At 36.5% G+C, this 72089-nt stretch overlaps 1 long non-coding RNA gene across 1 annotated transcript; it reads left to right on the top strand.

The window, feature by feature from the left end:
* The first annotated feature begins 34978 nt into the window (after positions 1-34978).
* LOC122211301 lies at positions 34979-54614 on the top strand. Its single transcript, XR_006198616.1, has 3 exons — positions 34979-35080; positions 53769-53856; positions 54519-54614. It is a non-coding gene; the product is annotated as an uncharacterized LOC122211301 (long non-coding RNA).
* Positions 54615-72089: the final 17475 nt, after the last annotated feature.

Below are 72089 nucleotides of genomic sequence, written 5' to 3'. Positions count from 1 at the left end.
ACCTTCTTTTTAAACCCAGTCATTTCAATTAAGAATGACAAAGACAAACATAAATAAATTATTACAATAAAGTGTGATATATACAAAGCATATGATATAACATGATCTTAAATGGAACACTTTACCCTGCATGTCTTAGGGGTTGTGGATGAGGGAATATTTCCAGAGGATTTGATATCTGAGCAACTTTTCCTAGTAGTTAAGTGTTTTATTGGACTGAGTTTGTCTGGTTTCATATTGCAGATCCAAGACCGACTAGCTGCTTGACTGGGTAAATTACATAACATTTTGGTGCCTCAATTTCTTCCGCTATATAGTAGGTATTAGAAGTTGTTCTAAGTATTAAAGTAATGTGTATGCAAAATGCTTATAAGAATATCCGGCATAGGGGTGCCTGGATGGCTCAGTCAGTAGAGCATCCAACTCTTGGTTTCTGCTCAGGTCATTATCCCAGAGTCATGGGATTAAGCTCTGTGCTGAGTGTGGTGCCTGCCTCCTTAAGATTCTCTCTCTCTCTCTTTCTTTCTCTCTCTTTCTCTTTCTCTCTCTCCCTCCCCCTCTGCCTCTCTCTCCACCCCTCTTTCTCTAATAAAGAAAAGAATATCTGGCATATAGTAAGTTTAACAAATATTATTTTCATTGTTATCCTTAGGAATCACTACTTTGATATATGCTAATTTCATCAATTAACTCAGTAAGGATTTCCTGAGAGCCTAGTCTGTCAGGCAAAACTCTGACCCACAGCAGTGAGCATGAGACAATGTTCTTGTTCTCATAGGGGTACATCCCTGACATCAAGTCCAACATCTGTCATATAAGGCATTGGGAATGGATGTCTTAAGTTTTAGGTTTCTAGGATGAGCGAAATAATACAAAGAAGGCTGTAAGCATGGAAGACAGAGTTTATCACACTTTCTGATAACTCACTTTATTCTGAGAAAGAGGTTAGGGAAAATAAATGAAAGTTAGACTTAAATGTGTGTCAACTTGCATAGGCAGTTAGTACATGATATTGTCTGAGAGGCACTATTGAAAGGCTTAGGTTTCTAAATATTTTTATAACCATAATATTCTCATTGTTAGGACTTCACTACTTCGGGATAGAAAACTATGAGTCTTGGAACTCATTTTCAGCACCAGATTTTTCTGGAAAGAATGACAAAATGAAGTCACAATGATCTATTGGTACAGTATGAAAATCTATCTATGGGAGATGAGCAAGCCTGTCACCTGAGAAGGTGTAAGGGCAGGAGAAGAAAGAGTTGGAGAAGAGTACAAGAAGGCACAATTTTCCCTAAGGATCGGAAGACCTTTTGCAAGCACTGCAAAGGAGGCTCCTGTGGTCATGGGCCTGAGGGCCACAGGCACCTGGTGAGACTGGGAAGAAGCACACAATGAATAGTGCATAAGACCCCTCATTCCCACTCCCCAAAACGTGGCAAAATAAGACAAGAAAAATGAAGACACATTTCTTTGTTTTGTTATAGAGAAAGATGATCCGGATTCCAGGTCAGCTTTATCATTCACTGCCTTTGTGACCCTGGAAAAGTCATTTAAATTCTCTGAGTCTCAGTATCTTTAACTCTAAAATGTCAATTATCAATACATCTCTAGCTAGACTGTTGTAAGTATCAAATGAAATGATATTTGCAGAGCTGATAGTTCATATAGAGCTTAGTTCATATAGTAGGCATGCAATACATAAAATAATAATGACAAAGATAATAGTTATTTTATTATTTTCATTACCTTAGACAACAAATGCCCCTAAGACAGGAAGGGAAGAGGTGCTCATTTCTCATGTCATGACAGTACCCAGAAGAAAGCAACATTAAGTTGGGGGTTTATATAACTATAACTGTAACTATAACTATAACTATAACTATAACTATAACTATAACTATAACTAACTATAACAACTATAACTATATTATATATATGTATGTATGGCTTAACACCAATATGCGAATACTTGAGTGTGAATGTCTGTCTGCATTGTGCCCAGTGCTGTGCAGGATATCATGAAGAACACAAAAGTATGAGATGACTATCACTCTCAAGTAACTTACCATCTAGGTGGTAAGGCAAAACACACAATTCAGAGAAGGGTCAGTGCAGGCAAAAGTCTAGGTAAGGCTTCTAAGAATAGAAAATAACTGATCTGGATGTTAAAGAATGGAAAGAATTTGGATGAAGGCAAGAACTAAAGGAGGACTTTTAAGGTTGAGAACAGCATAATTCAGAACAATTGATGGCATGTATTGAAAACCAGCCAAGGGATAACATAAGTCAGGGAATAAATAGAAGTGAGATAAATGGCGAGAACCAGAGTGTGAAGCCATCCATGGAGGGCCTTAAGAAATGATGGCAACATTCCTTGCACAGCCAGAAATAAATACTAGATCATTGCCTAAAATGAAATGTAAGGTCCTGAGTGTTTTGAGAATGGCAAACTGGGGCAAAGGATTAACAATGATAGGAGTCATTGGTTAACATAACCTAGGAAATAAGCCACAGCGAAGATGGTTCTTTTTTTCCCCCATAGATAAAACTCATTGCCTGATATCAAAACAATCATTTCCAAGGAAAATGGATTTTGAAAAAGAGTAATTACACATTTGGCAACATGATAGTTGCCTTTACTTTTTTCTCTATTCTTGCATTGATTTCCAAATAGAGTTGGCAAATGCAAATTACAAACACATCAGGCGTTTCGTAAACATCCCACACATTTCCAGGGCAGCTCAGAGCCAAACGTGGAAACAATAGTCTGGCAAATAAAATGTGAGATCGCCTCTCAGAACAGCACAAAACTGCTTCTTTCCCCCAAACTGCATACTCCTACACTGTGGATACTCTCCCTGAAATTAAAGGGTGTCGCCATCTTTCATTGGTGGATCTGTCCCATCGGAAGTAGTCAGGACCTAGATTGTACACTATGAGTCCCATGCGAGGAAGAACATACAATAAATGAGAAAATGGTTTTAATGTGATTGAAATGGAGCCCATCCCAGGCCCTTCTGGCTCAAGAAAGGGAGCCATACCAGTGCTCTTACTAACTGTGTTCAGGGATCAGAATCATTGATTGGAAAAACAAGGGTGTCTATCAATACAATAGAATATGAAACAGAACTAATTTGGCCTTATCATCAACAGTAAACAGTTTTATTTGTATTGTTCCAGTCTCTTGGCTTAAAAATTGAATTAATTTAAAATAGTAGCAAAGCTGAGAATTCCTAATTTTTGTTATTATTATCTGGTCTGTTACTACAAATACAGAGCAAACATTTAAAATGTTACTCAAGGCACAGATGAAAAATTAGAGGAAATGATACAGACTGTTTTCTGTATCATGGAAAGAATTTTTAATATGTCAAAATTTAACAAATAATTCATCATGTAATACTTATTTTAATTAAAGATACAGCATCATTCATTATAGGAATAGGAGAGAAAAATAGGAAATGCTTTCTCAATGTGAACTGGGGTAGGTGAGTATATGAAGGAGGTGTGGTTATATATGAAGGTGTATTTTCTCTAACCATTGAGGCTTTCATAAATTTATGATTCATCTTACTCATTCTTGAATTGCACAAAGGGTCCATATTATTTTCTCTGAAGAGCAAGGACTGATTTCCTATTCATTCATAGTCAACAAATAATTATTGAGAAATAAGCACTGTATTATTTTGAGGATGTTGCATAACTTGGCATATTTTAGAAGTTTTGTTGATTCCCAGTAAGTAGACTCCCGCACGAGTGAGTTACCCTGTGGGCACGCAAAACAGGAGACATTTCAGTTTCTGAGATCCTTTCCGGATCTCCCTGAGCTGCTGCCCTGACACAGACCACCATACGTCTATCACCTCGAACCCTTGATATTTAATGAAATATTTTTTTACAATCTTAGATTTCTTGTGAACTGAATCACTAGCAATTCATCTCTGACAAATTGAGAGACGGTGATTTTATAGGTAGAGAGAGAAGGCAGTAGAGTAGCTAAGATGAAAAACATGGCTGAAGTGTATAAGACAGGGAAAGAAAAAGATTTAAAAAAACAGGTTTGGGTAAATAAGAGGTAAGAATAATAGTGGTATAATCAGAAACACACAGAGTACCTAATACCAAAAGAGAGAAAGAGAGAGAGAAATGCACAAAGAGAATTTTATCTTCTCCTCTTTTTCTTCAACTTATATCAATTCTGATTTAGTTAGCCTATGTTGGTTGCAAACTCTCCCTAGCAACAGCCTCTCATTGGCCATCTAGCTCCCATGTGATTCCATGAAATCCAGCTCAGCTTTATGCCAAAACACAGAGCCCCACTACTGTCTTCATGATAAGATAAGCAGAAAACAGTTTGAGAGGACAGCAGTAAGACCAATTATTTTTTCGTTAGGGCCTAAAGATCTTCTCTAAGGGTCTACCTTATCAAATATACCCAGACGGAACCAATCTCTTCCTACCAATGAAGCTCTCATTTATTTTTTTTTTTTTTGTAGTAAGATCAATAAAAACATTACAGAGGTATTGGTTGTCTCAAATATGAATATGAGCATGTATAAATTCAATCCTAAATTGCAGAGACACATCTGGAGAGACTGTCTTGGAGCAAAATACTCCTGGGACCTCTTAGCCAAATTCAAAGTTAGGCAAGACTTGATAGAACTGTCTGTATCAGGACTTAGTTATCATTACATTGAAAGGAGATTTTTATTTTTAAGTTACAGATTTACCTATAAGGAGATCCTACAGCATAAAATAAAGGATGGGACAATAGAAATTGTGAAGAGATGATTTTAATGTCATACTAGGTTGTTAAATTTTACTAAAAAGAAAAAAGAAAAACAAAACTCAAAAATTCAATACCAGATTGAAAGATTGCTCAGGATTCAGCACACTTTTCATCTATTCCACATACGGGGGGAATGCACAACCTACTTTAGTTTCTACAAAGTGTACCATTTCTGATACTTTAAATAAGATTTTACTGCCTAGCATATATCTGTACCCATCTCTTTGTTCATTTATTCTCCCAGCACTGCAGTCTCCACCGAAGGAGTCTAAAATGAAAATATATCTTAAGGCAACTGGACGATATTAAGTGAAATCTAACATTTCCTTTTACTGTGATGTATGATTTCTCCTATTATAATGAGTGTCCTTGAATTTGTGCCAGGCGAGGCATTCCTTTCAGCATCTCTCTCTGGACGTGATGACAAACTATACTGCTGTGGTATTTGCTGAATTTCCAAGGGAAAAAAAGTGTCCACACTCTTACCCCTCTAAATGGAACATCTGGAATGGGAACTAAGACAATGCCAAGATGGCATTAAAAACTGGATTACAGCATTTCCTTGTGCTGCCAAATTCTCTTAAAAATGCATCTTCCCACAAAATCCTACGCCACTGCAGCCTCAGGATCTGAACACCACTGTTCTAAACGTAAGGGAATTGTTTTTTTTATTGCTGTTGTGATAGAGAGACAATGAAATGTGATGTTTCCTTTCCTGGGAACTAACAGCAGGGACAAGACCTTGAAGTAGTTTCACTTTGCTTTCATTATAACTTGATTTCCACTTTTCATGGGACACAATGATAGGAGGCGGCTGCAATCTGAAGGTTATGCCGACTTCAATTTTCAATAAATGGACAACAGTGAAAGATCCATGTGCCCATGGAGCCATTCCTAAGATATCCATGTGGAAATGATTTTTGTCCTTACTTCTTTGGCTTAGGTCATAGTTCTGTTTTTTTCTGTTAGTTCAATAAACATTGAACATTTACTATGCTCCAAGCATGGCACTAGTTATTAGGAGCATGAAGAAGAATATTCATTCAGGGCCCTGTCTTTGCAGTGTTAGTAGACATCACAGATGTGTTCAGATTCACTACAACACGGTACAAGGTAGGAACAAGCAAGCGCAAAGCCTAGGAAAAAGGTAGTTAGGCCTGGATGAAGGTTTGACGCAAGAGACTGTCTGATCACCTATGAGAAGCCCTATGGGAAAGGCTGAAGTTGGGTGTTAGGGTCAATAATCATTCTTCAGAGAATACATTCACTCATACCCTCAGCATTTTCTGGGTGACTTCTCTGTGTTCAAATTGTCTCAAAGTTTAATCATGAACAAAGACAAGTAAATTATTGTAACCAGTAAGGGAAGTACTATGATAGAAATGTAAGTGGTTGTTATGGGTTAAATTGTGTCTCCTCAAAATCCATATGGTAAAGTCCTACCCCCAGTACATCAGAATGTGAACTTATGTGGAGACAGGGTCTTTAAAGAGATAATCGAGTTAAAATGGGATTGCTAGGATGGGCCTTAATCCAATATGACTGCTTTATAAAAAGGGAAGGGGCGCCTGGGTGACTCAGTCATTTAAGGATTTGACTTCAGCTCAGGGCATGCATGATCTCATGGTTTGTGAGTTGGAGCCCCAAGTTGAGCTCTGTGCTGACAGCTTGGAGCCCGAAACTTGCTTCATATTCATTGTCTTCCTCTCTCTCTGCCCCTGCCCTGCTCGAGCTCTGCCTCTCTCTCTGTCTCTCTCTCTCTCTATCTCTCAAAAATAAATAAACACTGGGGCACCTGGGTGGCTCAGTGGGTTATGTGATGGACTTCGGGTCAGTTCATGATCTCGCAGTTTGTGAGTTTGAGCCCCGAGTTGGACTCTGTGCTGATAGCTTAGAGCTTGGAGCCTGCTTTAGATTCTGTGTCTCCCTTTCTCTGTCCCTCCCCTCCCCTGCTCAGGGGCTCTCTCTCTACCTCTCTCTCTCTCTCTCCCTTTCTCTCTCTCTCTCAAAAATAAATAAACACTAAAAAAAAAAAAAAAAAAAAAAGAAAGAAAAAAGAAACATTGAAAAAAATTTTTAAAGGGAGAATTTGGACCCAGAGACATGCATACAAGAAGAAACATTAATTGAACAGAAGATGGCTATCTTCATAGCGGAGGAGAGAGTCCCAGAACAGATCTTGCTTCACAGATATTCTCAGAAGGAACCAACCCTACCAACAACTTGATTTCAGACATCTAGCCTCCAGAACTGTGAGACAATAAATTTCTTTTGGTTAAACCAGTTTGTGGTACTTACTGTACCAAACTAACATAGGGGTTTAGTGTGAACACCATGAAAGGAACAAGAAAACTCTAGAAATGGCTTTTTATATATGTCTTTTGTGAAATACAATAACTCTATAAGATTATTAAATTCTCAAAGAAGAGCTGTTCATCAATATAACAAGTATTTATTAAGTATCTACTATGTAAGAGATATTTCCTAGGCATTGTGGGTAAAGTACAGAGCGATATGGACCCTCAGGGAGTTTACAATCTGACAGAGACAGGCTCCATGGTAAGATATTAATTGATCATATATGCATGAGGTTTTTTTCTAGACTATCAATTCTTTTCATTAATCTATGTGTCTCTTTTTATACAAGTACCATACTATTTTGAGTACTCTGACTTCGTAATACAGAAGTGTGAAATCAAGAAGTGTGATCCTTGTAGTTTTGTTCTTTGCAGGATTGCTTTGGCTATTCAGGGTCTTCTATGGTTCCACATGAATTTTAGTACTGTTTTTTCCTATTTCTGTAAAAAATTGCTATTGCCCCCCAGCTGTAGCCTGCAGTTGGGTGGGGTTGGAGACTCTGCTCTGCAACTGGGTGGGGCCACTGGCTGGGGTCCCTACCTGGGCAAGGCTGCCGGCTGTTTCAGCAATTGGGCAGAGCTATGGGCCAGGATCCTCTGTTGGGTGGGCTCGTAGGTGGGGCTTAAAAACGTGGTGGTAGAGTAGGCTGAGTTCCGAGGCTGCCCAGAGACAATGTTGGTCTCCCTGGTTATGTGGGGCCAGAGGCTCTGCTCAGCAGTTGGGCAGAACTGCTGGCTTGCTTTTCCACACAAAAATGTAGGTTGGCGGATTGTCCGGCCGGGCTTCCTGGATGGGTAGGACTAGATGTTACACACTCAGCACCTGGGCAGGGCTACAGATTTGTTTCTCTGCCCAGACCGGACAATAGAATGGGCCCCATGATCAGCATGACCTGTTGACTGGAGACCTAGTAATAATTTGGGTTCCAGTTAAGAATCTTTTCAAGGGTAAGCAGTGTAAAAAGTGAAAATAAAGAGTTTTAAGGTAATGCAAATGTTTTCTAATAAAAAATTAATCCTATCATACTTTAGCTTTTAATTTTTTTCTTTCTTCATTGTGAAATATAAGAAGCACAAAAGTATACAAAATTTGTAAATGTCAGGCATCAGTTTATAAAATGTTCTCCAGTAGAGCCTCATGGTCATTTTCTGATCATAAGTTTTATGTAGTGCCAAGAAGTAGTGAAGGAAGTGAAAATTTAGCTGTGTTCCCTGTAAGGCTCTCCCTTATCTCTGCAATATCATTAACAGACTTACAATTGTTAGGAATCAAGAAAGCACACGCTGACCAGGTGAAACATCCCTCTTTTCTCCCCGATTGGAAATTGATTTTGGTATTAAGCAGAATTGGAGTGATTGCTGTCCAATGCAAATGTGAGACCACAAGTCACTCGGATGGCAATAGAGGTGATTATTTCAAACCTAAGGCCCCGAGTTAACAGGTCAGAAAGTCATTTTCCTTGTAATTCAGGAGAACAGACAGGTAGTTGAGAGGGCAAGAGCATCTTGTAAAAGTAGCCTACAAAATTGCACTTGCAAGGGCTGAGGAAGAGCCCAGTAGTGGCCTCAGGCCACAGCAAGAGAGTAAGGCCTTAGTGGAAATGGTGTTGTGGGAGAGAGAAACCAGGACCTCAACACTGAAACTTCTCCGAGAAAACTGAACTCAACAGATATTAATTTCATTGTTTTAGTCACTAATTTTGCTTCATATAACTTACTATTTTTATTTTAGAATGAAATTCCCTCACTTTTTAGCCTCTTCTCACATGTGTGCCTTCCAAGCAGACCAGGGAGGTAGTTATGTTGCCACAAATGTGCCCACATCTCTGTGTGAGGCAGGGACTGTTTAGATATTTATGTGGTGCAGAATTTATTTTGACATTCTGAATAATTAAGGGCAAGATGGAGACTGCTGAATGCCTTTTCCATAGAGTAATTCCTTTTATGTAAAATATAATACTACATATCATGGATAGGGCGATCATACATCCTACTTTGCCTGGCCTGCTCTCCAGGTGTAATTATCTATTATATTCTACCATACTATACTATATACTATACTATTATTTCTTTTTTGGATCACATGTATATGTCAGGAAGACTCTGTGGCTGCCTTGGGCCTGGATGGAGTGGGAAGGTCTTTATTCACAATTAAAGGTGAGGAAACAGGCCCAGAGTGAAGTCTTGGGGAAGGACCCTGGGGCCCTTCCTAAAGAAGTTGACTTTCTGAAGCTCTGCCCCCACCCCTCTTGGTGCCCCCAGGCCAAGTTCTCTGAGCCTCCCAAACCAACACCTACAGCTTCACCCTCGGGGTATTCACTGCCCCTGAACTCTTTCAGATGTTGTCCCCACCCCCTCTAGTGAATGCGAATTGTTTTGGCCCCTCATCCTTTAGTGACCACCTCAAGGAGGTCCCAAGGGGAAAGTCAAAGAGCATGCCCACAGCAGAGAAGATCAGGGCTCTGTGGTCCCTTTTGAGGTGCAAGGAGATACTTTCACTTTCAAAAGTATTCTTTTTTTTTTTTTTAAGTTTATTTATTTATTTTTGAGAGAGAGACAGAGACAGCATGAGTGGGGGAGGGGCAGAGAGAGAGAGAGGAAGAGAGAGAGAATCCCAAGCATGCTCCATGCTACCAACACAGAGCCTGAAGCTGGGCTCAAATCCATGAAGCTTTGAGATCATGACCTGAGCCAAAACCAAAAGTTGGATGCTTAACTGACTGAGCCACCCAGGCGCCCCTCAAAAGTATTCTTATTTGGAAGGTAAGTTATATCGCCTCTTCAGCCATGGGGAATAGAAATATATTTGAGAGCACTGGCTCTTCTCTCAAAAAGCACACAAGTAACTTTAGGAATATAAAGCTTGGTATGACTGTCATGACTATTCATATTCATCTTTACAAGACGCTGAACAGGCCCCTCCTTTGATGTAAAGTTTGGGAGAATGGGGTGGAATTATAGGTGTTCCCCTGAATTTGAAAAAAAAAAAAAACTTGTCTGGAAGTCAGGGTTCCAGGTCTTTCCTAAAATTCCTAAATGGGACTGGGCTTGAAAAAAAAAACACATAATTTATCTGTGCCTGGATATTTTCACTTATAAAACAGGGGGCAGGGCTACATTAATAGTGCTTAGACTCTTTTCCAAGGAACCCTGGGTTACAGAGTGCCCTTAAGTGTGGAGATCAGAGGTCTATAAGTCTTAAAAATCTTGCTTCATCAGAGCATCAGATTTCTCTGTTTACATATTGTGATTCTACCCAAAGTTCACTTGACTACAAGCTTCCAGCTGTATAAATAGATATGTCAAATGCCTGATGTTTGAAATTCTCTAACAAATGATCCGGTGAATCTAACCGGATAATGGGAACATGATTGCAGGGTGGCTGCTTGGAGTGCTTGTCAGCCCAGGGGCATATAAACTCTAAGCAATTAGAAAATGCTTCCAGTATATAGGAAGCCTGCTTACATTCCTTCCACATCTAATAAAGATAGTAGTTGCTTATGCTTTTACAGGCTGCATGCAGAAAATCAAACCTATTGCATTTCTTTCTCAAGCGTTCTCAACCAGAAGTCTGGGGCTATTTTCCAGCCCTAGGCCTATGCCTACCTGTCTCTGTGTCAAAACATACCTTTTAGACTCTCCAATTTTCAATCCGATTGTGTCTGTGTGTAAAATCAGGACAACATATTCTGTCCTTCTGCTTTCTCCTGCTTGTTGCCATTATCAAAGAAGATAACAGGTTAAAAACAAAACAAAACAAAACAAAACAAAACAAAACCATGCTCCAAAGGAGTGCGTTCCATTATTATTTTTTAGGATTATTTCTCGGGATTTTTTTTTTACATAATTTTTTTTTGGTTATTCTAGAGTACCCTTGAATATGAATCAACTTAAATTGTTTATCATAACATTTTCTAAAAATATTACTTCTCAGAAACATTGTATTGAACTATAGATCAGAGATATTGGTTGCAAGAAAAGGAAACGAGCCCTGTCTCAGGCAAAATGGCATTGCATGCCCACAGGACGAGTGAAAATGTAGATGATAAGATATATATGACAAGGCTTAGGGAATAGACAGATCTAGGAGAACTCTTAGACCCAAAGAGGCAGGAAAAACATAAGATGCCTGGAGTAGTTTGGCAGCACATACGATTGTTCCTGCAATGAATTATCTCTAACCAGGGATGGGTGATTTTCAAAATAACACATCTCTTTGTATAGCACAGGCACCAAACCATCAGGATGGTCTCTAGCTAAAAATCCATACTGTTGCACACCTACTGGATATCAGATCTTGCCTCAAATTATCCCCTATTTCTGCATCTCTAGCTCAAGATCAAAGCTCCATTTAATACCATTTCATTAGATGTGCTTGGGTCATTCTTGGTTACATCACGGGAGGAATTTAGGGAGTGTGTAGCCAGGAATTCTGTAGTACCAGAAAGACACCAGCCTTGGCCAAAACTGCACACAAAAGGGATTTGTGTGCTAATACTGAAGGGGTTGCATTTGCAACAGCTAAAATCACAAGTATGCACACACAAAAAATGTGGCATTTAGTTGCTATCTTGTTTTTTTCCCATGTGTATTTTGGTAATTGAATTATCTCTTATTTCCCGAGAGTGCAGAAAAGTAGTGCTGAGGTAACAGGTAATATATGCAAAACATGAAATTTTAGATGCTGATACTTACTTGCACTGATTTATTCAATGTTATTTCACCGAGCAATCAAACATTAAAATTGAATAAGACAGGGTACGGAAATATATGTGACAGATAATATTTAGCATGTCATTTTCAGAGATAGAAACCTTCTTTAATTTGAGTAAAGAAATGAGATTCCACAAGGAAGCTTATACATTTATAAGTGTAGATGATATAGAGAAATTTTGCATATTCTCTCATATTTTGCCCATGTGCATTTTTATATACAGAAAAAAGGTTCTTCCTTCGTATGATAAAGTTATTTCCTTTGTCTTGTTTCCATAGTGATAATGGATTGGTGTTAATCTGTCTGACCCACTGCCTACAGTAGAAGTCCAGGTTATTCTGCCAGGTTCCAGCTGAGTCTCCAAGGATAAGAACAGCCTTCGAAGTGGCCAGAACTAACCCTCACAACTCAAGCCATCAGGGAAGCTGGCAATTAAAGGGATGAATCGAACGGCCTGAGATCAAAAGCTAAAGACCAAATACAATGGAGAATGCACAAAGAGTTCATTTAAAAGCCAGAGGTGGAGAATTAAATTGGGGTCAGAGAACGGAGAGGTAACAACAGAATAGAGGTGAAATCTGAATGAAACTGGAGGAAAACAGGACAAAGGAAGTTCTGGAAATTTACCTGTAATACCAATAGTTCTTTAGAGGTCAGCAAATCAATCACAATAGCTCTGCTGGCTATTTTTAAAGGTCAGGATCAGGAAAAATGGATCTGTTCACATTCTTTTACTCTTCTAGTTTATAGGCCTGCTTCTAATATTGGAGAGGCCCAGGGCCAGAGTACAAATGGAAAACCACACAGAAGATGTTTAAATGCTTAAAAGCTGTATATCAAACCAACAAAGTGTGAAATAAAATACATTTTCTGTGCTCATCAAACAATATACTTTCATAACAAAAAATGAAGAAAAAGAAAAGGAAAGCTATGACTTTATAAAATGAAAAGTAGGCAAAATTTAAATTCTGATTGAACTTAATTTTTATTGTGCCTATCTAGGTATTCTGTTAATGGAACCACAATGTTTAAATGAACAACAGGGGCGGCTCAGTCAGTGAAGCATCTGACTTCGGCTCAGGTCATGATCTCACAGTTTGAGTTTGAGCCCTGCATCAGGCTCTGTGCTGACAGCTCAGCTCTGTGCTGAGCCTGGTTCAGATTCTGTGTTTCCCTCTCTCTCTCTGCCCCTCCCCTGCTCATGCTGTGTCTCTCTCTGTTTCAAAAATAAATAAAACATTAAAAAAATTTTTTTAATGAAGGATAAACAAAGGCACTGGTGATTTATAAGTTACTATGTATTTATCTCATAGTTTTTTCTTTCTCTTCTGATCATGATTTTATAATGGATACTTTGAGACACTTACATTCTTTTGACGCGATGGTATAAAAGATAAAAAAAACAAAATGCAAGTTTTTAACGTATATAAACTTCGAATGTAACATATAAAAATGTAAATTATTACTCAGCCATAAAAAAAGAATGAGATCTTGCCATTTGCACCAACATGGATGGACCTAGAAGGTATAATGCTAAGTGAAGTAAGTTCAACAAAGACAAATACCATTTGATTTCACTTATATGTCGAATCTAAAAAGCAAAACATGTGAACAAATAAAAAAAAAAGCAGAAACGGACCCATGAATACAGAGAACACATTCGTGGTTACCAGAGGGAAAAGGGGTGGGAGGATGAGCAAAATGAGTGACAGGGAGCGGGAGATACAGGCTTCCAGCTATAGAATAAATATGTCACAGGGATGGAAGGCACAGCAAAGGGAATATAATCAGTGATATAATAGCATATGGTGATAAATGGTAGCTATACTTGTGGTGAGCACAGCATAACTGTATAGAGTTATGGAATCACTATGTTGTACACCTAAAACTACTGTAACATTTTGTGTCAACTGTACTTCAAAAAAAGGGTGGGGGCAGAATGTAAATTAAAGTACTCGTAAAGAATACAATGATATTCATGTAATTTTAAAACTTAATTTCTTCTCAAATATCCAAATGTTCTATTAAGTATAAAAGCAAAATACAATTTATAATAAATATCCATTGAAAAATTCATTAAAATAAATATAAATTGTTAAGATATTTTGGAAAATGTTATTAATTCTTATTGAATAGTTTTGTCAAAACGGAATTACTCACAAATCTGGTTTCTAATATCCAATATCATTGCCAATATAAAGAATCAATGTCAGGCTACCATTGTGTTATATGATATATATAAATGTCATAAACATACGTATCTGTAAATGTAAGAGTAATATATATTAATTTTGGAACTGTTTCTAGGCCATCTTGCACCTCTGTTGCAATAATTCTGTTAATGTGCAGACAGCTTTGGAATTGTGCATTGAACATTGAAATACAAGTGAAAGGAAGAAAAGGGATGCCCAGTACACTGGGAATTGATGCTTCCTTATGAAATAACCTGTTAGAGTCATGTGCTGTGGGAGGAAGAATGGGGCAAGGTTTTTCCTCTTATCTAAGACCGTCTAATACTGAAACCCTTTGTGTGTCTATTTCCAAAACCTTTATCCAGGGAGATAACCCAAAACCTTTAAGCGTTCAGATAAGGGCGTATTTTATTCAAGCACATAGGACATGAGGTGGGAAGCTCTTCTTGGCCTGACAGGTATGAGCAAAGGCAATGATTTTAGGCGTCCAGGTCACGCCATGTCAGCCCTGAGCACCAGCCCCTAGTGATGTGATTATGTATTCTTTCATAATTTAATTTGGTATGTTTGTGATATTCAGGGTCTTCTAAAGCATGGGGTCTTGGGCAGGGGTCCTTCTCATGTGTCTAAGTGCTAGTGCCAGTAAGAAATATTACATCTATTTCAAATCACTAACAAGGGGTAGAGGTACAGTTTTTAGCCATAAAAAGAGAAAAGGGAATCATCCAAACTTGACAGAACTTTCACGTTGTAAGTAGGGGAAAAAATACTTAATGTGTTGGTCAAGGTTAACGTATTGAGGTTTTAACTTGTAGCTATACTTCCTTATTTGTCCTTCATGGTCATGATCAAACATGTTGGCAGACACTTATTTCTGTGTTTTAGTGTCTATTGCAAAGATTAAAGCTCGTATGTACTGATAAATTTATGCTGGGTTCCTGAGATAAGAGGGGAAATGGGCCAGAGAGAAATTATTTTTGAGAACAGCAATAGGTAAGGAGAGATTTCCTACAAATTGGTAGGAGGATGGACATCTGCACGTTCTGGGGGGGGGCGTTCACCTGAACCCTGTTTTGTGGAGGCATGTGGGGATAAGAGTAAGACCTTGGAGAAGGTGGCATCCAAGTGCACCCATAGCCCTGGCCCGAGATAAGAAACACAGCTTCAGAAAAAGGCCCAGAGATGGAATGGAAAGCAAGAATCGCCAAATTGCAGGAGTTCAGTGGTTAGGGACAGCAGCGTCTCAATAGTAATCAGGTGACTGGCAAGAGACGAGGCTTTCCTGAATATTCTGCTTTGCATAAGGTAAGTGGGGCGAAGAGGTCAGGAGAGTATGAATGCCTGAGACTGACTTTTCTGGTCTAAAGGAAGATTTACTTTCATTTATCAAAAGTGAAGAAGTGGAATGGTGCATGCATACTTAAGTTTGCACTGCAAACTTATTATCATTGCATGTTACTGTTTGTGTTCAGCTCTCCATCTTTTATATTTGAATACTCACCATAATCGTCTTGATACTTAGCATCAAGAGACATCTCAACAGTACTTAACAATCTCTGGACTATATTAAGCCTTAATTTTACTATGTTTTTGCAACTAAATCAACTATGTGAATGGGCATTACTTTGATCTGTATTTGGTTGGTTGTATAGTTTGGAAAAATAAGATCCCTACACAATATCTACCCTCATCTGTGAGTAGTATTACCTAAAGATTCGTGTCTAAGATTTATTCAATGCCTTTTTTTAGTTGTATTTATTTATTTTGAGGGAGAGAGAGAGGACGGGGAAGAGAATCCCAAGCAGGTTCCACACTCTCAGCTCAGAGCCTGACGAGTGGCTCAACTTCATGAACCTGCGAAATCATAACCTGAGCTGAAAGAGTCCAATGCCTAACCAACTGAGCCACCCAGGCGCCCCATTTACTGCCTTTTTAGGGCTATATTTTAAAAATATGAATTGGCCTTTGAAAAGTAATGTAAGTCATTACCATATTAATATGAAACTTCAGATTGCAGAAAGAATTTGTAGTGCCATGAAGATAGTGGGCTTCTTGGGTACAGGAAGGAAATGGATTACACCAAGGTGCAAAAGGCTATGAAGTTAAGGGCTGATGATTTTATCTGAGTCCTGGTTTGCATCTATAGGCTCCAGTTTAGCAAGATTTCCAATGATATTTAGCAAACTCAAAGATGCAGTAAAACTGAGAACAAAAGTAGAACTCTCCAATCTTTCAGAAGTTTCCCACTGGTGCCACCAACCAGATAAATGTTAGCCCAGTTTGAGAAAATATATTTTTGAATAAATGGTAGTTTTCCTGCTCTCCCATCCCTGCACACTAATCACTGTTTCCATCTCTCTTCCCGTCAGTGTGCTCAGAGAAGCTAATATACTGGGACTATAGCATTTATTACAGGTATCAGTTTTTGACTTAGCTACATTCATCCCTGTTTTGAAATGTATATTAGGTCAAGCCATTGGGTTTTATGTGAGTAGAAGTGGTTTGCACAAGAATGTAACGTCGTCTGCAAATGAAAGCTCTTATGACATGTATCGTGTTGAATTACTTTTTCAAATAGAAGCAACCTCAATCATGATATTCTTTTTCTTAAAGTTTATTTATTTTGAGAGATAGAGGAGGGGCAGAGATAGAGGGAGAGAGAAAATCCTAAGTAGGCTCTCAGTGCAGAGCCTGACACGGTGCTCAAACTCACCAACTGTGAGATCATGACCTGAGCTGAAAAATCAAGAGTGGGACATTTAACTGACTGAGCCACCCAGGTGCTCCTGAATCATTATATTCTTATACATTGCCTGTAAATATAAACTATTCAGCCTCTTTGGATTACTGTGAGATAAGTATTGGTCTCATTTGGAAAATATAAAAAAACAAAAAACTGGCCTCCAAATATTACTGATTGGATAGTGTTGTAGGTGGATTGGGACGTTTTTTCTTTCATGTCCCTCTGTTGAAGATCATGACATATTATGAGATTGCAGTTAAAGTCATAGTCAAATGTTAGTCATTTGTTTAATCTTGTAATGACCAATATGATAATATCAATCAACTAATATAACACTATATGTTAACTATACTGGAATTAAAATAAAATTAATAAAACAATACTTTTCCCTTGGAAAAAAAAAAAGAAAGGGCAGGAGAAACAGCCAGTGCTAGAAGCTTTCTTCTGGTGTTGAAGGAAGAATGTAGGCTTCTTGCCTACAGGTCTCCAGCTTTGGCCCGTGGGGGTTGCCCTTTGCCCAATCCTCAGGTGTTTCTTAAAAATAACATTATCAACCAAGCCATACTTTAATACGGCTTTCTATGTTTTCCAAGTGTTTTCATACACATTATCTCACTCTACATTCACCTGGTCCTCTGAAGTCAATTTGCAAGGTATGATCATTCCAAATTAAGGGTAAGAAAATAGTCTCAAAATAAAATAGTTTTCCCAAGATTTATACAGTTAGTAAAATGACAGAACCAGAATAAAAATCCAGAGAGTCTAGTTTTATACCTTTCTATAATAATAATTGATAATTGAAGGCCATTTTGTTTCAAAAATATTCCCCCCCAAATTGTATTTGTCGTTTCTAATTGGCAAAGACTCTTCAAAAATGCACTTTCCTCTCTTGAGTAAAATTCATTTCAGATATATGGAATTCAGAGGCACACCATCCTATCTCCCAAGCTCTGATTACCTGGGATGTGATGGGTGAGGTCAGGCAGGTCCCACCAGTCTTGCTGTGTTCACCTAAGTTGCAAATCACTTTCTCATTGAAAGTAAGAATTCCAGCTATCTTCTTTTGCCTTCAAATATCAAAATATCAAGAGGATCCCAAAGCAATATTATTAATTTCCTCTACTTTTCCATCAATTTGTAATTCTCTCCTTCCCTTTGCTTATAGAGCTTTCTTCTCTTTACCTAGAAGGTACTCTGAGGGAAAAAAAAAAATGACAGAGAGGCTAACGCTGAAACTAGGGCAGCACTACATTCATCTGAAGGCCTTCAATTATGAAGTGGCTCAGTCATTTAGCTTTGGAAAGCTGCTTGGTTAGAGCATTGCAAGAGCATTTGATGTTCCAAATGCTTCAAAGTAGGTCAGTTTGTACTACACCAAGGGAAAAAAAATAAAGTAGTAAAATTGTTTCTGCTTGTAACTTTTAAGGATCTTCCCATTTATATCCAAACTCTTCTACAGCACTAAAATACCAAGATGGAGAGAAAAATAAATTCAGGTAAAAAAAAAATTAAATTTACTTATCTACATGCTTGCGATGAAGAAATAGTTTTTGTTTTTGATGAATAGTTTACACTGCAAGATATAACTAATTTGCTGTCTGTAAAGTTCTAGGAGGAGGCCAGGCTATTATGGATAAGTAGTATTATTTATTTTAAAAATAAAGTTGAATGCTATATTTTTATATCTTAATTTCGAAAGAAGGCAATAAAAAAGTGAGTGACTATCTACTTTCCCCTTCCACAGATTTATGTTAAATGTCTACTGGGATAAGCACTTTCCACGATCTGTGAGGACATGCATGTATAAGCTAAAAAGTTATGATAAAGCCCTGAGTCCATTAGAATTAATCACATATCCAGATAAAAATACAAGAGCTCTTATTCTGAGGAGTGCATCTCGGCCTGTGCAAACCATAAGAGTCAGGAATCATACAAAAAATGTGGAAGACAAGAGACATTCCCATTAAATTTAAATAAAAGATAAAGAAGGCTGAATATTTCAACTTGGCATTTGTAGTATCCACCCTAGACGGTTGGTGACACTTCAAGTAAGAACAGGAGAATCTTAGTCTCCCCAGGCTAACGAGAGAGCTCAGAACAATCAGAAGGCTTGTGGGTAATGGAAATTGGTTTTCCCACAAAGCCTAAGGAACAGCTTGTAGAACTAAATCAGGCTAAAGCATACGCTTCGACTTTATTAACCTTTTTATGGAAGAAACTTCTGTCATTTAATCATTCAAGATATTTATGGAGGAAGGCATATCTATGTAACAGCTCTTGTATTTTCTATTTTCCTCACAACCACCTACTAATTGTTACAGTCATGCTAAAATCTAACCTACTTGAATGTGTGTATTAGAATACCTCCAAGATAATTCAGTTATTCTTTTCTCCTAACACACAGTCATTGCTCGTGTCCTCCTGATTTCCTTTCCTTCCTTCATACTTTCTTTTAGTTTCATCTCTGATACAAATTCACATATATATACAAACCATTTTCATAAGGTTCCTGTTTGGAAATTGGACTAGCAAATTCTCCTAATAATTAATTGTACTGTAATAGAATTTTTTTGTTTATTGTCATTCTGTTTTGGTCTATAGCATTTGCAGTATTTGCCAAGACGTATTATGAAAGGGTGCACTTAGATTTCACTATTGATGCAGTCTATTGAATCAGACTGAAAAATTCTAAAAGATTCCTAATCAACATGTATGCATGCATAAGAATTGATTTTCTTTGTGTCTGAAGATACTGCCACTAATTATGTTGCTCTGTACCCCTGCATGTGGCTGAAGAAATAAATCAATGTGGAACTATTGGTCCTTATATTCTCTATGTGAGTAAATCATAGTTTGCAGTAGACAATGTTCGTGAGGCCTGAATATTAATACAAAATTTGTTTTCCATTTTAATAAACTATTCCCACATCTCTATTAAAATTCTCCTGGTATTATGTTTAATATGCAATTCAAAAATGAGCCTACTTTTTAACTCTTTAGAGAACTGAATTAGGATTCATTTATACACACACACACACACACACACACACACACACACATTTTCATTTAGATTATAGGAAAGGCATATCAAATAGATTTCAATTTGTTCCTTAGCCAATTGATTGGTAATGACTGGTTTGAGGATTCTGAAACTATCTTGAAGCTCAGCAAGAAAGAGTGCTGAGATAATATCACAATGCCTACTATGTTTTCAACAGTTGGGGGTGGCATGCTTTGTATATGCAATCACAGCTATTGTTCTTTTAGGAACTGCTGTCTTCACTCCCTGCACAATGCTTGAAAAATGCTTGGCATCAAGTGTTGAATGAATAAATGAATGAATCTAGGATCTCTCAATCACACTAAGGAACACACATTGAATTCACATGAAACAGAGAAAAACACCTGCTACAGAACAGGGAGAATAGTGTGCACTGGAAAAGTTAGAAAGGTCTTCACAGGGAAACTGCACATTAAAGAAGGGGAAGAGTGAGAAGAATGGTCAGGCAGAAAGCTTAGAGACGAGGATAGAGGAAACAAAATGAGAAAACATTTTGGGATATAAATATATAAATAAATATTGTGTGTTTGAAGCAGAGAAGAAATATAACGTATAATAGTGGATGGAATATAATGTATAATAGTGGAATGCTAGTAAAGAAAGGTGCGTGTTGCATGGGGGTGGGGGGGATGTCAAAGGTAGGGACAGAATATGGTGCACTTCTAAACCAAGCACAAGGATTTGAAATTAATGGAGAACAAAGTAACTTTTTTGTTTTAATAGGAAAGTGAAATATTGCGTGCGATAGTCTAGAAGCATTGGTCTCGCATTTATGCACAAACAGGTGGAGAAGATGCCGGACAGCCTTGACGCAAAAAATCAGGTGAGAGGTCTGGTAACAGACTTTTGGTGCTAAAGGTTGTCCAGTTGGGAATGGAGAGGGAATGGAAAAAGTGAAAAATATTTTGAAAGTTTTTAAAAATTACATTTTTTGGTAACCTTGACATAGAGACAGAAAGAAAAGGAAGAAATAAACAGTTTCCAAGTTCTTCACCTAATGTTATGAAATAACTGGAAATCTCCAGAGTATACTACTGGAGACCCCGGAAGGTCTGGTATGGTCAGAAACTATGACTTAATTTTATGTGAGATAAGCTCTAGATGTCAGAGGAAACCGATGAATATGGAAAGCAAAGACCAAACAGTGCCCTTCCTGTGGTGTATATGGATATGGGTTGTTTTGGTGATTGAAGAATAGAAAAGCAGAAAGAAGATTGGAGGAGACATTGTAATATGGAGCTTAAAAATATTCATGAAGATGTGTGTCTTTGGATCAGATGTGGAAAAGCATATGTAATACATTCTCATTGGGTCCTGTTGGATATTATGAGATCGTAAATCTTCTAAGATTTCATGAGCCAGATGAATCGCTGCATTCTTGTTACAACTCTTGAACCCTAAAGGGCTATGATTAATGGATAATAATTGTTTAATTTTAGGATTTGAAATAAGCAGGATGATCACCAATAAGAGAGTTTTGAATTGATTAAGAGGAAATAAATTTTGATAAAAAAGTTAAGCTGAGAAGAATGAGGTTTATAGGAAGTTATTTATATAAAAAAGGGATTCCAGCATGTATCTTTTTACCCAATTTATGAACTCAGTAAATGCTTCGGTACTTCTGTCTCTTTGGCAGATCTTATCCTTCCTTGTTAGATAAGGTTTTTTCAAGGTAAATGTCAAAACAAAAAAATGAATAAAATAATGAAAAACATTATGTATCACAAATCTCTCTTTCTTAAAGCACACTGCCTAAGATGGCCACAGTTACACAGGAAAACAAGGTTTTTGTCATATTAGAGCCATCAGAAGCCAGCTTCTCTTGAAGTTGAGTCATATGGCACCTCATAGTTTAATTTTTTTAATGTTTATGCGTTTTTTGAGAGAGAGAGAGAGAGAGAGAGAGAGAGAAAACACAAGTGGGGGAGGGGCAGAGAGAGAGGGAGACACTGAATCTGAAGGAGGCTCTAGGCTCTGAACTGTCAGCACAGAGCCCGATGCGGGGCTTGAACCCACAAACTGTGAAATCATGACCTGAGCCACCCAGTCACTAAAGGTGAATATAAAACTGTTTGATAACTGAAAGGCAAAAAATGTATATTCAACCTAATGAGAGAGAAGGTTATAGTCCCAGTGGCACTAAGATTAAAAGTAGATTATTGGCACATCTTCAGTGATCTGCTTTTATTGGTGCCACCAGGTTGTTCCATAAGGGCAGAAATAATAATTCCACAGTGAGATCAAACCAGGTGAAACAGTTTCCAAATGAAACTGAAGATGGTGCCATGAAAGAAACTTGCTTCCCCTCTGCCAAGGTCTGTGCCAATCCCAGTATAGGTGCTCAGTAAATATGCTTTGAATAAATGCGTGAAGCTGCTGTATGGGATTTGGTAGCTGTCCTTGTCAGAATCCGGCGGGTCTACTTAAATCTGAATTTTTGGCATGAGTATACAACTTTTTGGAGCAATAAACCAAATACAATAAAATAATGGCAGAGTGGAGCTCCAAGTCAAATTTCAGGAATGAGAGAAAATGAGAATCACCTCTTCGAAAAGTGGCAAGACTTAATTACAGATAGTTTTACACTTTTAAGTGTTTGGTGGAGGATAAGTTGGAAGCAGAGAGGGAAGGAATCTCCTCCAGAGAAGAAGAATGGAACTTCTAAAGAGGAGGAGTCATTGCACAGATGAGTTACCAGCAGATGTGAGGAAAGGTGCCAAATCTGAGTCATCCTGTGTCTGTTTTCTAAATCCTGGGGTGTCCTATTTTCTTCCATGCATAACAAAAGAAATCAGTTACAGAGACAGATAAAAGTGTGTTTGTGGAGAGGGAGGTTGAAGCTCTCTTCCCCATTCTTATGTTTCCTATGTAGAAGAGAACAGATATTTTTGGGTAGGATGGTAAAGCATAGTATCTTTATTACCATTGAAGCATGTTTCTTCTGCCACCAAAGGATGCTAAGGATAAAGAGGAATTGGAGGCAACGAGTTTCAGAAATGAAAGTATTATACATGATTATCTTTCAGGTAATGGTACGGTTCCTCATTCTATCCTATGCAAAAGCCAGTGGTAGTTTTGGTATTTTTGATTCTGAAAGGGAATTTCTGATTTTAAGTTTCTGACAACTGAGCATTATTCCCAAAATACAGGATCTTCCCAAAAGAGCAACATTTAGGCTGGGATCACCATTTCTGGATTCAACTGTGAAGGATGAAATGGACTAGGGTCACTTATGTCAAGGGGTTTTTATATGGAGCCAGGAGACCATTCAGGAGATGGGCCTTAAGCACGTCCTCACCAGTGGAATCACGAATTTTTGAGCTGGGCCAAACCACAAATATTCCAAGGACTCAGCCCAAACACCTGCAGCTGGCTATAGTAAGGAATTTTGCTTAGAGATAGCTTGAGCAACCAATTACAGTTAGCGAAGATTAGTTTTCTGCCACCAACACCAATCAAAATTCTTTCTAACCAACACGTACAAAATTCCGTCTTTTAACACCCTTGACTTTCGTTTCCTAGGGGGACACAGTTTGGTCTCCTTCCCAAATCTATATTCCCCAAATTGTAATTCTGGGACCTCAAATAAATTTTGTGTTGTATTTCAGCGTTGTCTCTTTTCTTGGTCAACAGAATCTGCTGATACTGTAACTGGGGGTTTGCCTTGGTTCGACTTCTTCCCCACCATGATTGCGTCTCCTCAATCACGTTTTCCAATGAGGAGAAACTATTGCTACGCTTGCAAATCCTATCAGAGCTAAATGCCCTTCCCCAGATTGCAACCAAATGGAATGAGAACCAGGGAAGTAAGCTACGGCCAGTAAGGCTAGTTCTCCCTGGTTTTCCTGAAACTTACATTCAACCTGGCCCCTTAAAACTTCTGTTCCAGTTGAAATATTTCATGCTCGCAATGACTTTTGAGTTTTAGCAAAAATTAGCTAATTACTTCAGCAAAGTACTAGCATACAAAAATCACTTTAGGTATATTCTTGGTTATTTGAATGCAGCTTAGCTTAGAAGCATACTCTGGCAGGGAAAATTCTAGATATTCTAACAAACCTAAAGAAATAAAATGTTCAGTCACACCAGATTCATCTCTTTTTTTCACCTGTTTTATCGTAATGTATTAATAAAGATGAGAATAGGGTAATACAAACAACACTGCACAAAATAATCAAAAGCTGGTTGGAAATATTTCATTGCCTTTGTTAATTGCTACTTAATACAGAATTGTTCAATTAGTAAAACCAGTCATTCCAAAACACACGAGTGCTTGAATGCCATGGAATGATATTTCTCTGCAGGAATGAACATGATTTTCAGATAAATCCAGCAACAGAACATTCTGTCAGTATTCCAAATGCATAAAAAAGCTCATGTGAAAAGTTCTCTCATTGTATCCTGATAATTTTCTGAATATATAACCATTTGGCTTAATTATCATTTTCTACCATCTACATCTGCCTGGTCCTAGAGAATCTATTTACAGATAAACTAATGGTAAAAATAGAGTGCAAAGAACTAAGGTTAATACTTGATTTAGATTTTAATGCATGGCTCTTCAATTGCACATGCAAGGCAGCCAACATATGCTAAGCACCTATGTCGTTGCTGATGGTTTATTTTTACTGACCTAAATCGTAAAGCTGACTAAATTTTTTTCTTCATGAAGTGAGGTTGGTTGCAGCTTCAGCAAAACACTTCCTATTCTGTGAGTGAGACAAATCAATAATTTCCCATGATTTTTGTATCGTCAAGAAAACATCCATAGTAACTGGAAGCTGTAACAAAATGTTAATCATTTATGCTGCTCTTAGACTAGGAAACCCTCTCATTGGGATACCATGGAGGGGGCTGGGATGGAGAAAAACCCAAGTCTACAGAACTAGTCTTTGACTCCATTAGTCTTACTACAGATTTAATTGTAACCATTGGTGACTGTTCTTGTTTAGCTCTCTGCTATCTGGAAATTGTACAATTTTGATAAGAGGATTTCAATTTGTCATTGAAGAACACAGGTATGGCTTCACTGCTGGTGGAGGACAACACCAGAAAATGGCATTTAATGGCTCATTTAAAAGCCATTTGCTGTGAAAATGGAATTAAGGGCCACTTAGGCTGGTTGGACATTTGCTTTTTTTTTTTTTCTTTTACTACGCACCGAGAATTGGAAATTGCTTAAACATCACCCTGTTTTTAAGGATATGAGAGGCTGTATATGATGATGGTTTGTTAATATTACAGATTTATACACATTGGTATTATCAATTATCCAATGTTCAAATTGGTGACAAGTAGAAAATTGCAGATCATGATAAGTTAGCAAGTACTTATTTAAAATAATGAGTTAATTTGGTTATTATTATGTGTCAAGTCATCTAAGTTCTTCATTTGAGTCAACTCATTAAATTCCTGAAATACTCCTATGAGGTAGAAATTCTTAATTATCTCCATTTTATCAATAAGAAAACTGAAACACAGGCAAGTAAGTGATGTATTTAATAAGGGTGTATATTTTGTAAGCTGTGAAGCCTGGTATTGGGCCCAGACACTGGTTCTCAAGACTGCACCATTCAACAATCAACCTGTGGCTGTCAGTCATGTTCAGCAAGACCACAGGAGCATCATCACATTCATGTGTTTTCAGGCTACTTCTTTAGGGAGGCTTGAACAATGAAGAAGGCGTCATTAGCTGAACAAGTTAGACTTTTCCTCCCTTCAGGTAGGTTTGTGTTCTGCCACTGGGTCTTGCTCCTCTGAGAAGAGTTATAAAAGGTTCCTAACTTATTTTCCCAAAATACTATAGCTTTTGTTATATATATAACATACATATGTGTATATACATATGCATATAGAACATATATGTATATATACATATGCATATATACTGCATATATATAACATGCATATACACATGGGTGTATGTATATTTATATTCAGATATACATATATAAATATATCAGAGATCACAAGACAATAATTTATATCTATTTAGCACTTCTTCCGCGCCAGGAAATATTCCAAGACCTTTATGAACATCAACTTATTTAACCTTTACCACCATCCTATTAATTAGGTGCTGTGATTTTCATTCTTAGCTTAAAGCCAAGAAAATTGAGACTACATAGAGTAGTGTCATAACATGCCCAGGGTCCTATAATAGTTGAGCTGGGTTTTAAACACAAGCAGCCTAGTTCCAGGGTCTAATCATCTTACTATTAGCAATATTATAATTTCTATTTCCTGTAATATTTCTAATTAATGACTGACCAGGAAGCAAACGAAAAACCAGGAAGATGATTCCTCAAATTTAATTTCCCCAACCTGTAAAATTATATACTTTTTCAATTGTGGGCTTTAATAGCCACTGTGACAAGCATGTTAGTGGTTAGTGTTTATAAACAAAAACACTAACACAATAAGAAAACTTATTGTATAAGATCATCTATTGCTCTCTATAGAAACTCCTGTCTTGCAGAAAACTGAAGATACATTTAAGTAAGATTAGACTGCTTTTATTGCCTGCTCTAGCAGATCAATACGAAGATCGATAAAAAAGAGAGTATCTGAGCTAATAACTAGAATGATTGCTATGCATTATTATTTTTTAACCAAAGAGAAGATGCCTCTGCTGTTGCATCTGACACTTTAATTTAGCTTCTTTCAGTAACTGTATTTGAAAGCAAGCATTTTTTTCTCCATTAGCAACATTTTACTCCGGCTTTGACTGCAAGCTTTTAAGTATTCCTTCTGACTATTTTTACAAGCTCAAGTGATTTCAGCTCGCCTGTCACACTGCTCACAGGAATCCTGCACTTTGGGGTCAATACAAGAGGGATTTCATCATATCCTGAAATGCATTGGCCTGTGGGTTTTAGTGACAGACAAGATTTATTACTTGGTGAATATAATTCTCTCGCTTATGAGTAAGTACAATGGTCATATTTTTTGAATAAAAAAATTGAGGATGCATCATCCAGCATATGTTCTGACAATAAGATGGAATATATAATATCAACTCTGTCAATATAATTTATGGCACATTATCAGCCTTTGTGTGAGAGAAACGTGGAAAATTCAAAGGGCAATTCTTGATTTCCTTGCTTGCTTTGTGTGATATGAAAATAGAATAAAAGGGAATAAATGGCCATCCTAAAATTTGGGCTCTATGATCATCCCAATCTCTCTTCCCTCATCTTGTTCTTCTATCTTGCTTTTTTTTCCCCCACACTTACTGAGCATATTTTATGAGGCAGAAACACTGCTAAGCACTGACGGGATAGAGATTAATATTATACTACTTTGACTTAACAGGAATGCATAGTCTATTTGTGGAAAGGGATACAACAAATATAAATATGTTGTTCCATGAGGAACACAACAGAGGGAATACAAGGTCAAGTGGAATTTGACATACTTAGGTTAAATTGGCTTAAATATTAACGGAGTGAAGGACTCATATAAGCTTCAGAGGTAGATCAGCAACTTCAGGCACGGCCGAATACAAGAACTCTGCGTGATATCATTCACAGTTGCATCTCTCAGTTATTCTTTCCTTTATACCAGCTCCATCCTCAGATAAGCTTCCTCTTTCTAGAGAGCTTTAGGTATATACCTTACCTATGTAATAAGCCTATCAGAGATGGGGATTTTATGGCTCATAATTCCAGAAAAAAGTCCTAGCCTTTATATTGATTGCCTTAATTGAATTACACATCCAGTCTTACAGTCTTCTATCAGTCAGCATGGTGGGGTGGGGGTGAGAAAAGCTCTGACTGGCCACATCTAGTTCTTGTGACAATTCCTGGGACTAGAAAGAGGGATTGGATTGGCCCACTAGAGTCACATGAATTGTGGGTGAGAACAAATGGTTGCCCAAAGGAAAATCAGATGTTATTATTGGTAGAAGGTGGATTAGATAGTCGCTGGGCAAAAATAATAGCTGACTTTTTTAAAGTCTTTATAGAAGAGAGAATGTTTTAGGCTAAAGAAATTTGCTGAAAGACAATGATGGAAGGATATACACAGAAGAAACTCAGCAAAGAAACAGGAAGAAAGTATATGCCAGGGGATAATATGGAGTCTGTTAAACACATTATATGGTCTTCTCTAAAGCCATTTGAATTCTAGACTCTTCTGGTAAGAATGTCCCTTATGTATAATGAACCACCAACTATTTTCCTACAGTGAAGATCATAAGTTCAGTTAAATTCATATGTTAATTACAATAATCCATAATAATCCTAGAAAAGGATATGAGGGAGAAAGCACTTGTTGCTTCCTTCAGTATGATATTTGCATGCTTTTGATCTTGAAGGAGAATTTCAAACCAAAATCAATCCAATGAATACAAACCAAAGAAGGAGGACAACTTTAGTGTTCTTCTTCATTTTATCTATTCTAAAATAAGAAAGGCAATGGTAAATGTCATACAATAGAAAGAACTCAGGAGTTGGACCTAGAAAACCGAATTGGAATACTGGTCATGCTCCTTATTAGGCAAGTGTATGATGTTGGAAGATTTGTTTACTCTTTCTGGGACTCCATTTTCTTGTTTTTAGAATGTAAATTATTATGTTTTACTAAAATTATTCAAAAAATAAATAAACTGTACATATAAAAGTTTTTTGTAAACATTAAAGTGGTATTATTATGACCTAGTATATGTGAACTTACAGATATATTTAATTTTATCATTCCTTGTATTAACAATGAATATAATACATATTTTTGGCTTTCCATGATTTCCTCTAAAATTGGAGTTCAATGTAATGGCATATCGCAAGTAAAATATTCTAAAATATATATTCAAATGTGTTCAGCCAGTTCTGGACCACCAATTTTATACATAAAATTTAGGATTCAGTTTTTTTTTAAGTTTTTGCTTACTTATTTTGAGAGAGAGAGACAGAATGAGTAAGCAACAGAGAGAGAGGGATAGAGATAATCCCAAGCAAACTCTGTGACATCAGCACAGAGCCCTGCGTGGGGCTCGAACTCACAAACTGTGAGATCATGACCTGAGCTGAAACCGAGAGTCAGAGGCTCATCCTACTGAGCCACCCAGGCACCCCTAGGAGTCAGTTTTTAAAACAGTAATATTGGAAGATTCAACTTGACAAAAATATAAGGTACAAATCAGATAATAAGAAAACTCACAGGATATATGGTAAATGGAGTTTTCTAACATAGAGGTGTTTTTTTTTTTTTTTCTAACTATGATTCAGGCAATTAATGACAAGATGGAGAATTTTGACAAAGAATTAGATTCTATAAACAAAATAAATAAATAGAAATTATAGAATTAAGAAAGCCCAATAATTGAAATTAACCCCTCAGCGGATGAGTTTAATAGGAGATAGGCACAGATAAAGAGAATTAGTAACTAATGGAAAGTACAGAAAAGAGCTTAACAGACATGTGGAACACATAAAAAGATTTGATATAGGTACACTTGGAGGTACAAAGTACCTCCAGAGAATCACAGAGAATCCATATCTGAAGGGATAATGTCTGAGATATTTTTCCAAACTGCCAAAAGACATGAAACTAAGATGTTAAAAACTATATAGGCACAGCTCGGAGATATCGCATGTTCAGTTCCAGACCACTTCAATAAAGCAAATATTGCAATGAAGCAATTCAAATGATTATTTTTGGGTTTCCTAGCGCATATAAAAGTTATGGTTAGATATACCGTAGTCTATCAAGTGTGCAAAAACAATATACATACCTAATTACTTAGTTACAATACTTCATTGCTAAAAAGTGCTGTCCATCATCTGAGCTTTCAGTGAGTCATAATCTGTTTGCTAATGGAAGGTCTTGCCTTGATGGTGTTGGCTGCTGACTGATCATGGTTGCTGAAGGTTGGGGTGTCTGTGGCAATTTCTTAAAATAAGACTACAATAAAGTTTGCTGCATCAATTGACTCTTCCTTTCACAAACCATTTCTCTGTAGCATGTGATGGTGTTTGATAGATTTTTAGCCACAGTTGAACTTCTCTGAAACTTGGACTCAATCCTCTCAAAACCTGCCACTGCTTCATCAACTGAATTTATGCAATATTCTAAGTCCTTTATTGTCATTTTAACAATCTTCAGAGCATCTTTACCAGATGTAGTTTCCATCTCAAGAAGCTAATTTCTTTGCTCATCTGTTAAAAAAACTCATCTGTTAAAGTTTTAACATGAGATTGCGGCAATTCAGTTACATCTTCAGGCTCCACTTCCAATTCTAGTTGTCTTGCTGTTTCTACCATACCCACAGTTACTTCCTCCACTGAAGCCTTGAACCTCTCAAAGCCACACACAAGGGTTGTAATCAAGTCTTTTCAAACTCCTGTTAATGTGGATATTTTGACCTTTTTCAATGAATCATAGATGTTCTTAATGGCATCTAGAATGGTGAATCCTTTCCAGAAAATTTTCAATTTGCCTTGCCTATATCCATCAGAGGAATTATTAGATACGGCAACTATATCTTACAAAATGTATTTATTAAGTAATAAGATTTGAAAGTTGGAATTACTCCTTGCTCCATGGGCTACAGAATGTTTTGTTAGTAGGCATAAAAAACAACATTAATCTCATTGTACATTTCTATCAGGGGCTCTTGGATGACCAGTTGCATTGTCAAAGAGCAGTCATATTTTGAAAGGAATATTTTTCCTGAGCAGTAGGTCTCAACAGTGGGCTTAAAGTATTCAATAAACCATGTTGTAAACAGATATGCTGTCATGTAGGCTTTGTTGTTCCATCTATAAAGCACAGGCAGAGTAGATTTAGCATAATTCTTAAGAGCTTTAGGATTTTTCAGAATGGTAAATGAGCAGAGGCTTTGACTTAAAGTCATCAGTTGCATTAGCCCCTGAAAAGAAAGTCAGCCTGTCCTTTGAAGCTTTGAAGCCAAGCACTGACTTCTTCTTTCCAGTTGTGAGAGTCCTAGATGGCATTTTCTTCCAGTAGAAGTCTGTTTCATTTCCACTGAGAATCTGTTGTTTAGTGTAACTCCCTTAATTAATTCTCTTAGCTAGATCTTCTGAATAACTTGCAGCCTCTATGTCAGTAGGTGCTGCTTCGCCTTGCACTTTGATGTTATGGAGATGATTTCTTTCTTTAGACCTCATGAACCAGCCTCGGGAGCTTCAAACTTTTCTTCTGCAGTTTCCTCACCTCTCTCAGCCTCAGGAAACTGATTTATTGAATAGATCCAGCTATGGAAGTTCTTAACTTCTCATTTAGCTTTTTCAGAACTGTCCAATAAAATTTTCCACCACGATGGAAATTTTCCATATGTATGCTAAACAATAAGATAGACAAAGAACATGTGGCTCTTGAGCTCTTGAAATATAGCTAGCATGACTAAGCAATTGAATTTGTAATTTGTTTTTTATTTTAAATTTCATTTAAATTAGAATTTAAGTAGCTACCACATTGGCTAGAGGCTACCGCACAGGACAAATTTAGTTGCTTCCTTGTGCTCAGCTTAATCTTCCATCCCTACATTTTCTATGGACGGGGAAATGTAAGCTTAGGCCTAAATCTTGATGGATTCAAACTCAACAACTTCAACTAGCATATTTCCTAGTTGTTGCAGTTTGCATATTACATTATATCTCGAACTACTTTAACATCTGATTGATAATGATTATTATCATTAGTGATAATAAGATTGATCTCAGGATGAGAATGATGACAGTCTGAGCCCTCCATTTCACTGTTCTACTTTCCCCTTGAGTCTAGAGTCTAGAAAGCAATCCATGGGGTAGCTATAGTGGAACTAAACAGATGTCTGGGTCTTCTTTAACCTTACCTCCTGATTTTTTTTAGACCAGTTGATAAATCTTGCATATGCTCATTTCTTTAGGGGTTACAGAATGATGGTTTTCTGGCTTTACCATTCCTTCCATGAATTGGCCTTTTCTTTTCTTTTCTTTTCTTTCTTCCTTTTGTTTTTAGAAAGAAGAGATTTTCTGATTAACTGAGACTATTTGGCCACCCCAGAATGCCTACATGAATGGAAGGTAGAAACTTTTTTTTTCACCCCTACTTATCAATCTTTAAAGTAAGGTGTTGTAACAGCCACTTCATGTCCTAAAATAGGGGTTTATGGCTCTTCCTTTCATGAGTATCATTTAAAAATCATGTTTTTAAAATTAAGTTACAAAGTTTTCAACTCACTACAATCACTTTTTAATCCAATCGTTATGATGTAGGCCCATGGATTCCCATTCATACCGGTTTCTAATTCTTTATTTTATTTTAATTTTTTAATTTAACTATAGTTACACACAATATTACAATATCACTGACTATATTCTCTGTGCTATGCTTTTTATTCCTGTGACTTAATTCTTACCATAACAAGAGACCTATATCTCAAATACCATGTGACTTCATTCATATGTAGAATTTAAAAAACAAAGCAAATGAATAAACAAGCAAACAAAAGCAAAATCAGACATATAAACACAGAAGCCAAACTGATGAGCACCAGAGGGAGGGGGGTAGAGGATGGACAAAGTGGGTGAAGGGGGTCTGATGCTATCTTTTAAGATGGGATGTGGATTTTATTATACAGACTTCCTCCTAGGGAGGTACCTCATAGTTTTATATAGATCATACCTTCAAAGCAGTTGAGATGCAATATCATGCCATCTTTAACATATATCTTTTGTGGAGATCCAATATCACACCTCCTCCAGCAATATATCTCTCATTCTGGGCATCTGGGCCAGGCACAACGTTTAGCTGAAAGCCAGACTCACTTGAACCTGGAAGATTCTTTTACATACTTTAAATAGCATATATATGGGAAATGGACACCCATGTTTACTTTTTTAGGGCCATAGCTTTTCCAATGCACCAAATACTTATATGACTTACAACAAATAATCCCAAATGGTCCATACTGTATACCCTTCTGCATCCACTAGTACTTCATGTGGATAGAGCATGGCATCCATATTTGCAGGGCAGAGGAGACAACAGAAGTATATGGTATATCTTGAGGCATAAATTAAGGAGCTATAATCTGTAAAGTGAATTTAGATTCATAGAAAGGTCCCAAAGTGGGATGGTATAATTTAATGCTGGGTTGAACAGGTATAGGATGCACACATTTACTTATTCTCTAGTATGTTCACAGACATCCATAAAGTCTATAGTTTGTCATCTTATGGTCCATGCCGAGCCCTTCTGGATTTCAGAACACATTTAGCTTGTTGGAAATAAATTTTCTCTGCCAATCTGGCAATATTGAGAGATAAAGGCTAGGAAATGTTTGGGGAGTTTATATGGTGCAGGGTAGACATATTATAACTGGGTTTCACTCTGGGGGAATCTTACATGCTTTGATCCTTACACATGATAATAATGGTTTCTAATATTTCTGAATCACCTTATAGTTAACAAAGCACATCATACATAGTACATGACTTGCTCTTCACAAAAATTCAGTGAATTAGATTTTATTATATCCTGATTTTCAATGAGGAAACTGAGGTTTATAGGAATAATTTGTTCATATTTCTCCATCCAGAAAGTGGTTGAGTTTGGATTTAAACCAAGTCCATCTAACAAATTAGTCATTAATTCATTTAATAGCAATTTATTAAACACTATTTGTCAAACCTTCTGTTAGGCACTGGGGAGACAGTGCTGCACAAGATGAATACATTTCTTTTTTTACTTTAGACTTTTTAAAGAAAAGTTTTAGGTTCATGGCAAAATTGAGGGAAAGGTACAAAGATTTTCCACATACTCCCTGTCCCCACCAATGCATAGCCTCCCCCATTATCAACATCCCCCACAAGAGAGGTAGTTTTGTCACAGTTGATAAACTTACACTAATGCATCATTGTCACTCAAAGTCTGTGGTTTATGTTAGGGTTCACTCTTGGTGTTTTACATTCCATGGGTTTGGACAAATGTATAATGGCATGTATCTATCACTATGGTATCAGAGAGTATTTTCATTGTCCTAAAAATCCTCTCTTTTCTGCCTCTTCATCCCTCCCTCCAGCCCCTGACAACCACTGATCTTTTACTGTCCATAGTTTTGCCTTTTCCAAAATGTCAAATAGTTGGAATCATACAGTATTTAGTCTTTTCAGATTGGCTTCTTTCGCTTGCTAATATGCATTGAAGTTTCTTCCATGTCTTCGAATGCCTTGATGGCTCATTTGTTTTTGTTCATGTGGGCTGAATAATATTCCGTTGTCTAGACGTACCACAACTTACCCAAAGAAGGCAGGAAAATCTATTTTTCAATAAGTCAGACATCAAGAAAATTTTTGAAAAGATCTTTTCATCTTGCACTATCAGTGATATTTTGTTTCTGAAATATTGATGAGTCTGAGAAAAGACTGTAAAACTTTTGTGGGCCAGTAAACATTTTGGCCAAGGAGAATTTTAACAGCATTTTTATGGTTCTCGGAATCATTTCTGAGCCTTACCAGAAGTCTTCAAAATTGTGGTAACTTACAGAAAGCAAAATTTTTACAAAGATCTCTTGTAGCTGTATATATTAACATTTTCTTTTTCAAATCGCACAACGGCCTCTAAAGAGACTAAGCTTTGTTTCTTTCTGTTTTCAAAATTCTGAGAAGATGATGCAATTAAGTGAAATTCAAATGCACAGCGATTTTATTTCATCTAAATTGTTACCTGGCTTCTAAACCTCTCTAGCCTAGAGTCTATTATTTCCAAAGCCTGTTCTACTTTTAAGTAAATGTGATGATGGTAATTCATTAGGATGGTTTTATTTTAGGTACCTGTTCTCACTGTTAAGCCATTTTCTTAATAGCTAATTAGATGTCATGGAAAGTATTAATAAAAGAAAGATTTCATTTCTGTAAGGGTGTTGACATATCAGTTGCTCCCTCTGTTGAGTCATCAAGGTATGGATGTAAATATGTAAGAGGCTTAAAGAGTACAATGAGTTTTGCCTTGTTATAATGTGACCATATGTGGCCAATTATATTTCCTCTGTTTTTAATAATGTGGTTGTTTATTTACTAGTCCACATTTTTCTCTGACCATTAATTTTTATAGGCTTTCATCTTTTGAATCACCCTCACGTGGTATGTTAACAGCAGCGCTTGCTTGCCACCACATATTTTAAGCTTCTAAACAGAACACGAAATTGTGTTGTTCCCATGGAAACCTCAAACATTGCAGAACCACAGCTTTGAATCTGCAACTCCTATTGTATGTAGGTAGGTTCATGCCCTGTAACAGTGTACTCTAATCTCCAATGCCCCTAACATGAATCCAGTTAACCTGGATGCCATTAGAGTTAATTGTTTATCTTATTTTTATTTTTGATTTATTCCTTGGATTGGTTCTGTTATGGTAGAAAAGAGCTAGACTAGTCCATCACAATTAACCAAAATACAGAGCCTTTATGAACATTAGCATCTGTTATGGAGAGGGGAGTAGCAGCTACTGGGGCTATTTCTATAATATTTACACATTCATTCATTCATTCTTTCAGTTATTATTTATTAACTGTATTGAAAGGTGCACTATTTTGGGGCTGGGAGTTACAGCCATGAGCAAGACAAAATCTCTGACTTCATGATGCTTACATTCTAGTGAGATACGGAGTATGAAGTTTAAGAAGAAAAAATATATATGCATATACATGTACACATATATGTATGTATGTGGTAGGGGTTGCTATTTTAATTAAGGTCAGCAGAGGATGCTTCTCTGTAGTAGAGGCATTAGAGCAGAGATTTAATTGAAGTAAGTGAGTGTGTCAGGCAAATACCTGAGTGAAATTCATTCTAGGAAGAGGAAATGCAATGCAAATGCTCTGAAGTGGGAACAAGCTTGATACGCATACCCTTGACGTATAGCAAGAGTGCCAGACTCCTAGCACCTAATAAGCAAGCAGGGGAGTTAAGTGATGTGAAAGTAGAGATAAGAAAACAGATGGGGATTGGGGAAGACAACATGCAATGTCGCATAACCCACACTAAGGACATTGAATTTTGAGTATGAAGGGCTTTGAGCATAAAGTAATGGGATCCAATTTACAGTTTAAAGAAGATTGATCTATTTGTGGTGAGGATAATTAATTGTATCAAGGCTAGAGCAGAGGCCGAGATACCAGTTCAGATGCTATTGCAGTCATTTAGGTGAGAGAAGACAGCATAGAGGTGTGTTGAATTTAGTATCTAATCTGAAAGACAGAACTTACTGATGTTTTGGACACAGATTGTGTACAAATGGAGTCAAAGGCGACTAGTATTGTCCTGACTAAATAGATCAATGATAGTCCCATTTACTGAAACGTATAAAACTGAGGAAAGTGGTTTTGCAGGGAGCCAGGGAAAGGGAAGAATTTTGATTGAAACATGTTAAGTCAGAGTTGTCCACTAAGACATCCAGATGCAGATTTTTGGTGGTTCAATATCCAAGTCTAGAAATCAGAGGGATTTGTGCAGGGGATATAAGCTGTGATTCTGGGAGACACACATTTAAGACAATCATGTGCGTGAATAGCCAAAGCTAGAAATGATGATGTTGATGATTTCTAAAGATACCACCCTCCTTGCACCTATGTTGACTTCAGATGTTTTAGCTATTGATTGCCACAATAATGCTGCATTAAAGATGACCACAAAACCTCAGCGACACAGGACACTGAATTTATTGCTCACATATCTTTGGTCTGTTGGTGGTCGACCAGGCAGCTTTGCTGATCTTGACAGTGTTCATCGACATATCTGGGGATTGGCTGGCTGTCAGCTGCAGTAACTGTGGTGACTCAGCCTGCTCTGGGTGTCTTCCATCCTCCAGCACACTAGCTGGAGCTGTTCTCGTGGTGAGAGCAGAAGCACAGGAGAAAGCAAGCCCCAAGAGCAAGCCTGTTATAAGTCTCAGCTTGTGTCAGACTTTTGATTGAGTGTCAAGGAGCAAGGTATGCTACGTTGCCCACAGTGAGAAGGCACTACAAAAACAAAACAAAACACAACAAAACAAAACAAACACTGTGGAAAAGGGTATGGATATAAGGGGAGATGCAGAATTTGGGCCATTTTTGCAATCTATCACACAGGCTGACTAAGCATTCTAAAGAGCCCATGTGGAAGGCAGCCGTACATGAGGTGAAAACCATTGCATGAAATGTCTGCTTCCATTTCAACAACACCATCTTCACTTAGACTCAGTCTCCTTTTGAAAATACAAAAACACAATTTTGAAAATTTTGAGGTCCAGTGTGCAAATTCCAGCCCCATGTCTTGTATTTCTGGGATTACTTCAACAACAACAACAAAAAAAACTATCGTGATGTCTGTTTTGTTAAGATAGACAAAATAATAAAAGACTAAAAATAATATCCAAAGTTTCTAATGCATAATAAGCACTTGACAAATTATAAATGCTATGCTTGTTATTAGTAGAAAATTCACTATTTGTATTATGAAATATAACCATCAGTCAGTGTGATCTGTGGCCACAAGCATAAAATTATGCAACCACAATTGCATAAGATTGAATTCATAAGTCTGAATCTCCAAAAGTATTACTATTTAAAATAAAAACACCTTTTACCTCCACATGTAAAGTTACTCTATGGTAGTCATGGTGGCTTGAGTATCCAGACTTTTCTTTTCTCTTTTTTTAAAAAAAGTTGAGCTTTTATATGTATATCTTCAAGTTTTTGTCACTGTTTCAATATAAAAAGGGATTGATTATACTCTTAAAGGTTGTCTGTCATTTTGCTTTAGCATAAATAAAATTGGCTCAAAATTCAGACTGCATTGTGGGAAAGCATGGAGTGATATTTCTGTTCTAATCTCCAGTACCCACACCAAGATAAGACAGAACTGCTTAGATTGGAGAAATACCTGACTATACTGGCATTGAGGGTTTTTTTAAGTTTATTTATTTATTTTGAGAGAGACAGTACGAGTCGGGGAGGGGCAGAGAGAGAGGGAGAGAGAGAATTCGAAGCAGGTTCCATGCTGTCAGCATAGAGACTGATGTAGGGCTCGAACCCCCTAACTGAGATCATGACCTGCGCCCAAACCAAAAGGCAGAGGCTTAACGGACTGAGCCATCAACTGAGCCCCTGGCATCAAGTTTTAAGATGAAGATGATGTGTTTCATTACTTTTCTGATCAACATGCTAATACAGCATGGTCTAAAAATTGCTAACCCCCAACAGAATGGTTGACAAATGCCTGAATCAAAGGGCAATGTGGTTAAGCTGAATTTTGAAAAGAAGTACGATTAAGGAAGTACAGATCCCACATCTAGGTTACCTACTCTCGCCAGATAGGACTGTCCAGCTTGTCAGTTACTTTGGTCGTACAAACTTGTTACCACGAGTTCAAGAGTTTACAGAACCTTTTCCCTTCTTTTCTTTCAGACTGTGAGCTCTAGGAAAGCAGTAGATTTGTCTGTTTTGCTCACCCTTTGATCCTAAGTGCCTGTGTTTTTTATGGACCCAGGATCATTGGAAAGTCCTGAATCTATATTTGTTAACATATTTGTTCAATAAATGTTTACATGAAGGATTTTTCCCACATGCTGTGTCTAGTTTCTCTAGGGTTCGTCTGGATTAAAATATTTGAGAAGTAAACAATACAATTCAAGAATGGAAGAATTTTTCTGAATATTGCTTAATATTTTTGGAAATAATTTTACACACTCTACCCTACGTGTCCATAATATGCTTACTGTGCTACTTTAGTATTAAGTACTTCAAGGCTTCCCATCATTATTAAGATAAAGACCTGACCCATAAAACGACCATAAATCTCTGCATGATCTGGCTCCCAGCAACCCCTGCCTCTTCATCTTACATCTTCCTTTCCATCTCTCTCTGCATTCCAGCCACAATGGCTGCCTTTTATTTCCTTGGATTGACAATGGTCCCTAAGAACTCACAGCCTTTCCCCTAGGCCTGGAATGCTACTGGGTCATGCCTTGTCATTTTTCAGATCCTAAACGGACCTTCCCAGATGAAATCAGTTCTCTAGTTAGCTGCATTCATAGTGTTCAGCATTTTAATTCCTAGCCGTTATCACAATTTAAATCATTATATATTTATTTTTATATGATTGTTTATATCCATCTTCTACCATACTGTAAGCTCCATGAGAATATGGACTTACTTATTTAGTTCACTTCCGCACTTCTAAGAATCAACACGGTGCCTGGTACAAGCTCGAAAAAAAAAGCTCTGTCCTGTATAACAGCTTGCCATCAACATAATTTCTTTAACTTGAAAAATAATCAGGCAATTATAGAGCATTCTAAAGGGCTTGGTAGAAAGAAATACATTAGAAGAGACTCATGTGATTTTTAAGAATGCCTTCTTCCTACTTTCAGTACATTTCTTATTGGAATGTCAAACTCTTTTTCTCTTTTTTATCTTTCCAAAATCATCATTTTATCATTTAAAAAACAAACAAACAAGAAAAATTTGGCTTGAGAATTATTAAGACAGAGATACTATATTTCTCTTCTTTTATCTACTTTCCAAATGAAAACCCCACGATATCCAGACTTGATTTATATATCTGGAACTATTTAGAACAGGGGGCTTGTTACAAAATCTGACCATTGACATCTCCTTTTTAAAATTTTCTTTTAATGTTTATTTATTTACGAGAGAGAGACACACATAGAGCAAAAGCAGGGGAGGGGCAGAGAGAAAGGGAGACACAGAATTTGAAGCAGGCTCCAGGCTCTGAGCTGTCAACACAGAGCCCAATGTGAGGCTCGAAACCATGAACCGTGAGATCATGACCTGAGCTGAAGTCAGATGCTTAACCAACTGAGTCACCCAGGCACCACCCCCCCCCCTTTTTTGTTAATGAGAAAAATTCCTGCATCCCAGAATCAGCTGAAGTGCTTTTCATTATATCCTTAAAGATATCAGAAGATTTTTTTAAATATAAACACAATTATAGAAGACCTGGATTTTAACATGTCTTGGGTTCACTGATACTGCATCTGATCACTTTCCCCAAATTAAATCTTGTTAATGATTTATCTATAGGTCTGTTCTCTTAATGAACATTAAATTGATAGTCTCGTGTATTTTTTCGAATCTTACTGAAAAATAGTTCTATCAACTGATAATGAGATTAGCAATATCATTAGCTCATCGGGCATCAAATATTTCCAGGCTACATCCTTTATTCATTCCATTTTATATAGCCCTAATTCTTGCTATGATTTTTTTCCCCCTTCAGTGACCCTGACTCGAATGGTTGCTAATACTGTCTTCACAATGATAAACATGTAATTTTCCTGTGCAGCTGTCAGGTCTCTTCTCCAGCACTTTTCAAGCAACTAGAGAGGCTCCTATATATTAGTGCAAAAGTGACAGCACACTTCTACTCAAAGTATGAGAGGAATGTGTTAATTGCCCAAACACAAACCCACACATCAATGGATAGAAGGCTTCTGGACTAAAATAACACTTAGTAATCTTTCCTTGAGGTATATCTTCTTCCAGCTTCCTTTAAAACTGTCCATGAATCACAGAAGAAAATAAAACAAAATACCAAAAATTAATTCCGAGACAACCTGTTGCCAGGTTTGGAGGAATTTCCCTAATTATAATATAAAGCTGGTGGGTTGATTTGGTATATACTACCAGTGGTTACTTTGATTCATGTCATTAGAACCCTCTGTGGCCAGGGGCGCCTGGGTGGCTCAGTCGGTTAAGCGGCCGACTTCGGCTCAGGTCATGATCTCGCGGTCCGTGAGTTCAAGCCCCGCGTTGGGCTCTGTGCTGACAGCTCAGAGCCTGGAGCCTGCTTCCGATTCTGTGTCTCCCTCTCTCTGACCCTCCCCCGTTCATACTCTGTCCTCTCTCTGTCTCAAAAATAAATAAACGTTAAAAAAAATTAAAAAAAAAAAAAAAAGAACCCTCTGTGGCCATAGAAAATGGAAAAAAGCTTTCCCCCTAACTTTAATTCTCAATCCTTCAACAGCAAAAACAACAAAAACGCCTTGAGCTTCTACATGTGCCAGACATATAAGTAGTGAGGATACAGTAATAAAGGTCATCATCATCGTTGCATCTTCACTGAGATTACTGGCTGTCAGGGGAGCCTGTAGTTTTAAAGGAATATAAGATAATGCCACAAATTAAAAAGTGCTACAGGGATTATCATGGTAATATCTAATTTACTGCACATCGATTATGAGATAAAGTAACACCTAATTTGATATATAAAGAAGGAGTAGTTGCGTGGGACAAGATGAGAGGTAAATTATTTAAACAGAATTTGTGCTGAATGCCTGAGTGGCTCAGTCAGTTGCACGTTGAACTCTTGGTTTCATCTCAGGTCATGATCCCAGGGTTGTGGGATGGATTCCCATGTCAGGCTCCATGCTAAGCATGGAATCTGCTTTAGATTCTTTCTCTCTGTCCCCCTGCCGCTCTCTCCTGCTCATGTGCTCTCTCTATCTCTCTCTCTCTCATTTTTTTTTAAAATAAACAGAATGTGTGGGGCACCTGGGTGCTTCAGTCAGTTAAATATCTGACTTCAGCTCAGGTCATGATCTTTCATGGCTCCTGAGCATTAAGCTCTGTGCTGACATCTCAGAGCCTGGAGCCTACTTTAGATTCTGTATCTGTTTTTCTCTGCCCCTCCCCTGCTTGCTCTCTCTTTCTCTTTCTCTCTCTCTCAGAAATAAACATTAAAAAAATCCAGGATGTGTATTGATTTCATATTGAGATTTATCTTCAAATAGACTATACTAGAAGTCCAATAAATAGTTCCCTACATGTCACTAGAATCACACTTCTGCATATCATCTGAGATTAGATGTATCAATGGAACCAATAGGTTTGAAGGTCTGGAAAGAAAACCAAACATGGTGCTTTCAGATGCCTTTAAAGTTTCAGTAAGACTGGATTATGAAGGGTTAGGTAGAAAATTGTAGAATATGAAATTGAAGACATCAAGTATTTTATTTTACAGGATCTTTAAATCTTGTTAAAGAATTTGGGTTTTATTGCATGGCAATGGAGAGACAATAGGGTGTTGAAAGCAGGCAAGTGGCAGTGTTAGGTTTGCCTTTTAGAATTATCAACATGGCTTTGGTGAAAAGAATATGCTTGAGAAGGACAAAAGAAGAGTGAGACTAAGCAGGCAGAGGCAATTATAAACAATGATCTAAGGATGACATAATAGTGTCCTGGATGGTGAGAATGGAGAGATGTAAACAAGTGGATGCTTTATTTACTTAGGAGATGGATGAATGTGTGGATGAGAAAGAAGAAATGAAATATGGCTTGTGTATCTGGATGTTTGATACGACTCACTGACACAGTGAAAAGATGAGAAAGAATGGTTAAAGATGAGCTTAGTTTTTGATATCTTAAGCTTCTGGTCCTACAAGAGGATATGAACAACAGGTGGTTGAATAAACCATGCACATAAATATGTGAGTCATTGATATAGGAAATCAGTGAGGTCTTGGAAATTGCTGAGACTACCCTGTAAAAACAGGTAGAGTGAAATAAGAGAGAGTAGAATAAAATTTGAGGTACACTGATATTTATGGGATTTGCTGAGAAACAGAAGCTTGCAAAGGTGAGTGAGGAAGAGGGGCTGGTCTAGAAAAGAGAAAAGAGCAGCATAGGCCACAGGTAAGAGAAAATTTGAGGAGGGATTGTGCATCAGTAAAGTTTAATCCATGATTTAAGGAATCTATTATCTGTCATTGATGAAGTGGTGGTCGTTTTTTGAAGGGGCCAAAATGTTTCTACCTAAATTGATCTGTATCCATAAAAATAGAGGAAGTAGCTCAAAAATTGGGGATCAGGGTACTGTAGGTGGGAAATTATATGTTAGGAATTTAGAGTTCTAAAGTAAAATGCTTGAGGCTTGGGGTGTGATAGAAATATTGAGATGAACATTAGCAAATAACCACACTACCCATTCAGTGACTTAAGGGAAAAAAAACATTTATAGGTGCTCTTATTTAAATAGGAATCTATTAAAATGTTCTCATTTGGACATTTATTCCAGTAGGTTTTTTTTAAATTTAGCAGAGATATCCTTATTAAACATTTTGGGTCAAGATTGTCATTCTACTTTAATTGTGCAGGAATATGAAGTCTCATACTCATTTAGTGAAGACATTCCTTACCCCCTCAACGGTTTAGTAATGCAGATACATGAGCAAAGAGAACACTGTAATTTGCTGTGACATCCACTCTGTAGCACAGAAACACAAATCAGGAGTGCCTAATGCAAACGAGAGACAAATTCTGATTAAGGAAGGCTTCCTGAAAAAGGTAGCACCTGACATTAGCCTTAAAGATGAGTAAAACTCATCCAGAGAGAGAGAGAGGTAAAAAGTGTATCTTTGAATTCTAGAAAAAAAATGTTGTCCCTGATTTCTAGTGCCTTTCCATTCTGTATTAGGTGAAGGTAACATAATCCTTACAAGTCAGGCTCCTTAATTTATACAACAGAAGGCCAATTTTGGCTCTTGTAAACACATCAATCCTTCTTTAATTGACAAATGAGACTATCTCCTCTCCAAGCCAGGAATTGATTGCAATGAAGCGGTTGCTAAAGTGTCTGAACGTTAATTTTTTGAGTCCAATGACTACATCATATATCCATCCCTCTAAACCAGATCTTCAGAAAGTGAGATATCTAGACCACGTTATCATAGCTTCCCTCAGAGAAGTTACCTCTTTGATAGTGTGTTAGCACTAAAAAATTTATTTTAACAAATGTATTATCTCTTGCAAGCCAGTTTCAGACACTATTTCACCACTTGATACTTCTTAAACAGGAACTCAACACCATTAGTTTTATTATTATTTCACTACCAGAAAAATGTAATATCCAAGTTAATTTTTACAATTTCTTCTGCTTTTAAGTACTTAATATCTATTCAATCTTCAATTCGTGACAATTTCACTTTTCCCTCGCACTTGTCCCCACTCTCACTACTCTAGATTGGATCTTAATCTTTTTCTCCTAGTCTGTATACTGAAATAGTCTCTTTACTGGGCCTCTGCCAGGAGTCTAACTCATTCAAGTTCATCTTGCTTTCTACTACCGCAGTGATATGTTTAAAATCAAATTCAGACAATGCCATGATCTTCCTTAAAAGCTTTCAGTGGCTCCGTGCTATAGGATATAGTTCTAATTCATTACATGATAGACTAATCACAGTCTGCAATCTTCCATTTTCAGTTTCCCCAGACTCATCTGTAGCTCTCAGCTGCCTCCAAACTGATATTTATGGGGCAATATCCCTGATGAACTTACCTTCAACTGAGTCCTTCACTAGGGTATGCAGCAATGTTTACTGTGGAATTTAAACAAATGCACACACATGGACACATATGTGTGTGCACACACCGTCCACAGAAGCAAAATCTATGGGATTAGGCTCAGGCACAAGAATTTCTCAAAATTTTCACCATTTCACAGAACTCGTTTTCTTAACCATTGTGCTAGTTACAGTGTGCTGATTCAAGGTCCTGGCCCACACCTGGCTCATTCATCATACTTCTAAGTTATGGCATTTTTTTCCCTCTTATCCTGGAATGCTATTCCTTAAACCACTCTCTTTCTTCTTTTGACAACTCTTCATCTTTTGAGAGTAAGAATAAGCATTATTCCCTGGAATAAGCATCTCTTCTTTATCCCTATTCCCCTGCTGTTAGGTGTCCCTTTCTATATGCTCTCAAAGCATTCCAGTTAGTCCTATATTATCATTTCTGCCACTGGATTACTGTGATTAAAGTGATCAGTCTTACCTATTAGATTGTAAATTCTGCCAGTGCAGGGATTGTGGGTTTGTTTTGTTTTACTATCTTTTAAAATGATCTAAATTTAAAGGTGATTCTCTTCAAAGTGAATAATTCAAAGGGAAAATTTTTTCCAATGGATTAGTTGGAATTTACAAGAATGTGAATATTTCTTGTCACTAATTAAGTTTTCACTTTTGCAGATGTGTATATCACTATTATGTGCTATTATTATACATACATACATATATACTTGTTATACAGTTATATGGCCATATTTGTGTGTGTATATATATATATATATTTGGATCTGTATATGGTTGTATGACTATATATGTGTGTGTGTGTGTGTGTGTGTGTGTGTGTGTGTGTGTATACTGTCACCTGTATACATACACCACATACACAGACACACACACACACTCAGTTGCTAAGATGCTGAGTGCTTTTTATGTACCAGGCATTGTGATAAATACATTGCACTATTATTTCACATTAATGTTTTAACAATTTTATTAGAGTGATATGCTATTAACCATGATTTCACACATGGGATTACTTGACCTTTGACAGGTAGAGAGATTTGCTTATGACAAAAACTTGACCCATTTTATATGACTACAAAATCATTACAGAATACAAACTAAATAGTTTCCCGTATGCATGTTTATTATATGCATACATATAATAAATACTGAAGAGACTAACACTAGCTAATTGCATTCAAAGTTATTTTTAAAAAGTTGAAAGTTCAAATAAAGTTCATAATTTTTTAGAATGCCAAATGAACAAAAAATAAGCAAACGTTTTTATTTCACATTCCATTGTTAAAATAACACAGAAATATATTACCTTTTGAAAAATTGTGAGCAAAAATCATTACTTTCTTCATCTCTATTCAAGGTTTTGTTTTGTATATGAATGAAACTTACCTGAAGATGTCTAAATATTAGAAATAATACCATAACACTTGAGAGCACCCAAGTACATAAAACAATTAATAGCAAACATGAGGACTCAAATAGACAAAATCACGAATGAGACAGGAGAGATCAAAACAAAAAAACACAGAAATACAAACAATTATAAGAGAATATTATGAAAAATTATATGCCAACTAATTAGGCAATCTAGAAGAAATAGATAAATTCCTAGAAACCTTAAATGACAAAAACTGAAACAGGAAGAAGTAGAAATTTTCTTTTCAATTTTTTTTCATTTTCCCAAATTTATTTGAGTGAGAGAGAGAGAAACAGAAACAGAGAGAAAGAGAGAGAGAGAGAGCACAGGCAGGGGAGAGGGGCAGAGTGAGAAAGAAAGAGAGAGAGAGAGAGAGAGAGAGAGAGAATCCCAAGCAGACTCCATACTCAGTGTGGATCCCAGCAGGGGCTCAATCCCATGACCCTGGCATCATGACCTGAGCCAAAATCAAGAACCTGATGCTCAGCCAACTGAGCCACCCAGGCACCCCAGAAGTAGGAAATTTGAACAGATCCAATAACCAGATAAGAAATTGAATCAATAATAAAAAATCTCCCAACAAACAAAAGTCCAAGGCCAGATGGCTTCCTAGGGGATTTCCACCAAACATTCAAAGAAAAGTTAATACATATTTGTCTCAAGCTGCTCCAAAAAATAGAAATGGAAGGAAAACTTCCAAACTCATTCTATGAAGCCAGCATTACCTTGATTCCAAAACCAAAGACCTCACTAAAAAAAGAGAACTACAGGCCAATATTCCTGATGAACATGGATGCAAAAATTATCGACAAAATACCAGTAAATCGAATCCAGCAGTTTATTAAAATAATCATTCACTATGATCAAGTGGGATTTTTTCCTGGACTGTGATGGTGGTTCAATATTTGCAAATCAATCAATGTGACACACCACATTAATAAAAGAAAGGATGAGAACTATATGATCCTCTCAACAGATGCAGAAAAAGCATTTGACAAAGTACAGCATCCATTCTTGATTAAAAAAACCCTCAACAACAACAACAACAACAACAAAACCCAACAAACCCTCAGCAAAATAGGGATAGAGGGAACATCCCTCAAAATCATAAAGGCCATGTATGAGAGACCCTCATCCTCAATGAGGAAAACCTGAGAGCTTTTCCTCTAAGGTCAGGAACAAGACAAGGATATCTACTCTCACCACTGTTATTATTATTTTTTTTTAACATTTATTTATTTTTGAGACAGAGAGGGACAGAGCATGAACAGGGGAGGGTCAGAGAGAGGGAGACACAGAATCTGAAACAGGCTCCAGGCTCTGAGCTGTCAGCACAGAGCCCGACGCGGGGCTCGAACTCACAGTCCTCACGGACCGCGAGATCATGACCTGAGCTGAAGTCGGCCGCTCAACCGACTGAGCCACCCAGGCGCCCCATCTCACCACTGTTATTTAACGTAGTACTGGAAGACTTAGCCTTAAATCAGACAACAAAAAGAAATAAAAGGCATTCAAATCAGCAAGGAAGAAGTCAAGCTTCCATAATTCACAGACAACATGATGCTTTATGTAGAAAACCCAAAAAACACCACCAAAAAATTGTTAGAACTGATACACGAATTCAGTGAAGTCACAGGATATAAAATCAACATACAGAAATCTGTTGCATTTCTGTACACCAGTTATAAAGCAGCAGAAAGGGAAATCAAAGAATTGATCCCATTTACAGTTGCACCAAAAACCACGAGGTACCCAGGAATAAACCTAACCCAAAAGGTAAAAGATCTGTACTCTGAAAACTATAGAAAGCTTATGAAAGAAATTGAAGAGGACATAAAGAAATGGAAAAATATTCCATGCTCATGGATTTAAAGAACACATACTGTTAAAATGTCTATACTACCCAAACCAATCCTCACATTTAATGTAAACCCTATCAAAATGCCACCAGCATTTTTCACAGAAGTAGAACAAACAATCCTAAAATTTGTATGGAACCACGAAAGACCCCGAATAGCCAAAGTGATCTTGAATAAAAAAGACAAAGTTGGAGACATCACGATACTGGACTTCAAGCTATATCACAAAGCTGTAGTCATCAAGACAGTATGGTACTGGCACAAAAACAGACACATAAATTGATGAAATAGAATAGAAAACCCAGAAACGGGCCCACAACTATATGGTCAACTAATCTTTGACAAAGAAGGAAAGAATATCCAATGGAAAAATGTCTTCAACAAATGGCATTGAGAAAACTGGACAGCAACATGCAAAAGAATGAAAGTCAACTACTTTCTTATATCATATACAAAAATAAATTCAAAATGGATGAAAGACCTAAATGTGAGACTTGAAACCATAAAAATCCTAGAGGAGGACATAGGCAGCAACATCTTTGACATCAGCTATAGCAAATTCTTACTAGATATGTCTCCAGAGGCAAGGGAAACAAAAGCAAACATGAACTATTGGGACTTGGAGACAAAAAGCGCCTGCATAGCAAAGCAAACAGTCAACAAAACCAAAAGGCAATCTTCAAAATGGGAGAAGATATTTGCAAATGATATATCAGATGAAGGGTTAGTATCCAAAATCTATAAAGAACTTATCAAGTTCAATACCCAAAAAACAAATAACCCAATGAAGAAATGGGCATAAGACATGAATACACATTTTTCCAAAGAAGACTTCTAGATGGGGGCACCTGGTTAGCTCAGTCAGTTAAGCATCTGACTTTGGCTCAGGTCATGATCTCATGGCTCATGATTTTGAGCCCTGTGTGGGCTGTGTTGACAGCTCAGAGCCTGAAGCCTACTTCAGATTCCGTGTCTATCTCTCTCTCTGTCCCTCCCTCACTCACACTCTGCCTGCCTCTCTCTCTCTCTCTCTTTCTCTCTCAAAAATAAACTAAAAAATAAACATTAAAAGAAAAAAAGAGAGAGAGAGAGAGAGAGAGAGAGAGAGAGAGAAAGAAAGAAGGAAGGAAAGAAAGAAAGAAAGAAAGAAAGAAAGAAAGAAAGAAAGAAAGAAAGAAATCCAGATGGCTAACAGACACATGAAAAGATGCTCAACATCCCTTATTATCAGGGAAATACCAATTAAAACTGCAATGAGATACCACCTCACACCTGTCAGAATGGCTAAAATTAACAACATAACAGAGAACAGATGTTGGCGAGGATGCCAAGAAAGGGAAACCCTCTTTCCCTGTTGGTGGGAATGCAAACTGGTACAGACACTTGGGAAAACAGTATGGAGGTTCCTCAAAAAGTTAAAAACAGAACTACCTTAGATTCAGCAATTGAACTATTAGGTATTTACCCAAAGGACACAAAAATACTGATTTGAAGGGATATACATCCTGATCTTTATAGTATTATCAACAATAGCCAAATTATGGGAAGAGCCTAAATGTTCACCAACTGATGAATAAAGAATACATTACACACACACACACACACACACACACACAAACACACATACCATGGAATATTATGCAGCCATGAAAAAGAATGGAATCTTGCCATTTGCAACAACAGAGGTAGAGTGTATTATGCTAAGCAAAATAAATCAGGCAGAGAAAGACAAATACCATATGATTTCACTCATATGTGGAATTTATTTTATTTTATTTATTTATTTTTAATTTTATTTTTTTTCAAATGTGAAATTTATTGTCCAATTGGTTTCCATACGACACCCAGTGCTCATCCCAAAAGGTGCCCTCCTCAATACCCATCACCCACCCTCCCCTCCCTCTCACCCCCCCATCAACCCTCAGTTTGTTCTCAGTTTTTAACAGTCTCTTATGTTTTGGCTCTCTCCCACTCTAACCTCTTTTTTTTTTTTTTCCTTCCCCTACCCCATGGGTTTCTGTTAAGTTTCTCAGGATCCACATAAGAGTGAAAACATATGGTATCTGTCTTTCTCTGTATGGCTTATTTCACTTAGCATCACACTCTCCAGTTCCATCCACGTTGCTACGAAAGGCCATATTTCATTCTTTCTCATTGCCATGTAGTATTCCATTGTGTATATAAACCACAATTTCTTTATCCATTCATCAGTTGATGGACATTTAGGTTCTTTCCATAATTTGGCTATTGTTGAGAGTGCTGCTATAAACATTGGGGTACAGGTGCCCTTATGCATCAGTACTCCTGTATCCCTTGGGTAAATTCCTAGCAGTGCTATTGCTGGGTCATAGGGTAGGTCTATTTTTAATTTTTTGAGGAACCTCCACACTGCTTTCCAGAGCAGCTGCACCAATTTGCATTCCCACCAACAGTGCAAGAGGGTTCCCGTTTCTCCACATCCTCTCCAGCATCTATAGTCTCCTGATTTGTTCATTTTGGCCACTCTGACTGGCGTGAGGTGATAGCTGAGTGTGGTTTTGATTTGTATTTCCCTGATAAGGAGCGACATTGAACATCTTTTCATGTGCCTGTTGGCCATCCAGATGTCTTCTTTAGAGAAGTGTCTATTCATGTTTTCTGCCCATTTCTTCACTGGGTTATTTGTTTTTCGGGTGTGGAGTTTGATGAGCTCTTTATAGATTTTGGATACTAGCCCTTTGTCTGATATGTCATTTGCAAATATCTTTTCCCATTCCGTTGGTTGCCTTTTAGTTTTGTTGGTTGTTTCCTTTGCTGTGCAGAAGCTTTTTATCTTCATAAGGTCCCAGTAATTCATTTTTGCTTTTAATTCCCTTGCCTTTGGGGATGTGTCGAGTAAGAGATTGCTACGGCTGAGGTCAGAGAGGTTTTTTCCTGCTTTCTCCTCTAGGGTTTTGATGGTTTCCTGTCTCACATTCAGGTCCTTTATCCATTTTGAATTTATTTTTGTGAATGGTGTGAGAAAGTGGTCTAGTTTCAACCTTTTGCATGTTGCTGTCCAGCTCTCCCAGCACCATTTGTTAAAGAGACTGTCTTTTTTCCATTGGATGTTCTTTCCTGCTTTGTCAAAGATTAGTTGGCCATATGTTTGTGGGTCTAGTTCTGGGGTTTCTATTCTATTCCATTGGTCTATGTGTCTGTTTTTGTGCCAATACCATGCTGTCTTGATGATTACAGCTTTGTAGTAGAGGCTAAGGTCTGGGATTGTGATGCCTCCTGCTTTGGTCTTCTTCTTCAAAATTACTTTGGCTATTCGGGGCCTTTTGTGGTTCCATATGAATTTTAGGATTGCTTGTTCTACTTTCGAGAAGAATGCTGGTGCCATTTTGATTGAGATTGCATTGAATGTGTAGATAGGTTTGGGTAGTATTGACATTTTGACAATATTTATTCTTCCAATCCATGATCAGGGAATGTCTTTCCATTTCTTTATATCTTCTTCAATTACCTTCATAAGCTTTCTATAGTTTTCAGCATACAGATCTTTTACATCTTTGGTTAGATTTATTCCTAGGTATTTTATGCTTCTTGGTGCAATTTAAAAAAGTGAAACAGATAAATATAGGGGAAAAAAGAGAGAGAGGAAAACCATAAAACAGACTCTTAACGATAGAGAACAAATTGAGGGTAGCTGGAGGGGTGATGGGTGAGGGATGGGATAAATTGGTGATGGGTATTAAGAAGGGCACTTGTGATGAGTAGTGGGTATTATATGTAAGTGATGAATTACTAAATTCTACTCCTGAAACTAATATTGCACCATATGTTAACTAATTTGGATTTAAATAAAAACTTGAAAGAACAAAATAGAAATACTACCACAACAAGAAGAAATAATACCATAGTAAAAATAAACAAATATGTATCAGAAACTAAATTGCTGCAAAATCAAATTATTTTTATTTTTTTCACTTTTTCAATTTTTAACTATCGTAAATATTATTATGCTTTTCATTCTAAGTAAATCAATTAAAATAAGAATCCAATTTAACCAATAATTAGTGGCCAAAAATGTTGGCATCACTGGTGAAAATGGTAGAGAAACAATAATTAAAATAAATATTTTTATTTTATTTAAAGACATCTGATAGATGTTCCATAAATTATTTGTTGGATTCAACCAGATTTAGAAGCATCTTATCACATTGCACTGAATTTCTGTAGTTATATCTCTCCACTCCTCTTGACTAAAGGCTCTTTGGAGTCCTACATCACAGTATTTTTATCTTCATATCCCTGATAAGCAGCCCAATGAATAGAAGGTATTTAGCATGTGCTAATCAATAAAGCAATTCTCAAATCTTTTGGTTTCAGTATCGCATTACAGTACTTGGAATTATTGAATAATTCTTTTGTTATGCAGGTTATAACTATAGGTATGCCATCTCTAATATGCACTGTGTTAGAAATTAAAAGTGAGAAAAAGTTTAAGTGTATTACTTAATAATTTATTTATTTCTTTACAAAAATGTTTATTTAATTTGAGACAGAGAGAGAAAGAGCATGCATGTGGAAGTGGGGGGAGGGCAGAAAGAGAGGGGGAGAGAGATCCCCAACCAGCCTTCATGCTGTTAGTGCAGAGACAGATGCAGACTTGATCTCAGGAACAGTGAGATCATGACCTGAGCTGAAATCAAGAGTTAGATGCTTAACTAACTGAGCCACCCAGCCACCCCTATTAATTAATAATTTTAAATACTAACAATAAACCTATTGCATGTTATCATAAATTGCATATTATTATGTAAAACAAGTACATTTTCCAAAGCAAACCAACTTAATGAGAAAAGGGTCATGATTTTTAGTTTTACAAATCTCTGCAATGTGTGGCTTACCAGGTATGAAATAAATATAATAATCTGGAGTTTTTCATCTACTTCTGAATTCAATCTGTTTTGATATGCTGTTTGAGTTAAAGAATACAAAGAACATGAAGCTCCACAAATATACTAATTAGAAAAGGAGAAATATTTTCATAGACTTTTGAGAAACCTATGACTATTGTTTTATACTACATCAAACTCAGCAAATGTTAGTTTCTTAATAGCTTATTGCAATGTGAAATTTGAATCCAGATCAGTACCTTTTGTACTGTTACATTAAAATCCATTGTTCTAGGGGCGCCTGGGTGGCTCAGTCAGTTAAGTGGCCGACTTCGGCTCAGGTCATGATTTCACGGTCCATGAGTTCGAGCCCCGCATCGGGCTCTGTGCTGACAGCTCAGAGCCTGGAGCCTGTTTCGGATTCTGTGTCTCCCTCTCTGTGACCCTCCCCTGTTCATGCTCTGTCTCTCTCTGTCTCAAAAATAAATAAACGTTAAAAAATTTAAAAAAAAATTTAAAAAATCCATTGTTCTATATTGTATATTGAAAAGATCTTTTATCCTTGTATGATTTTGCATTTATAATTTTGAAAACTTTCATTCACCCAGCCATGAAGATCTTCCAGATGTTGATATATAATATCATACAATATAAAACTATCATGTTTGTTAATTTCACCAATGATCTCAACAAAGGTCTTCAATTATTTACAAGATGTCAAACTAATGGTGGTAGATATAAATTTTCCAAAGGCAAGAATGAATTTTATCACCAACAACAAACACTGTCAGTTGTTTTCTTTGAAATAAAAGGCTCACTTTATTTATTGCTGCCAAATACCCAAGTCTATATAATCATGGTTTGTCTGTTACAGTTTTAAAATAGACGTGGTGTTCTATGGTAAAAGCATCTGGTTTAGGTAGCGATTCAACGAACCACACTTTTCAGGTAGACAAATACTTTTCATGTAGACAACCAACAAACTTCAATATACCGCAGAAGTGACATTTTGCATACTCCCCATTTCTTCATAGATAATATAAAGACGGTGTGCAAAGAAGCAATCTAATAAAGTTATCAATTCTCTCATTCATCAAAGATATTCTTAAGCAAAACTCACCATTTTTTAATTCAATTTGATGGTGAAGAATGCAATAACTACTAATACATTTTGGTGCCACTATCTTGATTTGAGCTAAGACAATGGTAATTTTATCCACCATTGCTTTTGTACCATCAATGTAAATGTCACGAGTTAAAAAGGCAAGTAAAATCTTAGCGTTATAATGAAAATAATCGTTTCTTTGTGTGGATTCCTCTGAAAGAATTTCAGGGACCCTCAGGGATTAATGAGCTCATGAAAACAAGTTCTTTTTCATACAATTGCAAGAAGAATGCAAATCTAATTTCAAGTTTTGCTACCTTGCGTAGAAGTTGCTGAAAAAGTTGACTTTTCTAATTTCAGGACTAAAGTCTGTGATCATCAATGGATTTTTACATAAGCCAAAGAAAAATGTTGTTAATGCCCTGTTATTCCAGTTAAGCTCAAATCTGTAAGCAATCCGCAAGTTCTGTTTACTCTACTTCAAAAATAGATCTGATACATCCATATACTGTCATTCCAGTTCCTTTTCTAGGTATTTATACCATGCCACAGCATTAATCTCTTGAATTGTTATATTTGCTTCCTAAATATTTTTCTCTATTCCCATATTTGTTCGTATAAAATACATTCTCCATAGTAAGCAGAATGATCTCTTAAACATTAAATCAGATCTAAAAATGCCCCTTCTGAAAACCCTTTAGTGGCTTTCACTGCCAATGGAATAAAATCCAAGTTGCTAACTGTATCCTACAAACAACCACAACATGTCTTAAATATATGTCCTAGAAATTATATATGCATGTGTATACACACACACACACACACACACACACACACACACACACAATCTAGAATACAAAGAAAAGTCATAGGAATCTAACACTTTACCTCACACTTTCACCTTGATATCACAAAATTATCTGTCTCTCATTTGAATGAATAAAAATGAGGAATAAGTAAAAGACAGATATTTCTATTAACTCCAGATTATGTGCAGAAGAATTTTAGGCATCTTGGAATGGATGAAAGTATTTATTACAAGTCTATATAATTAAAGGCGCTTTGTTTTGTACTATAGTGACCACAGTACATTGTTCTTTTGCTTTTCAGATGATTATATTCTAAGAAATAATTCAACTGGATTTTTTGAGGACATAATCAAAATAAGTAAAATAAACATTAGACAAGCAATGTTTATATTGGCTGCTTGATTGTTATTCAAAGCATCTTTGAAACATCAGTATTTGATAATGACAGTAGTTTACAAAACTGTAAGTAGTTTACAAAATATCTTTATCACCTGCCTCTTTTCATTTGACCAATACCACTATGCTATATGATAGGTGGTAGTTATTTGTCCTTGCTTTTAAAATGTATAAAAGTTGTTATCATTGACTGATTACATGTCAGGAGAATGTTACAAAAAGATACAATGACTACTGCTAAAACGGTGAGGCTAATTAACAAAATTTCAAGAGAAGAGAAAGGTATAAACTCTAAATGTAGAGCATAAGTGTAGATCTTTTTTTATACATAAGAGGCAGTAAATGAAAAGTATTAAATGCCTAGGACCCTGCCACTTCAGAACCTGATTTTTTTTTCTTTCTTCACATGCATTTACCCATGGGAACTTTGTTTCTTTGGATTTGGATAGGTACATGAAAGAGGCAGAGTGATGGGGGCGGGGGACTACCATGAAGCTTTAATTATCTTTCTCCCATTCCTTCCTCCATATGATTACTTTCCATCTAGTAAGAAAAACAAATCCTCTTTTTCTAGTGCTCTTGTTTTGACAAAGAAATAAAGAAAAGTAAGATATTATAAGCATCTCAGCTTCTGACCTCAAAAATCAGACTAGACATTTCTAAGACACTAGTTTGGGAAATATCAATTCAATTAATTTCCTTTAGTGGAAGTTACATGGTTGAAATTTCAGCCAATACTTGAAATGTCATGCTGTAAAGACTATTTTAAAAACAATTACAACAAATTATGGATTATAATTTACTTTTGAGATTTGGGTAATTTCCATTTCAAGAATTCACTATCTCCCATATGAAAAACTTTTTTTTTTGACTCATTGATTTATTTATTTTTTAATTTACATTCAAGTTAGTTAGCATATTGTGCGACGATGATTTCAGGAGTAGATTCCTTAAGGCCCTTTACCCATTTAGCCCATCCCCCCTCCCACAACCCCTCCAGCAACCCTCTGTTTGTTCTCTATATTTAAGAGTCTCTTATGTTTTGTTCCTCTCCCTGTTTTTATATTATATTTGCTTCCCTTCCCTCATGCTCATCTGTTTTGTATCTTAAATTTCTCATATGAATGACATCATGTGATATTTGTCTTTCTCAGACTGACTAATTTCACTTAGCATAATACCCTCTAGTTCCATCCACGTAGTTGCAAATGGCAAGATTTCATTCCTTTTGATTGCCAGGTAATACTCCATCTTCCTTATCCATTCATCCATCGATGGATATTTGGACTCTTTCTAAACTTTTGCTATTGTTGATAATGCTGCTATAAACATTGGGGTGCATGTGTCCCTTTGGAACAGCACATCTGTATCCCTTGGATAAACACCTAGTAGTGCAATTGCTGGGTCATAGTCATAGGTTAGGTCTATTTTTAATTTTTTGAGGAACCTCCACACTGTCTTCCAGAGTGGCTGCACCAGTTTGGATTCCCACCAGCAGTGCAAAAGAGATCCTTTTTCTCTGCATCCTCACCAACATCTGTTGTTGCCTGAGTTGTTCATTTTAGCCATTCTGACAGGTGTGAGGTGGTATCTCATTGTGGTTTTGATTTGCATTTCCTGATGATGAGTGATGCTGAGCATTTTTTCATGTGTCCGTTAACTACCTGAATGTCTTCTTTGGAGAAGTGTCTATTCGTGGAAGAACTTCTTTTTTATCAAAAATAAATTGTCTTCCTGGATAACCTTGGAAATTTTTCCAGTGACCCTATTCATATTTTGTATTATATAAAATAAATAAAATAAAATAAAACTTCTCCCTTACAATACCAAATAAAGCATATTGCTAAATTTGTTTAAAATATACCAAACAGGAACCTGGGTGGCTCAATTGGCTAAGCATCTGACTTTTGCTCAGGTCATAATCTCACAGTTTGTGAGCTTGACCCTGCTTCAGGTGAGCTCGAGATCCACTTCGGGTGAGCCTTGCTTCTCTCTCTATTCTCTCTAACTATTCTTTGTTAGGTTCACAAAGTACCATTTACTAAAAATGAAGAATACATTCACATGAATTATATTTATTAATAGAATATTCCTTGCTGTAAAGTTAGTTTGGATTTTATTCTAAGTACAATGTGACATTACTTAGACTTTTAAACAGAGGAGTGATACAATCTAATTTCCGCTTTGAAAGATCATTCAAATTGAGGCTGATGTGTGGAGGATGGATTATGGGAGAAGAGTGGCAGCCAAAAAAAACAGATGAGTGGATCAGCCTCAATTTAGACAACTTTAAATTGACACTTGGTCTGAAGAATTGGGAGACAACAGTGAGTGTCTGAGAATGTGGCAAACTGCTAAATTTAAAGACATGGCATTTAATCAGCTCTAGCCAGCTGTCTTACAGGAATATAGATCTTATCTCTAGTGTCGTCAGATTTCTTTAAAGAGAAAGATATAAAATCTTGTGATTGTTAAATGTTGGCAACCAATTAAAATTATGTTTTTTTCAAAAAACCACTTAGAGCTAAATAAAACCTGCCTCTACGTTGGATTTAACCAAAAGGATCACCAGTTTGCAACCTTAAGGTTGAATTAACATTAGCAGCCTAATGCTGAATGGACGATAGACATAGAAACAGAATAGAATATAGATAACTTTTTATTTTCCTTGTCTTCCATTCCTTCTTACCAGGATGGGGGTTAGACATTAGAGTTTACAAACCAATAATTTATATGTATCAATAAGCTATAAAGAAAACAGCTCATAAATCTGTTTATGTTGGATTTCTCTTCAAAGCCAATCAACTCTTTGTATCCTTGCTATTGGAAGAGAAGTCCAGAAAATAATTGGCCAGCTAAGACTTAGGGAAGTTATATTAGAATATTGAAGCAACATTGATTTTATTTCTATCTTTTATGTAAACCAGAGTCAAAGATCTCAATCTTCTAAAAAATATGACAGCCTAGGACTAACTTATGAATTATGAATTCCTGAGATAAGCTGTGCCTCATTTATCTTGTATATGAGTGCCTAACATAGTACTTGATCTGACACTTTAGGTGCTCAGAAATGTGTACTGACTAAATTATACTTCCCAAACAATTAAACTACTAGCTAATGTCAACCAAATTTCTTTCATTGGTAAATTTCTACTTTTGAGATAAATATTTCTTTATTTTTGGTCACAATTTTCTTTACATTTGTTTTATCAGGCTAAACACCTGAAGTCACACTTGGTCCTCTCGTGCTATCTTATATCCCATTTCTAGGAAATAAGAAAACCCTATCAGCACTAATTTCTACTTATATACCTAAATCTGCTTCTCTTGATCCCCTGTCCCAGTTACCAGGTTAATTCCAGCCATCTGTTCTTGCCTGGGATACCACATTAGATTACCATTTGGTCTTGATTCCACTTTTCCTACAATCTATTTTCCATACAGAAGTTAGAATGATCTATTTTTTTAAGTTCATTTATTTATTTTTGAGAGAGAGAGAACAAACAGGGGAAGGGCAGAGAGAGAGAAGGAGACACAGAATCCGGAGCAGGCTCTAGGCTCTGAGCTGTCAGCACAGCCCAAGGCAGGGTTCAAACTCACGAACTGAGATCATGACCTGAACCAATATCGGCTGCTGAACGGACTGAGCCAACCAGTAGCCCCTGATCTATTTAAAACACAAACAAGATCATGCCATTCCCTTGCTCAAAACACAAGCAATGATTTCACATCAAAAATTGAGCTTAAAGTTCATTAATATTGTCTCCTAAGACTTTATGTGACTAGTCCCTACCTAATCCTTTGCCCTTATTTTCTACTACTATATTTCTTGATCAAAACAGTCTGGCAATTAGCCACTTTACTGTTTTTCAAATATGCCAGGCACACTGCTGGCTCTGAACTTGACATTTGCTATTCTCTTGTCTAGACCACTCTTCCCCAACACATTTTTATGTCTCATTCCACTTTATTCAAATGGTTACTCATATAATACTACTTTTTAGAAGCCTTTCTTGACCTCTCCATCAGGTCATCTATACCAGTTGTTCTTATCACTTTGTGCCTTTTTTGATACACATCACAATCAGAAATTATATTTTTTCTTGCTTAAGTATTAGTTATCTTTCTCCAAACTAGAATGTAAACACCTTGTATATATAAGGATTTCATGTATCTTCATCCCTGATGTGCCTAGTATGGAGGAGATTCTGATCAGTATATATTGAACTTAATTGATTTAATTGCAATCATCTTGGTAAGATTCATAACTAATAAGACTAAAAATGTTTTAGCAGTCAACAGTACTTATTAAGCATCTACCTACCATATGTGGAAAATTATAATAACAATTCTGACAAATAAAAGAGAACTATAAAACCCAGTAGAATCCTCATGTCCTTATAATTCTATCACAATTTCTACAACAAACATATCATAAAACACTCAGTTTTATAAAGCTTGCAAAAATAGAATAGACAAGGGCAAACAGATATAATTATTCATAAAAACCAAAAAAAAAAGAAAGAAAAATAAATTTATTTAAACTTCCTTGGCATTGGGGGCAGAATATTTCCTTAGGCCATAAAGGAAGATAATTCTCTGTTCAACAATTTGGAAATCTTTTTAAAAACTACTTTCAATTAAGAGATTAATTCTTTTCATTTGTCTTTCAGATGAGGAATATTATGAAATTTTCTTTTTTTCCCTTCCTCAAAAACCAATCCAGATATTTTTTTTCTATTGTAAGTAATTGTGCTGTCACTATTCAGTTGCCAACCCATGAGGCAGCTGTAATTAGGATAAAATAACTGAATGTGGGTAATGACTTCCTGGTAGATCTCTAGTTGCCTTTCAGAAATGCTTACTTTTGTTCAAAGCTGTGTTTTCTTCATAAACCTTTCGCTTTTTGTCCTGATGCTAGTGTTATTATCTAAAGAGATCAGTTACATTGTATTTAATTCAAACAAAAATTTTTTAACTCCCACTCTTGTTCTCTGCATATTGTCCACATTTCTTTAAGTCAAGTTGATTAGAAATAGCCATAAACCCAAACCAAGAAACAGACTCTTAGCTACAGAGAACAAACTGATGGTTACCAGAGGGGAGGAGGGCAGGGGGGATGGATAAAATAGGTGATGGGGATTAAGGAGGCCACTTGTGATGAGCACTGGGTGATGTATGGAAGTGTTGAATCACTATATTGTACACCTGAAACTAATATAACACTGTACATTAACTAGAGTTTAAATAAAAACTTTTTTAAAAATTTTAAAAAAGAAATAGCCATAAACAATCAAAAGGCACTATGATATTTTTCCAAAATATATTTTCTATCATAGACTGTTATTTATCAATAAAATCTTAATAAAACAGCTTCATTACTTCTATGTGAATATTTTTCTCCAGCTTAGAAATATGTTTTGGTAGACGCACCAAAGAAATATTATCAGAGAGATTATTTTAAATAAAATCATATCTGGATGTTTCCCTAGAACAATTGCTTAGAAATTAATTATTAGGCCAACTGATAGAAGAGGCAGAGACAGAAGAGGAAAAGAAGGAAGAGGAGAAGGAGAGAACAGTAATGCTTCAAATTATGGTTTATTTTAATGCTACTATGAATATACCACCTAATACATTTGCTCCCTACTTTTGCAAACACTTCTACAACAACAACAAAAACTTTTTTCATTGAGATGTTGACTCTATCACTCTTTCACTATAATGCATCTCATGTCTTCTTTTCCCTACTTACCTGCCATGGTCCAAAATATCATATATTTACTTATTTTTGCTTCCTCCATTGTGAAAGTATGTTGGAAAAAAAACCCAAACTAAGTTTAAACCCAATTATTTGCTTACTACTTACTTACACCATAGCACGTTAAACATTATTGAAAAATTTTTTCACATCTGTGCTGACAATTGCAGTTTAAAATCCTCATCCCAAAAAACAATGGATACCAATTTACTTAATTTTCTCATTCTCCACAACAACTACGTACATTTCCTTACTCTGAAACCCTTTCAGTTAATCCCCTAGCCTAATATTTAACTATACTATGTTAGAAATAGTATAAATATTAGAACGTATCAGTCAGAAAAGTTTTCACCTTTCTATCAACAACTCTATCAGCCAATATGAGTCTGAATCTGTGTTTTTGGCCTTCCCTCCCATTAAAGTGGAGGAAGAGCTTGCTTTTCTAAAGGCCAGGTCCTCCTTTTTTCACTGCATTCAATATTCATAGCCATCTTAGCCACTCTGGTATCTCTGAAATTACTACACCGTCCTTAATTCTAAACTTTTTTTCCTCTATTGATTTATGCATAGGTACATAAAAACATGACTTAATATCTCATATCTTAAAAGCAACAATTATACTCTGACTTCCAGCTATAATTTGATTTATCTGATCCTTTTCATAGTAAAATACACTAAAGTGTTGCCTAAAATAATGTTTCCACTTGCTCATCATTTTTCTTCAATCCAAGTAAGCTCTCATACTCAACTACTTTGTCGAAGTCATGACTGACCTTGCTGAAAACAATGGCCAATTTATCAGGCTCAGTAATATTCAGCACAGTTGAACATTCTGCCATCATAAAACACTGTGTTTTCCTTTTTTATGTAATTTATTAAGATATAATCCATATGCCATCTAATTCACCCTTTTAAAGTATACACTTTAATAGTTTCTAGTATTTCCGTAAGTTGTGCAAATATCACCCCAATCAATTTTAGAACAATTTTATAACCCCCTGAAGAAATCCCATATCCAAACACTCTTCATTCTCTACCTCCCTCTCCTCTCCTTTACCCACGTCCACTGCCTACCACCATTTAGGCAACTACTCACTAATCTACTTCCTATCTCCATAGATCTGACTACTCTGGGTATTTCATATAAATGGAATAATACAATATGTAATCTTTTGTGACTGGGTTTTTAGCATGGTGCTTTCAAGGTTCATCTATGTTATAGGATGTACTAATATTTCATTCCTTTTATTGAAGAATAATATTCCATTGTATACATATAACACATTTATTAATCAATTTTTCAGTTAATGGACATTTGTTGCCAGTTTGGGGCTATTATAAGTAATACTGTTATGGACATTCAAGTACATGTTTTTGTATGGACTTATGTTTCCATTTCTCTTGGGTATGTAAGAGTGGAATTGCTTAGTCACGTGAGTAACTCTATGTTTAACATTTTGAGAATCAGGGCGCCTGGGTGGCTCAGTCAGTTAGGCGTCTGACTTTGGCTCAAGTCATGATCTCACGGTTCATGAGTTCGAGCCCTGCGTCGGGCTCTCTGCTGACAGCTCAGAGCCTGGAGCCTGTTTCAGATTCTGTGTCTCCCTCTCTTTCTGCCCCTCCCCTGCTCACACTCTGTCTCTCTCTCTCTTGCAAATATATAAACATTAAAATAAATAAATAAATAAAAACATTTTGAGAATCTGCCAGACTCTTTCCCAAAGTGGCCACACCATTTTATATTCTCAAAAGCAATTTATGAATGTTCCATTTCTCCACATCCCCATCAACACTTGTTATTATCTTTTTGATTAAAGCCACCCTAGTGGGAATGAAGTAGTATCTCATTGTGGTTTTGATATACATTTTCCTGATGGCTAGTTTATTGTTTTTTAACAGAAAATACCCCCCCACACACACACTTATCCTCCTACCTTTCTGCTGCTTTTTCTCAGTCTCACTGCTGAAACTTTCACTGCTTTTCTGCCCAAATCCTAACTATTAAAATGTCCTGGTTGTACCTATAGTCTCTTCCTAACTGATTGCCTTTAGTCCTATGTGTTTAAATATCCTTTATATGCTGATTACTCCCACATTCTTATTTTTAACTTTGACCTTTTCTACCCACTTGACTTCTTTTTTTTTTATTTTTTTTTTAATGTTTTTATTTATTTTTGAGACAGAGAGAGACAGAGCATGAGCAGGGGAGGGGCAGAGAGAGGGGGGAGACACAGAATCCGAAGCAGGCTCCAGGCTCTGAGCTGTCAGCACAGAGCCTGATGTGGGACTGGAACTCTCAGAGTGTGAGATCATGACCTGAGCTGAAGTCGGAAGCTCAACTGACTGAGCCACCCAGGTGCCCCACCCCCCACCACTTGACTTCTTTTCATTCCATTTGTATCTTAAATTTATTATTTCCAAAATAGAATTCTTTATATTGGCATCCTCCAAGGCAATTATTTCCACCTCCCTAATCTCTGTTTCACTAAATTATACCATCACCCATTCATCCATCCAGGATCCAAGCCTGGAAGACATCCACAATTTCTCTCTTCCTTACTACTCATGATCAATCTGCCAATTTCACATTCAAAATACCATGCAGATATGTCCACTTCTTTGCTATCAGCCTATTCTACTTCACAACACACTAAGGCAGTGGATGCCAAACTTATATCCTTATTTCAGCTCTTGCCACATCTATAATTTATCCTCTACACAGAAGCAACCACTAGGGTTTTAAAACTTAAATTCGATTCTATCACATTCAAAAAGGAAATGATCTTGTATGGTGTTTAGTGTTTACTGGATTCTTAAACAAGGAAATGGAGAATGTGTAATGTATGTGGAAACTGACCTTGATTTATTCAGAAGCATGAAGATACTAAAATCCGGAAGCTATTTTGGTAAATTAGTGGAGAAAGTGGAAATGTTAATTTATTTATAGAATTGGATTGTGTATATTTGGGGCACAGATTGGGGGGAGTGTGATTATTTTTCAGTCTTGTGTCATCATATACCTCTCTATTCCCTAGGGTGGTCAAAGTTCAAATATCACACCTTAATATAAGTTATTCACCATGCTCCTCTGTGGTATTAATTTAATAACTTATGAGACTATTTGCCACACTGAGAAGTTATAGAATTACATGAAGAATAAAATAAATGACTCAGTGTGTCAGTGTGAGTAAGTCACCTGCCACATGGACTGCAGTTGACTCACCTGGGAAACCAGACAGCTGTATCAGGTAATCTCTGGAGCCACTCTCAGCTCTAAAATTATAAGCTGTCTTCAGTGATGTCTAATCACTCTAAAAACCAAGTTATATAAGACCTTTACTGGAATTATTTGACTTCTACTGCCAGGAAATCTTTGGCACTTTAAATGCAACTATTTTTTGGTATTTAGGAAAGCTGCCAAAGAGTGAATAAACATGAAGTACGGAAACTCTCTGTTTATTACCAGAGTAAATACAATAAAAGCAGAAGTGACTTTTATCCTTCATACCAAGTAATTAACTAATTAACTCACTTTGTCTCATATAAAATGATAATCTTATAGACCAATGATCTATTCCGTTTCTGCACAATTTTGATAGTGTTTCAAGATAAATGTTCCCACCTCCCCTAATCTGTGCTAATTAAGTGAAGATTCAAAAGCAAAGGACCTGAATTGACACCAGATATTCAGTTCACATAATAATCACTAGCTTTAGCATCAATTTTTTTAAGGTTAATCTAACTTTAGTGGAGGGAGTAAAACAGAAGAAGCATTATGCTAAAAAGACCTACAAAAAAGTGGGAAAAGTAAATTGAAGAAAACCTGTTGCCACAGAGACAATAGTGCTGAATCATTTACCTATTAAACAAAATGGAAAAAATTGGTAATTTTGAGTACAGCATGTGAAAAAGAAAAGTTGTTTGTAAAGCACAAATCCAAATAATTTCGATTGCAGTTATTGCCATATAAGTGCTAGAGGCCAGTGTGTCTGCAGGTCTGAGCATGTTCATGTCTGTAGACATCAAATAAGAAAACAATATATTTCTGGGCATGGAATTTTAAGGAGTGCTGATAGGCAAAGTGAGGCGTAGAAGTATTTTGCATTCTTTGACTACCACTGCGTATGAGAAAAGAAAGAGCTTCCTACCATCTGCAGTTTTTCAGACTTGCAAATTGTTATGCCGCACTGAATTCTGCAGATTTCTGGAAGGCAATGGAATATTTTTGTGTCACAATTTCACGCTGAAAGGAATAATCTTACTTTCTCCCTATACTTGCTTTTTATGACTTTATTGAGATATAAAGTATAATATACTACCAATATTAAAACTACAGAGTTTGATGTTTTGATATATGTATAAGCTATCATCATAATCAGGATAATGAATATTATTACCTTCAGAAGTTTCCTAGGCTACCTTTGTAATCCATTCTTTTCTCCATCTCCGTCCTTGGGCAACCACTAATCTGCTTTCTGTCACTGTGGATTAGTTTTCTTTTCTAGAATCTTACATAAGTGGCATCATACATTTTGTATTCATTTTACCTGGCTTCTTTCACTTATTAAAATGACTTTGAGATTTATCCATGTTGCTGTGTACATTGAAGACTTTCTTGTTTCTTTTTTATTGCTAAGTAGTATTCCATTTCATGAATATGCCACAATTTGTTTCTCCTGTTAATGGATATTTCGTTGGTCTCTAGCTTTTGGCTATTATAAATAAACCTGCTGTGTACACTTACATGTAAGTCTTTGTTGACTTTATGATCTCACAGTTCTTGGGTTCGAGCCCCGCGTCGGGCTCTGCACTGACAGTGCACGGAGCCTGCTTGGTATTCTGTCTTCCCCTCTCTCTCTACCCCTCCCCCACTTGCTCTTTGTATCTCTCTCAAAATAAATAAAAATAAATTAAAAAAAATTATAAAAAAAAATAAAATGAGCTTGCCAAAGTGGTATAAAGATGGAATTGCATTTAATCTGTAGGTCAGTTTAGAGAGAATTGTAATCTTAATAGCATTGAGTTTTCCAGTCCATTAACATATTTGGATTTATTCCTTCCATTCATTTATTTGAATTTTTAGCTCCAATCAACAATGTTTGTAGTTTCAGAGTAGAAGTCTTGAATGTTTTTGTTACATTTATTCACAGTTATTTTATTTTATTTCAAAAAAATTTTAATGTTTATTTATTTTTGAGAGAGAGTGAGACAATGTGTGAGCAGGGGAGAGGCAGAGAAAGGCAGATACAGAATCTGACTCAGGCTCTGGCTCTGATCTGTCAGCACACACACTGATGTGGGGCTCAAACCCATGAAATGCGAGATCATGACCTGATCAAAAGTTGGACTCTTAACCGACTGAGCCACCCAGATGCCTCCATAGTTATGTTAAAATTTTTATTCTAAACTGAGGGTTGAAGGGGGGTGGGAGGGAGGGGAAAGTGGGTGATGGGCATCGAGGAGGGCACCTGTTGGGATGAGCACTGGGTGTTGCACAGAAACCAATTTGACAATAAATTTCATATTAAAAAAAATTTGATTCAATGATACATGGGTATTTTGAAATTTTAATTTTCAATCTTTGCTGCTATTCTTTGAAGATCCAATTGACTTTTCATATTAGCATCATATCCTATAAACTTGCTAAACTGATTAATTAGGTTTGTAGATTCCATAAGTATTCTAACTAAGCAATCATACCATTGGTAAATAGGACAGTTTTACTTAAAAAATTTTTTTTAAGTTTTATTTATTTTGACAGATAACTAAATTATTATTTTTTTTAGAGAGGGGGAGAGAGAATCTCAAGCAGGCTCTGCAGTGTCAGCACAGGGCCCAATGTGGGACTCGAACTCACGAACCATGAGATCATTACCTGAGCTGAAATCAAGAGTCAGATGCTTAGTCAAGTGAGCCCCAGGACAGTTTTACTTTCATCTGATATTTCTGCCTTTTAGTTTTCTTTCTGGCAAGATTCCAATGACTTGTACCTCCCCTAATACGATATTGAATAGAAGTGGTGAAGGTGGACATCTTTGATTTATTCATGATTTGAGGAAGAAACATATTACGGTACTTCACTATTATATGTGATATTAGAAGGTTTGAGATAACAAATTAAAGTTTTTAATAGACACAGTGGTATTCAGATTTTCTATTTATTCTTGCGTGACATTTAAAGATATTTGTCCATTTCATATAAATTTTTTGTTATAAAGTACCCAACAGATTTTTGATATGTATTATTTTTAATGTCATTAGCTGAAAATATTTTCAAATTTCCTCTGTGATGTGATCTTTGATTCATTAATTATTTAGAAGTGAGTTTTATGGGTGCCTGGCTGTCTCAGTAGGTTAACCATCTGACTCTTGATTTAGGGTCAGGTCATGATCTCACAGTCATGAGATAGGGTCCCACGTAGGGCTCAGTGTGGAGCAGAGCACCTGCTTGGGATTCTCTTTCCCTCCCTCTCTGTACCACCCCCCCCCCGACTTATTCTCTCTCTCTCTTTATTTCTCTCTCCCTCTTAAAATAAATGAATGAACTTTAAAAAAAGAAGTGTTTAAAATTTCCAGATAATTTATATTTTCCTAAATAATTTTATTGTTATGGATTTCTATTTAATTTCATTGTAGGCAAATTATAAACTTTGTACAATTTTGATCCTTTTAAATTTAATACATATGTGTTTATTGGCCTAACATATAGTCTATCTTGGTGAATGTTCCCTTGCATTTAAAGAGATATGCACTCTACATTGTTGCATTTATTGAAAACCTATTTTGTGTTCATTGCTTTCCTGATTTATTGCTTCCATTATCTTATTTAAGACATACTCCATACAATTTGATATTTAAAGAGGTCTGATATGTAAATCTTCTTACACGATGTCTGACATATCATTATGTGCTAAATAATTTTAGTTTTATTTTCTGCCTCTTTCCCCTTTTACCCACCACATACTTGGACCCTTTGTGCCACTAATTAATCCACTCATTTAATCAATTTATACACAATGGAAAGCATTTAACTCTGCTTTAGTATTAATGTCTGAATTTCAGTTCCCTCACTTACAAACAGGGATTAATAATCTTTACCATGAGACATTAAATGCTAAGTGCCTGCCACCATACCTGGCATTTAATCATTGATTCTTTTCTCCTTTAAGCACTTGTTCACAAACTCAACATTAGGAATGATCCTATATGCTAACTTTATTGCATAGTAAGGATCCATGTTATACAGAGACATTTATGAATAGTGATCATTTACAAGCCCTCAAGAAGACATACTGCAGAATCTGCTATCTACCGTTCTGTAATAGCAACATTTTTCAAAGAGCATATGTAAACGTTGATTCTATTTGGATGATCGTGCAAGAAACTTTTCAAAAAAATAATCACCAAACAAATGCTTGTTAATCGGAGTCTTGAATTTTAATGTTTTTGGCTTACTTTGTCTAAAAATCTTTCCTAGTTGGAAGATAAAAATATGTCACATTCGATTTCCTTCCCAGTTTAGATTATAAAAGCACAAAATAAGCAATATATTTTTTATGTGCAGACTATTTGGAGGGACAGATACTTCTGATGGCCAATTAAGACTCTCTGGCTATAAATTTGTGTGAAGAATACGTGGGGTTGTTTTTGGTTCAGTTATTTCTAATATAAATGGGAAATATTAGCATGTATATTATCCTTTTCATGACCTAGATGGGTACTTTTTTTTCTTCCAAGTTTTTATTTAAATTCTAGTTAGTTAATATACAGTGTAATATTGGTTTCTGCAGTAAAATTTAATGATTCATCGCTTACATACAGCACCCAGTGCTCATCACAAGCGCCCTTCTGAATATCCATCACCCATTTAACCCATCCCCCTGCCAACCTCCCTCCATCAACCTTCAGTTTGTTCTGTATAGTTAAGAGTCTCTCGTGGTTTGCCTTTCTCTTTTTCCCCTTATGTTTATCTGCTTTGTTTCTTAAACTATGAGGCAATTTATTTAGAAGAACATGTGGAATAGAACTGTGATTTCATTTAGTTATTCATTTAATCGATTTTTTGTATATTTAAGATCTCTAACTATAAGACAATGACTGAGATGAAGAAAAAGAGAGGCCAGCAGATTAAGAGATAAACATTTTTGGCAGAAAATCTACCATGGACAAATTGTCCAAAATAACATTTCCAAATGTGTGTTCTGTGCATAAGATATACACACTTGTCTTCAAGTATCTTGGTACTCCCGGAGCATCTGTTTCATTTCTTCATGTATGATAAAGGAAATGAGAAGAGGCAAGCTTTTACTGAGAGAATGAAAATATTGTATTTGTTACTTGGCATTTGTGCATACAATTTCAGGATCTGATTTTGGTTTCAGGTAAGGACACCTCCCCCATTATCAACATAAATGTTTCATGTGAATGTCACTCTTTGCTCCAGAGATTGGCATAGGCTCCAATTAGTCTTGTAAAGAAGAATGGCAGAAGACCCTAGTTACACAATTGGTTCAAGAAGGAACATGTGGTCCAATTAGATCCAAAGAGATAAAATGAGACTTTGCTGAAATTTTTCATAAACAGAATCTCATTCCTTTCTCCTAGATGTAAAATCTAAATGGATATAATTACTAAAGCCTCCACTGACATTTGCTACCACACAGCCCAAAATATTAGCTGATGAGCTAAAACATAGATAGGAACATTGCCTCAGTTCTGAATTCAGCTTCATGGCTCATCCCTTGACTTTTCTGATGCATGAGCGAATCTACATAAAACTTGGTTACTTAAGCCCACTTGGGTTGGGATGTCTGTTATTTGTAGCCTTGTTTCAAAGAAGGAACAGTATAGGAAACAGATTTATTCTATCCCAAGGAGAAACTTCCTGGGACCTACTTCTGCTCACAACAAGACAATTCTTAGGCACAATGAAAATACAAGAGTTATGGAGCCTCATTTTCATAGTCAGTATAGGATTAAAGTAATTGAGTTAGAGCTTCAGCAGAATATCTGTAGTGGGTCTTGGCATTTAAAGTTCAGTAAGCTTTAGAACCCATTAATGGAAGAAAAACATGAGTTTCCTCATGCTTCCTCTAGTCCTCTTGGTTCTATTCCTTTCCTCCCGAGTGGCTTCACACACACACACACACACACACACACACACACACACCCCAATTCCAAGAACAAATAATAATTTTCTAAGATAGTATAATCTTTGCCCACATTAAGGAAAAAATACATTTTCTAAATGCATCATCATGTAGAACGAGTTCCTTTGCCAAAATAAAAGGTCTTTTCTATTAGCAGGCAAAGCCATTTAGCTTTTCTTTGTCTCTAACTTTCCATTCTAGATGGATTATGTACTCACTAAATAAGCCCAATGGACTCATTAAAATATTTTCCCAAACAAAATTTTCTTAAAAAATGAATTCTTCTGTCCCACATGAATGAAAAAACAGTTACAACTCTCTTGTTTTTTAATTAGCACTTCTTTTTTGTTTAGGATATAAACTGACACAATCATTCTGGAAGGAAATTGGCCAGTGTTTTGTGAAATAATTCTGGGTTTGACCTGGGACCCAGCAGTCACATTGAGAACCTCTGGCTCAGGACTGTCAGTGAACATGCACAAAGCAGCTCATCCAGGTCTTTCCTAGGAGAACAAGAGGAAGGCAATCCAGGTGTCCATCAATAAGGGAATGAATGAGTAAAATGTGCTGGAGCCAGACATTAGGGGATATGATGCAGTAATGGTAGGATATAGATACATCTCAGGAGTATGGTGCTCGCTAAAAAAAAGAGTAAGAAACAGAACAAGATCTATAGTGTACCATTTTCATAAATTAAACACAATCACACAAAATATACCACATGTTTTAAAAAGATAAACACCTAGGGGCGCCTGGGTGGCGCAGTCGGTTAAGCGTCCGACTTCAGCCAGGTCATGATCTCGCGGTCCGTGAGTTCGAGCCCCGCGACAGGCTCTGGGCTGATGGCTCGGAGCCTGGAGCCTGTTTCCGATTCTGTGTCTCCCTCTCTCTCTGACCCTCCCCCGTTCATGCTCTGTCTCTCTCTGTCCCAAAAATAAATAAAAAACGTTGAAAAAAAAATTAAAAAAAAAAAGATAAACACCTATTTGGGGACACAGATGTAACATTGAAAGTGGTGTTTAATAAAGGAGAGGAAAAATAGTAGTTGGATTTGGGAAAAAATTAAAAGCAGATAGATGATCATTCACTAGCAGGTGAGAAATATGACTAAATCAACTTGCTGCTATAGAAATTACAGCAACAACATAAAAATGACCTCCATTGACCTTTGACTATACATTTCAAATGCAGTTTGTCTTAGCTTCGTAAAAACTTACTGTGCCACAGGTAAAATACTCATGTAATAAGAAAATGAGCCATCTACGGTTAAAAATTCTCTCAGTTAGGGTGCCTAGGTAGCTCAGTCAGTTACGCATCTGACTTTGGCTTGGGTCATGATCTCATGATTCGTGATTTCAAGCCCCACATCGGGCTCCGTGATGATGGCTCAGAGCCTGGAGCCTGCTTCAGATTCTGTGTCTCCCTCTCTCTCTGCCTCTTCTCTGCTCACTCTCTGTCTCTCTCTCAAAAATAAATCAGCATTAAAAAACATTTAAGAATTCTCTCAGTTATAGCCAAGTGAGGAGATGTGAACAAAATGCAGAGCAGGAAGTCCTAAAAAGCTTTCTGACATATACTTTTAGAAATCATTTATGGTGATGGATTACTCTTGGGACATAAAAGCTGGCTTACACCACTGCAATTTAATATTTCATTAGGAACTACATATGTATATTTATATCTATAGATACATATAAATTGTTGTTTTTACTTTTAATCCATGTTTTTCTTATTTCAAAGATAATACATATGCCTTATGAAAAATTTAAGAAGCATTGAATGGTTCTGAGAAGAAAATTTAAATGACTCCTATGTGTCCATCAAAAGATAAACAATGTAAAACCTTTTAATGTACATACATTTAAGGATTTTCTTTATGTGTGTGTGTTGTGCAGTCAAATACAGTTTAATACCAACAAAAGAGGGAAATACTATAATAACATCTTGTAATTTTTTCAATTTGCAATATATGTGAAATTTCACATTTAGGTAACTGTCACTTTACAAGGTACTTTTATTGGATGTCTAGTATTCCATGGCATGACTGTAACTGAAATTAGACAATTTCTTACTATTCTATGAGATTATAGATTTTTGTAATTATTTGCTATTGTAAATAATGCTTTACATTATGATGTAAGTAACATCATAGAAAGATACAAAGTATTTTTCTCAGGATATTCCTGGAAGTAAATTTGCTGGGTCAAAGGTCACACACATGGTGGTGGTTTTAGGAGTGGATCATGAGTTAACAATAGGACTGGAAGTTGCCATATGAGAAAGACTCAAATGTTTCCAAGATTCAGTAAGTTTAAATTACTTTGTATTTAATGCCAAATCTAATGGCATGTTCGTCTTGAAAATATTTCCTGGAGCATGTTTCTGAGGATAAAAGAAAAATTATTATAGAACAATTTTAAACTAAATATGAATAGGAAGGACCCTACAGCCAGAGTAACTGGTGTGAATCCTGACTCTGACACTCAGCTGTATATACTTGGACAAGCCTCTTAATTCATTTGTGTCTTAGTTACCTCATCTATAAGATGGAGGAAACAATGGCACC

The sequence above is a fragment of the Panthera leo genome, chromosome F2, assembly GCF_018350215.1.
Source record: "Panthera leo isolate Ple1 chromosome F2, P.leo_Ple1_pat1.1, whole genome shotgun sequence".
Classification (NCBI taxonomy): Eukaryota; Metazoa; Chordata; class Mammalia; order Carnivora; family Felidae; genus Panthera; species Panthera leo.
This window is presented reverse-complemented; position numbering and strand designations above follow the sequence as displayed.